This window comes from Typopeltis vanoorti, chromosome 14 (assembly GCF_054136105.1).
Source record: "Typopeltis vanoorti isolate ZY-2024b chromosome 14, IOZ_Tvanoo_1.0, whole genome shotgun sequence".
Lineage (NCBI taxonomy): Eukaryota > Metazoa > Arthropoda > Arachnida > Uropygi > Thelyphonidae > Typopeltis > Typopeltis vanoorti.
Genome location: NC_143562.1, coordinates 4,835,314 through 4,907,402, shown reverse-complemented (window position 1 = coordinate 4,907,402; position 72,089 = coordinate 4,835,314). Strand labels below are relative to the sequence as shown.

The 72,089-nt window shown below is 36.6% G+C and overlaps 2 protein-coding genes across 4 annotated transcripts in view; both read left to right on the top strand.

The window, feature by feature from the left end:
* Positions 1 to 27,939, top strand: part of LOC150099134 (uncharacterized) — a 29,049-nt gene extending 1,110 nt beyond the window's left edge. The window contains exon 2 of one of the 2 annotated variants that reach the window (XR_016549362.1): positions 25,938 to 27,939. Coding sequence is in view for 1 of the 2 variants with exons in the window: in XM_090403882.1 (XP_090260008.1) it covers positions 19,237 to 20,490 (1,254 nt within the window). In the remaining variant the exon portion in view is untranslated. Of the gene's footprint in view, positions 1 to 19,150; positions 20,643 to 25,937 lie in introns of those variants that run through there. The other variant, XM_090403882.1, reaches the window with a different exon arrangement.
* A 17,373-nt stretch (positions 27,940 to 45,312) lies between these two features.
* LOC150099133 (uncharacterized) lies at positions 45,313 to 68,991 on the top strand. Of its 2 annotated transcripts, none has more exons than XM_090403836.1 (2): positions 45,313 to 45,446; positions 60,732 to 68,991. In XM_090403836.1, exon 2 carries the CDS (start codon positions 60,831 to 60,833, stop codon positions 61,947 to 61,949), a length of 1,119 nt encoding a protein of 372 aa, XP_090259962.1. In that variant the 5' UTR covers positions 45,313 to 45,446; positions 60,732 to 60,830; the 3' UTR covers positions 61,950 to 68,991. The 2 variants fall into 2 exon arrangements, with proteins under 2 accessions (XP_090259962.1, XP_090259963.1); XM_090403837.1 differs by lacking the exon at positions 45,313 to 45,446 and adding an exon at positions 45,519 to 45,649.
* Positions 68,992 to 72,089: the final 3,098 nt, after the last annotated feature.

Below are 72,089 nucleotides of genomic sequence, written 5' to 3'. Positions count from 1 at the left end.
TGGTCAGTTACCTGCATCTGAATCCCCTTTATAATTTCTGAATTCCCCATAAAAAAATTGGTAAAAGATTGGAGCACAGTATTTAAGTTATGGTCATACATAACCTAGTAAAAAGGAGGATATGGATTTGCTTATCCCCACTTTGCAGTGTGCTGTTCACTTTCATAACATATCCCATGAATATGCTATGAAATCTCCATATTATTTTACTTCCTCGTTATTATTATTATTATTATTATTATTACGGGTGACTCCAAGGAGTCCTTTAGACTCATCGAGGGATGCCCTAAACATCATGTCCATCATAACTATTTGACATTCACACAGTATCTATGATACTTTGCCTTGAACTCATTCACTGTCATAGCACCCACAACCGACTCTCGCAACTTATTCCACTCATTCACAACTCTAAAAGTAAAAAACCCAGCTCTAACATCCTTACTAACCACACTAATCTTTTTTTAGCATATTCTCATCAGTGTAATATGTGGCTTTTCAATTTAATCTCTTCAATGTAGATTGCATAATTTTGCATTATGTAAAACTGAACTGGTAATTATTATGTTTTGGCTACAGTGCCAGTTGATTTATTCCCATGCAGGTTCTCCACATTGCCATTATTTACTATTTAGCTCCTCCAGTAAAGCTTAAAAAATAATAAAAAGCAACTGAGACAATGAAAAAAGAAAAAGTTGGTCCTTGTTGGGGATCTAAATAGCAGAGTAGGAAATGATTGTCAGACATACAAAAATAGTTTGGAAAAATTTGGAGAAAAGAGCAAAGTTAATAATAATGGCAAATACCTGTTGGCTTTCTGCTCAAGACATGGACTAGTTATTACTAACACAATGTTACAACATAAAAATATGCACAAATTCACATGAAGTGAAGAGGCAAGGAATAAAAAAAGTCTCGTTGACTATGTTATTGTTGATTGTGATGTTTTCCCACTGGTGCAGGACCCAGAGTATACGGAGGATATGAAATTGGAAGTGATCACCATTTAGTCTTGAGCAGGATAAAATTGAATTTCATATTGAAAAGAAGAACATGTAAGACAGTTTTAAAGATAATAAAAGTTGAGAAGCTGTTGGATGTGAATTGTAGACTAAAATATACAAATATTATTCAAGAAAAAATGAAAGTTTGAGAGCAGGAACCAAACTTGGAGATTCAGTTGCAACCCCCTGAAGAAAACCCTGATTGATTCATCCAGAGAGGCATCTGGAGAGATTGTGTGCAAGGATACAAAAATCAGAACTCCATGGTGGACACAGGAAGTTAAAGAGGCAGTGAAGGAAAAGAAGAAAGCATATCAAAAGTTCCTGGCAAATAAGTCAGCTTGTGCTCTTAGAGAATACAGAGACAAATGTAAGAAATCTAAACACTGTGTAAAACTAGCTCAACAAAAATCATGACTTTGCCAAGAACATAGAAAATAAACATCAAGAACGTGGTAAGATATTTTGGAGGTTGTTAAAGAAGCTCAGAAATGGAGGAAAGAGTGCTGTAAAAGAATTAGATATGATATGAATAAAGGAGAAAAAAGATATCCTTGAAGAATGGAGTAATTACTTCAAAAAATTGCTAAATGAAACAAGCAGTGATGACAGCACAGTGGTAAAAAACACACTGACCAGGCATGCAGTCAGGAATACATATCCATACTTGAAGTAAAAAAAGCCGTCAAAAGCCTGAAATGTGGAAAGGTAGCAGGAATAGATGATATTCAACCAGAAATGCTCAAGTATTGAGGTATAAAAGTCGTACAGTGGTTGCATTGCATAGTTCAGGAGGCATTGGACAGAGGGACCGAATTCCAGATGATTGGAGTAGAGCTCTCATAGTACCCATATATGAAAAGGGAAATAAAACTGAATATGAGAATTACAGAGGCATTTCATTACTGAGTGTTCCTGGTAATATATATGCAAGTATACTTGAGAAATGGTTGAAGGATTGTGGAAGAGACACTTGGTAAAGAACAAGCTGGATTCAGGCCAAATAGAGACTGTCAGGATCTGATTTTCACTTTTCGACAGATAGTTGAGAAATCATGGGAATATAACAAAGATCTGTATTTAATAAGTAGTTTAGTTTAATCCTTTTAATAAGTTTAGTTTAATAGGATTAAGCTAAACTTATTATAGTCTAACCAACTGAAAAATAAACTCTCAACATTTGTATTTAAGTTTTGTAGATCTGGAAAAGGCATATGACAAGGTGCCAAGAGAGAGAAGCTATTCCAAATGCTACAGTTATATGGTGTTAATGGGGCATTATATCAAGCAACACTTAATCTTTATTTGAATTTTAAGTCAGCAGTTAGAATTGAAGGAAGTACAGGAAGATAGTTTAATGTTAAATCTGGTGTGAGACAAGGATGTACATTATCCCCTCTCTTATTCATTATCTATATGGATCACATTATGAAGGAAAGTGGTATTAAACCTGATATCAAATTTGGAGATGTTAATCTCAGCTCTTTGCTTTATGCGGATAATGTTATACTTCTAAATAAATCCTCTACAAGTGTGCAAGATTCCTTGACTAAATTGAATAACTGTTATAATAGATATGGTATGAAGGTCAGCATTAAAAAGACAATGAAAATAGGCAGAAACATTGAAAATATCAACTGCATTGTGAATGGAGAACTTACAGAACTAATGAAACATTTCATCTACTTAGGCATGATTTTTATTGAAGATGGTAAGTTAAATATGGAAATAGATATCAGAATCAACAAAGCTGGTATGGTATAGTAGGAAGTCAACTGAATAAATTTATATGGAATAAGAGAGAAATTAGCCAAAACACTAAATTAGCTGTATAAAATACTGTGTTTAAACCAATTTTAACTTATGGATTTGAGAGCTGGGTTAGAAGTAAAACACTTTATTATTATTATTACCACCCCAAGACCTCATGGAATCAAAGACTCCTCTGGGAGGTCCTTTTATCACACACATAGCTCATGGTACCGTGTTTTAAACACATGCAAACTCTTTGCAGACACCACATTCTCAGGCAAGGCATTCCAATCATTCACAACTCTGCATGAAAAAAACCTGCCTCTCAATCCCTACTCACACCCTCTTTATACAGTTTCCACGGATGACCTCTGGTTCTCCATCAATCTCCCACTATTCTCTGTAAAACTTCTCCAGCATTGATCCTATAACAACCTCTTACCAACTTGTAGGTCTCTATCATATCTCCCCTCTTCCTCCTGTCCACCAGACTCTGCAAATTTCATCTTCTCAATCTTTCCTCATACTCAACATTCCAGAGGTCAGAAACTACCTTAGATAGTCTCCTTTTGACCCTTTTCAACATCTCTTCATCCTTCTGAAAACCAAGTGACCAAATCTGGGCCCAATAGTCCATGTGTGGCCTAATCAAAGCCTTATAGAATGGAACAAGAATCTCCCTACCTCTACATGTCAGTATCCTCCACATGATTCCCAGAAGCCTTTGTGTTGTCTTCACAATTTTGGCGATGTGTCCCTTAAATTTTAGATCCTTATCTACTATCACCCCCAGATCTCTTATTTCCTCTACCTCCAACAATATATTCTCACCAAGCATAAATTCTGCATCCCATCTTTGTTTTCCAAATTGTAAAACCTTACATTTTGCAAGATTGAATTCACATCCCCATTTCCGTGCCCAATCACTCAATCTATTCAAGTCTTCCTGTAAGGCCACAACATCTTCACTACACTTCATCGTTCGTCCCAACTTTGCATCATCTGCAAACAACTGAATATCTCCATCCAAATCTTCACCTATATCGTTAATATACAAGTTAAACAGCAATGGACTTAAAACAGACCCCTGAGGCACTCCACTAGTGACTTTCCTTTACCTGGATATCGCTCCCCATACACAACTTGTTGATATCTATCAGATAGCCAGTGTACTATCCAATGCACCAATCTAATATCCAATTCCATACACAGTAATATACTTGAATTTTGCTTTGCGAAATTCAAGTATATTACTGTGTATCCTTTTCCTCTGTCCAAGGAAGCAGTCACTTTATTGTAATAAGTAAGTAGATTACTAAAAAATCACCTCCCTTTAGCAAATCCATGCTGTCCATCAAAGATAATACCATTGTTATCAACCCAACTCTGGATCCTAGTTCTCACAAGCTTCTCCAACAACTTAACCACAACACCTGACACACAGATGGGCCTATTGTTTGATGCTTGAGTTCGATCACCACCTTTATGAAGTGGCACAATCTTGCCCTCCTTCCACTCCTTAGGAACTTGACTGAGTGCATGACTCATATTAAAAAAAAATGTCAAGGCAGATGTCAACTCCGTCGCACGTTCTTTCAGAATACGTGGTGATATATTATCAAGTCCCACAGCCTTATTAACATCTAGTTTATTACTCAACTCCCCATACACCTCTTGCTCACCTACAGTCATTCTCTCCTCCCCATCATCAAATGCTCTCAATCCCTACATGAAACCACATTCACAAGATTGAAAGATCTTTATGAACTATTCATTAAGTACCTCCACCACACATTCTGCATCAGCTGTCTTTATACCATTTTCTCCAATCAATGTCATCCTTCCATAATTATTCGTTCTTTTGCTGGCTACATATCGAAAGAACTCCTTACGATTCGTTTTGGCTTCATTAGCCAACTTCTGTTCATACCTTTCTTTAGCTACCCTCACCAACCAAGTCACCCTCCTTGCGTGGTCTTTGTAGACCTCATGGAATTGGTTATTTCCACTTCTCTTACGCTGCCTCCACAATGCCCTTTTTCTCTCTATCGCATGCTTAATCTCTTTATTCATCCATCTCGCACCCCCCACCTTATTTAACCTTCTCACCCTTGGAATACATTTAGACATTGCATCTACTAAACAGTTTTTGAAAATCCCCCAAGCTGCATTGATCTCTTTTCCAGCTAATTCCTCATCCCATGATACACCTGCAAGCTGTCTCCTGAGCTTTCACAATCACCCCCCCCCTTGTAGTTCCACATATACCCTTTTCTCACAGAGGTCCTCACACTGCTAGCAACCACCCAGGTAATCACCTCACGGTCACTCTCGCCAATTTGTGGATGATTTGACACCTCATTTACAATTACATCCTCTGAGGAGATAACCAAATCCAAGACCCTCAATCCTTGTGTGCCCTCTGTTACATATTGTCTGAGGTAGTTATCCCTCCAAAACTCAAGCAACTCATTTTCTTTACTTCCAGTTGCTATCTCATAATTCCAGTCTATATTGCCACAATTTAAATCACCCATAATGATTACCCTTTTCTTATTTACATGGCTTATTTGATTGAACATTTCATTATCACCACCATGCACATTACCTGGTCTGTAACAACATCCCACCAAGTATTTGATTCCATTCGCCTCTATCTCACACCATACTGCCTCAAAACTACTATCACTATTTCCCTCTTGCATCTCCACTTTATATGGACATAACTCTTTCTCTATCATCAATAGCATTCCCCCTCCCTTTTTACCCCCCTCTCTCTCCTCACGAAACACATCATACCCTTCCATCTCTATTCCTGTCAGGATGTCATCCTCTTCCAACCATGTCTCACTGATTCCAACAATCTTTGGCTCAACAGATGCAATTAGTGCAACCATTTCATCTGCCTTGTTTCTTATACTTTTAGCATTTGTATATAAACACAACAGCTCATTTCTGGATCTACAGTTAGTTCCACTGATACTACCACTCACGCGATGTGATCTCTCCATGCTCGTCCGGGGCCATTTCCTTTTCTGCTTCTTCTTCATTTTAAAATCCTTTTCAATTCCAACTGTTTCCTCTTGATCCCTGGTCATCTCATTCCTTTCCTACCTACACATGCTCGCCTCCTCTTGGAGCATCCGTCATTCTCATGCTGTGTACTCCTGTCCACCCTGAGCCTCCCCGTTTCCCTGCTCCTGTTGCACACCCATTCTCTCATTTTCTATACTCATACCACTCACTTCCCCATTTATAACCACCTCTTCAATCTCTCCTGTCTTACTCTCCCACATCACTTCCCACTCGATCTGATTCATTCTCTCTATTCACTCCTCTACCTTCCTGCAGCAGTCTCTCCAAGTGACTCACACCATAACCACTCAAATGCAGTCCATCGCTCCCATACAGCTCACTTCGTCCCTCAAACTCATTCCACACATTAACAAACTGTACTCCCGTCTCCTCACTCATTTCAGCCAGCATATCATTCATAATTCTTGCTCTCCGCCTTATTTCACCACAGTCGTATCTAGTCAACACGCTAACTACCCTTCCTGTCACACTATTCTCTTTTATCCTTGTAAGCAGCCTCCTGATATCCATTCTGATGCACTCTTTGTCCTCTCTCAAGTCATTCATACCTATTAATACTATTAACTCTTTTGCTCGCTCCTGCCTCATATCCAATACCTCAATCACTCTACTCATTTCGGCGCCTGGAAAACATACCTTGTGCTTTCTATCCTCCAGCACACCTTTAAGAATGGAGTCGCCATATAACGCCACTCGATCATCTTTCGTTAACTCTTTCATTCCATCATTATTTATTTTAATTGTTTTTACCTGAATTTTCTTAATTTCATTCTACATCCATTTCATTTCTTGCCTCATCCAATCCAATTCAACTTCCGAATCTCGCAACACATTCTCTCTATCATTCAATCTTTCTAACTCTCAACTCCCTCTTCTCACTTTCACTCTCATTCATCCTTCTTTGTGTCCGTACTTTCGGTCCAACTTTTGCTATCATTCTTCCCATTTTCACACTCATTCATCTTTGTTTCTGTACTTTCGGTCCAACATGCGTTCAACTTTCGCTATCATCCGTTCTTTTGATTTTTTTCACTTTCAATTTCTGCGTCACGCCATTTCTAGTTTCATTCGTTCTCTCAATTTCGTTTCCTTCCACCACTCTCACCTCACTTTTGTCCCTTTTAACATCCGTTGCAATTTTCAAATCACTCTTTTTCTTTTTTACTGATTTTTTAACATTTTTTCTCGTCTCTTTCTCACCATCCTTCTCTTTCAAATGTGCACTTATTTTCCCTCCGACAATCTCACTACTAACACTTTCTGTCATCAATTTCATATTTGCATTCATCAGTTCCTCGTTCAGGTCACACTTCGCCCACACCCTCCTTCCATCCTCACCAAATATCCATAAATCATTTATGTAATTGAAAAAATACATATAACTGATTTCACACTTAACGAAATGACTGAAATCTAAATTAAAGTCATGGAATGACAATGCCGTCGTCATTTTTTTGCAGGTTACTAAGTCTAATAATAACGATTTCATAATTAAGTTTTGGTAAAAAAAATCCCCCACACTAATAAAACTGGTAGCACACAACGTTTACAGCCTCTCTTACTCAAAAAATTACACATATATTTTAATCATTCCTAGAAAACTTGTCCCACCCAGGAGCTCTTCTTATACATGTCACTGTGCTTAGAAGAGTTCCACTGTCCATGTGTGTCTCCAAATGTGTGAGGAGAGGGGAGTACAATTTGTTAATGTGTGGAATGAGTTTGAAGGACGAAGTGAACTGTATGGAGTGATGGACTGCATTTGATTGGTTATGGTTCGAGTCATTTGGATAGACTTGCTGGAAGGTAGAGAGGTGAGTATAGAGAATGAATCAGGTCAAGTGGGAAGTGATGTGGAAGAGCTGGAGAGAGAGATTGAAGAGGTGGTTATGAATGAGAAAGTAAGTGCCATGAGTATGGAGAATGAGTGTGCAAGATGAACAGGGAAACGGGAAGGCTCATGGTGGACAGGGGTACACAGTGTGAGAAAGTTGGAGGCTCCAAGAGGATGTGATAGTATGTGTAGACAGGAAAGGAATGGGATGACCTGGGAACAAGAGGAAACAGTTGGAATTGAAGAGGGTTCTAAAATGAATAACCAGAAAGGGAAATGGCCCCAGTTGAGCACGGAGAGAGATCACATCGAATCAATGTTATCAGTGGAATTCTGGAAATTCAGGAATAAGCTGTTGTGTTTATATACAAATGCCAGAAGTGTAAGAAACAAGGCAGATGAAATGGTTGCACTAATTGAGTCTGTTCACCCAAAAATTGTTGGGTGAACAGACTGAAATACTGTTGGGTGAACGGAGATGGAAGGATATGATGTTTTGTGAAGATAGAAAGCGTAAAAAGGGAAGGGGAGTGCTATTAATGATAGAGAAAGAGTTATGTCCATACAAAGTAGAGACAAGAGGGAAATAGTGCCAGTGGCTTTGAGGCAGTATCGTGTGAGATAGAGGTGAATGGAATGAAATACTTGGTTGGATGTGTGGATGACAGTGAGTATGAAATGTATAATTAGCCAAGCAAAATAAGAAAAGAGTGATCATTATGGGTGATTTTAATTATGGCAATATTGACTGGAATGATGAGATAGCAACTAGAAGTAAATAAAATGAGTTGCTTGAGTTTTTGAGAGATAACTACTTCAGACAGTGTAACAGAGGGCATACGAGGATTGAGGGTCTTGGATTTGGTCATTTCTTCAGAGGATGTGATTATAAATGAAGTGTCAAATCACCCACCAATTGGTGAGTGACCATGAGGTGATTACCTGGGTAGTTGCCAGCAGTGTGAGGACCTGTTTAAGAAAAGGGTATATGTGGAACTACAAGGGATGATTATGAATTATGGATGATTATGGAACAAGGGAGATTCTTGTTCCATTGTATAAGGTTTGATTAGGCCACACACACACACACACAGACTATTGTGCCCAGATTTGATCACCTGGTTTTCAGGAGGATGAAGAGATGATGCGGAGGGTCGCCTTCTCACTTGCCTGTGAGTAGGCGAGTGAGAAGCGGTTTTTTTTTTTTTTCATGCTTTTACTTCCTTTATATCTGTTCTGGTTGGCTGAATGGTTGGCATAACCATACTCCGGCAAAGAAGCTGTGGGTTCGAATCCATGCCTTTGGCAAGATTCAGATCCTCATCTTTGATCTTTGATGTCTTTTGCACCATAAAAATCAAATAAAAAAAACATCCTTTATTTGTTTGATTATTCTCACATATTCTAATAACACTGCTCTCTCTCTTGAATTCTGCTCTACCAGTATGTGTTTTTGTTTTGATTTTATGCAACTCCTACCCATACACAGTTAATACCTATAGTAAATTTTGGTGTGGTAAGGATTTTTTTTTATAAATTTTACATTATTTGTAATTTTTTTTATTTTATGTAATCCACAAACCTTTCTCTAAAGATCACATTTTCTCATCATTTCAAGCTTCCAATAATTTGGGTGGTTGTCTCACATTGGACAATAAAATTCTTTTCTCACCTAGAGATATTCATGTCCATTTCACAATCTATGTCCAGAGTGAGATTTGAATCCACACTTGTTGGTTGGAGAGTGAATATGCCAACCACTTGTCCAACTAGGATACCAAATGTAGTACTTTCTGATACCCATTTATCAGCTCTCCTGTTAACTCCATTGTTTCTAATTTATGCAAGATCCTCTACAAGTGATGGCCCTTTTTTGATTAATGTATGAACAAAATAATCATCATCAAATTCCTGTTATGTACCCTCAAGGGGTGTACAGGATATGATAGTACTACATGAAAAAATTACATCATTATTAATTTCCTATCTACAATTTTCCTCCAAATCAATCTGTTACTTGTCAAGACTCCAACATTATCAGATCTTATATTTCTATCGTCTAAAGCACTTTGTACAGTATCAATCCACCTATATCTTGGTCTTCCTCTAGGTCGTTTTGCTGCCAACCTGGCAGAAAACACTTGTTTCGCTAATCTTTCCTCGCCCATTCTGTTTAAGTGACCATACCACCTGAGATTAGCTCTGCTAACACATTCCTGGATGCTGACAATTTTAAGTTCTTTCCTAATATCCTCGTTTTTAATATGATATTGCCATTGATGCCATCTGTTCACGCCTACAATCTTTCTCAGGACTCTCATATCTGTGGTCTCTAGTCTTTGGTCAAGTGCTTTACTTCTGACCCAGCTCTGAGATCCATAAGTTAAAACTGGTTTGAACACTGTCTTGTACACAGCTAATTTAGTGTTCTGACTAATTTCTTTCTTATTCCATATGAATTTATTCAATTGACTTCCCACCATACCAGCTTTGCTTATTCTGTTGTCTATTTCTATATTTAATTTACCATCTTCAGTAAAAATCGTGCCTAAATAGCTGAAATGTTTTACTTGTTCCACAGGTTCTCCATTCACAACACAGTTGACATTTTCAATGACTCTGCCTATTTTCATTGTCTTTGTCTTTTTATTGCTGACCTTCATACCATATCTATTACAACAGCTATTCAATTTAGTCAGAGAATCTTGCAGACTTGTAGCAGATTTATTTAGAAGTATAACATCATCTGCATAAAGCAAAGAGCTGACATTAACATCTCCAATTCTGATATCATGTTCAATACCACTTTCCTTCATAATGTGATCCATATAGATAATGAATAACAGAGGGGATAATGTACATCCTTGTCTCACACCAGATTTAACATTAAACCATCTTCCTGTACTTCCTTCAATTCTAACTGCTGACTTACAACTCAAATAAAGACTAAGTATTGCTTGATATAATGCCCCATTGACACCATATAACTGCAGCGTATTGAATAGCTTCTCTCTTGGCACCTTGTCATAAATGAACAAAATAAATAGAATATAATTACCTCTCAAATCACTTCCTTATGATTTGAATATACGAGGAGTGTATGAGGTCCTACACTTTATGAAGGGTATAAAAATGTAAATTGCCCAGCCCGTTTTATTTTATGTGGCCTTATTTTAACTTATATTGTGCCATGTAGTAGCCATAGAATAAATACTCTAACCATTTAGCAAACACAGACACCAAATGTACTACTTTCTCTTACCCATTTATTGCCTCTTCTGTTATCTAACTCCATTGGTTCCAATTTATGTAAAATATCCTCTACAAGTGATATATTTTTTTTTTTTTTTTTTTACTAATGTATGAACAAAAAGAAAATAGAATCTAATTTCCCTTTCAAATTGCATCATTGGCTTAATTTTTCTACAGATATCATTGGAATATATCGGGAGTTTGAGGTCTCGCTTCTTATAAAGGGTATAAAAATGTAAATTTCCTGTCCCATTTGAGTTTATTTGGCATTATCTTAACTTATATGCTAATAAAATTTATTTATTTAATAAAATTAAAACAAACATATTTTATATTAGTTTGCTATAACAAACTAAAATTGTGAATAATGAATACAATCTGAATAAAATACCATTGAAATGTGTGATGTATGGTGATTCAGTGATTTGTGATGTGCAAAATAGAATGCTAGAGGAGTGCTTTCCTGGAGGAATGAATAAGGACCGTGACTATGACGATTAAGTGATATAATAATGTGGATGATACGATTATTATCATTACATCACACCTCCAGGGAGGGCATCATCTAACACCAACACCATCTACCACCGACTACCACCACTAGTACTTTCACAGACAATTGCAAACATCCATGCCCACGCCTGGATTCGAACCCGCAGCCTTTTGGCTGGAGAGCAGATACGCTAACCACTCGGCCAACCAGGCCAGCAAAAAAGATATTTCTCAGTTGCCATCCGCAACAGGACTCAAACCTGCAATCTTCGGATCGTCTAAATCTGATCGTCATAATGGGTATGCATGATGTGAGAGATAGCCTGAATGAGTATGGAAGAGGTAGAAGAACGTGAAACGGAAGATAGTGAGCAAATTGCTAAGCTCTAATAATGGAGAGTTTAGGAGTGTGGCAATAATGAATGCCTAGCAAGAATGTGTTGAAAGAGAGGCTTGAATTATGTGGATGCCTATAGTGCATTTCATGATAGAGGAGAACTTATGTGAGAGATGAGCTGCATCTAAACGTGGGTAGGCATAGGAATGTAGAGATTGTTGCTTGGAACAAGTCAGATTGTTAGGGCAAGAAATTAGAGTTGTCATGGAGAATGAGGTAAGAATTGCCTCTTGTAGGGATAGTCACTTTGGAGATTGGAGAATGTATAGTATATTGTGCATTCAGATGGAATCTAGAGAAAATAATCATTATTGTTGTTATTATTATTTGATAACCTCTATTGAGCCAACAGGCTTATAATGGGAGGCCCACTCAACCAGCAACATGTGTATGATAATGAGCTTTGAATTTATTTATATTACCTGCCAACCTCTAATCCTCTCTGATAGACATTCTCTCAAATACTCATCATAACCAACACTCCAGTCCTGATATCCCTCTCATTATTAGTCTTTGGACCTTCTCTAGTGTTTCCACATCACAATGAAAACTAGGTGACCAAATCTGAGCACAGTAGTCCATATGTGGTCTGACCAATGTCTTGCATAGATGCACCACCACCACCTGCTTATCCCAACATCTATCATACATTTTATCATAGGAGCAATACGATATGCAATTTTTGTAACTCATACAATGTTCCTTTGGAACCTTTGTATTATCAAGTCCCACAGCCTTATTAACATCTAGTTTGTTCAACTCCCCATACACCTCTTGTTCACTTACAGTCAGTCAGTCTCTCCTCCACATCAACTACTCTCAATCTCTTCATGAAGTCATATTCACAAGATTGAAAGACCTTTATGAACTGCTCATTAAGTATCTCCACTACATCTTTTGCAATAGCTGTCTTTATACTATTATCTTCAATCAATGTCATCCTTCCATAATCATTTTTTTTTTTTTTTGCTGGCTGCATATCGAAAGAACTCCTTAGTATTCTTTTTGGTTTCATTAGCTAACTGCTGTTCATACCTCACTTTTGCTACACTTACCAACCAAGTCACCTGCCTTGCCTGGTCTTTGACAAATTACGAAGGACAAGCAGATTAAACAGCAAAATTCTCAGCACTGAACCTTGCAGCACCCCACTACTCACCTGTTTTCGCATCGATTCCTTCCCTCCATATACAACTTTTTGATGTCTGTCCAGCAGCCACCCTCCTATCCACTTAACCAGTGTTATATCCATCCCATTTGTTCTAATTTTATAACAAGAGTTCCATGTGGTATCCTGTCAAATGCCTTTTCAAATTCCATCAAAATCGTCATGTAACCATTTCGTTTATCTAACTCACTGTTACTCTATTATAAACAGTTATTCAATTCCAAAGGCGTGACCGACCTTTCACAAAGCCATGTTAACCCTCATACAGTATCATATTTTTATCTACACATTCTTAAATTCTCTTTCTTACCAATTTTTCTAGTACTTTTACCAACATGCCTGAGATACCGATTTCTCTATAATTTAATACTGTAGTCTTAGTAGATCTTGTGTTATTCAGAGGAATTATTTTGCCCTCTTTCCACTCCCTTTCAACTCTACCAGAGTTGAAATTAAAGCCTAGTCAAAGGCATTGCCATTTCCCTTACACATTGTCGCAAATCCTTAGCTGATATCCCATCTAATTCCCACAGCTGTATTTACATTGAAATTTTGCAATATCCTAAAAACCTTCAATTCATCCATCACATAGGTTAAAGCAGTAACCTCACTAAGATGATATATCCTTGCAAACTGATCACTCAGTAACTTATCTATTTTATCTGCTTCTGTGTGCTCATGACCATCGTCACTGATTAAGGTTAATATTCCATAGTCATTCTTCCTCTTACTTTTTCACTGAACGAAAGAACTTTGGGAAAAAGGTCAATTTCCTTTGACCTGCTTGACTAGATTCTTCTCATCTGATTTGCCTTCCTTGCCATGCTGGTCACCTTGTAATGTTCATGATTTTTTTGGTTATCTTTCTCTTTATATTCTCTCCACAGCATTTTCTTCTTCTGTAACTCCTTAATGATATCATTCATCCATCTAACTCCTACCCAGTTAACTCTCCTTACCCTAGATATACATCTTAATACTATTATACTTCTCTAGATAATCTTTAACTATATCTCATGCACACTAACATCCTTACCCTCCAATGTTTTTATGCCATGGTATAGATTTATGCTTCTTCCTAAGCATGTCATAATCACTCACCTTGTAGTTCCACAAATGTCCCTTCTTGATTGAAATGGAAGTAAACTACCATGCTCCACCATAGTAAATTTAAAAAGGAAAGACCATTTTTAGAATCTGAAGCACTCAGAAATCAACTGAATTTAAATAAATACGGGTGAATAAAACTTTACAAAATTTGGAAAACAATAATTGTCAGATCTCCCACTTTACATCCTCACCACTTATTAATGGCCATAGAGGACCACCTAAATAGGACTTCAGACCCATGTGTTTCATTTAGTATTGTGTTGTTTTTGTGTGGGTGTTACAAGAGTTATTTGCAATCCTTGAAGATGTTTCAGTGACTGAGACAAAATATTGGAAGCATTGAAATTAGTTTTTAATCCTTATCAAGTTAAACCTCCAACACGATGACCTTCCAGCACTTACACCTTAACATATATGGAAAGGTCGAAAGAAGCTGTCCAAATGTTCTGTTGAGTTTGGTACAAGAACAAACGTTGCTAATTCTCAAGAATGTCTCAACAAATAAAATTTGTGATATGAAGCCAAGTTCAAGCATAAGTCATTGTGCATGTTTATCTTTTTATTAATTTTTATGAGAGGACTTTTGCAATAGCATCCTTACATATCCAATAATTTTCCTCTGCATACTTTTATCTAACAATCACAAACTCTATGAAAGTCATTCGATTATATGAAACTATATACAATAGTTATTATTATTGCTCAGGACCACTCCTTTAACTTGTTCACTGTTCATGCTCTCGCCACCATATACGGAAATTCATTCCATGGTCCAACATGGTCAACAACCCTTTATGACAAAAAAAAAGTCCTTGTCCTTGCTTGCTCCCCTGTTCTACCATACAAAAGGTCTCCACTGCCAATCATATAACTGCTTCTCAATAGTTTAAATATCTCAATCATATTGCCTCTTCGTGTTCTATCCCAAGTCTATTTTCCTAACCATCATTGCACAGTGTTTGTTTTCTGCCCTGAAGGCTAATTTTTCTTGTTCAAATACCAGAGCACAAGAATTCAGATTTGATCAGAGAGCACAAAGGACCACAACAAACATTATGGAATAATGGGATTATCAAAGGGCAGCTGCCATTGTAAAACTCTTACTTATTCTGTTCATATCTCATACACATAACTCTGAGATTCGTTTCTTCCAGATGCCTCTATCTTGAGCTACCAGGTTGGCTTCTCTTCAACTCTTCCAGGCATTGTCTTCTTTCCTTTTCTGTCATTCACTGCTAAATTAATGTAAGCCTTCCTCTTTTCTGTTTTCCATCTGTGATACATGTTAAAACAACCTTAGAAATCTCTCTGCTGTCTATTTTCAATGTGTCCATTTCCATCTGTTTTTTTTTATTTCATCCATGATGCATTTTTGCTCAGATTATATTATTCATCATTTGTCATATGTTGGAGCCAAAATATTTTTAATATTTTAGGCAGACATTTGGTTTGAAAACTATCTAATTTAGCTTCCTTATTTTTTAGGTAACTTTCATGTCTCTGATCCCTATAATAATATGGCCTTAACATTGCTCTTGAAGATCGTTATTTTTGTTTTATTATGATATTGGAAGATTTCCATATAATATTTAATTTTTTTCAGGATTAGCTTTTGTGAGTCTTTGCATTATATCCAGCTAAGTTCCATCTTCACATTTGCTTCCAAGTATGTAGAAACTTGGTTTTCTGAGGAGGATATGATGTTGGGAATAGAATTAGGATATATAATTATCTGGAAGGATAGAGATTGAAAAGAGGGGGGTGGAATGCTGTTAATGATTGCAGAGGAATTCTCTGCAAAGTGTGGAAGTTGATAGTGCATGCACAGATTTTGTATATCTGTGGGGGGGGTACAAAGTTGAAATAAACAGGTTAGTATATCTGATAGGATGCTGTTATAGGCCAATGAATGCAGAGAATACTGATTTTGAAATGTTTAGGCAAATTAGTTGGGCATGTAAAAAGAAGGTGATCATGATGGGAGACTTTAATTACGGGAATATAGACTGGAAGGAGGAGGAGATAGTTTATGGGAACAAGGAGAGTAAATTTTTTGTGGAATTTCTGAGAGACAAGTATCTTGAACAGCACATGACTGAAGCATCTAAAGGCTTTAATGTTTTGGATTTGGTGATAACTTCACAAGATGTAGTTGTTAATGAAATGTTGACACTGCCGCCTGTTGATGAGATCATTCATAAGGCACTTGTTTGGGAAATGATGAAACAAGAAAAGGTCACTGCCAAAAATGGATACATGTGGAAGTATAAAGCAGGTAATTATAGGAAGCTCTGTAGTCAGTTAGTATCAGTATGTTGGGTAGATGAGCAGAGCTGAAAAGATGTTGACAATGCATGGAAACTCACAAGGCAGTATCTGACAAAAGCAATGTATGACTGCATACCAAGGGTTAAGCGAGTAAATAGAGTAGGGGTGAAATGGATGAACAGTGAAATCAAGCAAGCTGTGCTGGAAAAGAAAATGCTATGGAGGAGGTACAAGACAATTGGTAGTGATTGGATCCATGAAGAGTATAAAGTGCAGGCTAGGAAATTGATGAGCATGGTAAAGAAAGAAAAGGTCTGCACCTTTTCTTTCTGTTATGAGAGGAGATTGGCTAGTTAGGTCAAGATTCTAAGATTGCCAGATTTTGGAAAACCAAATATGGGACATGGGTCACCCATGATGTTTGTCTACAGATTTTGCATTCAACTTTGTCATTATGTTTTCCTATTTCAATAAAATTCCATTCTTTTGAATAATCATCATTAAAAACACACTTTTGTTTTGGCAATATTAAGGACTTAAGGAAAGAAACAAAATTTAATTTACCTTTAATTATATAATTTATGTATTAACCAAATATCACACATTCGAAAAAAGCGAGATATTATATTTTAATAATTATTGAAATAACATCCATGTACTGTACCGATATTGCACTGTGCAATGCCCAAATAAGAACTATATGAAAATAAGCAAATGCAATATATCTGTACAGAATTATAAACAAAATGCTTATGTTAAATAAAAAGCAACCAATGAAAGGGACCGTCGCTGCCATGCCGCCACCCTAAACTGTAAACACAATTAATTTCCTCGAATTGTCAGTTTTTATGGCTTACAAATCAATTTAAGTTGGATTATTCGAAAATAATATTGAAAATTATAATTGCTTAGCATAATATTTATATTTTTATCTTTTCATTAATACGCAGTCTAATACGGGACATTAGACTGTCCCTACAAGTAGAATACAGGACAGCAAAATTCTCTGAAATATCGGACAGTCCCGTATCTATGGGACATCTAGCAAGACTAAGGTTCAAGGGAAATTTTTCCACTACATTGCATGCAAGAGGAAGAATAATTATGGCAGACTGACATTGGTGGACAGTCATCGCAGCAGACTATCAGCTGCAAAGGATTTAGTGGAATTATTGAACGAGCACTTTATCAGCGTATATCATAGTAAATGATCAGTACAATATACTGAAGAGAGGCAAGTATTAAGATAATTGGAAGTGAAAGAAACAAGTGTATATCAGATGTTGATTGAGTTAGATGTGAATAAGGCTGTGGAAAAGAATGACATATCACCATGTATTCTTAAGAAATGTGCACCACAGTTGGCAGTGCCCTTGACCTGGTAATTTAATGGGTAAAGTTCCTAAGGAGTGGAAAGAAGGCAAAATAGTACCACTCCACAAGCATGGTTCTAAGACAGAAGTCTCCAACTACAGGCCAGTCTGTATAACTGCAGTTGTGGTCAAGGTGTTGGAGAGATTGGTAAGGAATAGAATACAGGATTGGGTAGATGGACATAGCATTCTTTATGATGGTCAGCATGGATTTGTAAAGGGTAGGTCCTCTTTTAGTAATTTACTTGCATTTTATGGCGTGTGTTATAAAAGAGAGAATCATATACAGTGATATTCTTGGACTTTGCAAAAGCATTTGATAGATTACCACATAAGTTGATGTACAAGCTGCAGAGGATGGGAATAGATAATATATTGTTATATGGATCAGAAATTGGCTCTCTGAACAATGCCAGCAGGTTGTGTATGATGGAGCAATGTCTCAAAAAAGGATAACCAGTGGCATGCTCCAAGGTTCTGTTCTTGGGCCTCTGCTGTTTAACTTGTTTGTAAACGATATATTCTATGGACCGACTGAGGATCTTCAGTTATTTGCTGATGATGCAAAGTTGGGAAGAATTATAAGTAGCACTGCTGATGTTGTATTCCTTCAGGAAGACTTTACTTTGAAGAAAGAGTGGAGTGCAGAAATCTAAGGCTGTGTATAGTCTAACCACAGAAGCAAAAATTGTCGTTGGCAGACTGCCAAGAAGAGTCAATTCATGTTGAAGGAGAGAAAGAAATAAGGTGATATATGAATTGGCCACCAACACGTGAAATCACGTGCTTTATACGTAAAATTTTCCAACTGTTATACAAGCAAAATAGTTACCACTTTAAAAACTACAATGATCATAAAAGAAAAGGTAATTTTCCTGACATGTAATAATAAATGCTCATTGCACAATACGGAATGTCACCCTATTATCGGAATGGATTGTCCTTCTTTTGACATGCGCAGAAGTGTTGAAAAGTCTTGTATCTGTGGGTGTACTATACTATATCGATGGTGCCATACTGCAGGAAGTGGATGAGATTTCGGAGTGATAGTTCACTGCAGTTTAGAGAGCATATTTGGTAGTGTGGCAAAGGTTGCACGTCACAGTGCTCATAAAAGTGGGTATTTTACAGATTGTAAATTTGACAGATAGCTGATTTGACATAACACTTACCAAATGAGTATGTAACTGAAGATGTGAGGCAAGGATCATGAACCTCAAAGTCAGAAAGTGAAAGACAACCCCATTGCACAGGACTCTACCATATATGCGTGCATCAACCTTGAGGTTCATCATCCTCAATTTTATTACTATTATTATTATATTACTTTCTTTTTAGCTAACAGTGAATTATTTTAAAATAAATTGTATGAATTACTGAATTACATTTTTTTCTCCTTGGTAGATCAAGTTTATTGATGCAGCCAAGTGAAGTGTGCTGTTATCTGGATAATACAGAATCTTCCATGTCGATTCTGAAGTTTTTTATGTATGATTTCCCATTTTTGGTGGATAAATAATATGGAGCAGTGCTTACTTACTGAAACAGTTAACACTTTATCTTCAAGTTCAATGAATAAAAAAGAAGAAATGGAGACTAGAGAAACAAGTACAGGTGAAACTTCCAAGAAGTTATATGAGGAATATGGATCACCAAAGGAAGACACAGTAGTTCCAAGTAAAAAGACTTGGACCAATGAAACTGTGGATGAATCCAGTGTTCAACAAGTCTTGAATACAAGAACTCACACCAGTGTGAAACATTTAGCCTGTGATACCTGTGGGAAATCATTTACAGAAGCGGAAAGTCTTAAACGACACTTAAGAATTCATACCAATGAGAAACCTTATACTTGTGGCACTTGTGGTGTATCATTTTCACAATTGGCAAATCTTAAATGTCATACAAGAATTCATACCAAAGAGAAACCTTTTACCTGTGAAGTTTGTGGTAAATCATTTTCACAAATGGGAACTCTTAAAAGACATTCAGTAATGCACACTAAAGAGAAACCTTTTTCATGTGCAACTTGTGGTAAATTATTTACACGGTCTTATTATCTTAAGGAACACATAAGAGTTCATTCTAATGAGAAACCTTTTACCTGTGAAACTTGTGGTGAATCATTTTCAAAATCTGCAGCTCTTAAACGACATACGAATATTCATGAAAAACCTTTTCTTTGTAAAACTTGTGGTGAATCATTTTCAAAACCTAGAGCTCTTAAACAACATGCGAATGTTCACAAATCTTTTCTTTGTGAAACTTGTGGTGAATCATTTTCAAAATCTAGCGCTCTTAAACAACATACAAATATTCATGAAAAACCTTTTCTTTGTGAAACTTGTGGGAAATCATTTTCATACTCTCATGAACTTAAAGGACACACTAGTGTTCACACTAACGAGAAACTTTATACTTGTGAAATTTGTGGTAAATCATTTTCAAGATTACGTGATCTTAAGCAGCACATAATAATCCATACTAATGAAAAACCTTTTACCTGTGATACCTGTGAAAAATCATTTGCACGAATGGAGAGGCTTAAAAAGCACAAAAGAATTCACACTGGTGAGAGACCTTTTGCTTGTGAATTTTGTGATAAATCATTTTCAGAATCTCATCATCTTAAAGATCATAAAAGGATTCACACTAATGAGAAGCCTTTTAACTGTGAAACTTGTAAAAAATCATTTGCCCGAAGGATTTATCTTAAAAGGCACATTAAAAATTCACACCAATGATAAATCTTGAACATGTTAAACATATGATAAAGTATTATTAGAATTTGAAGACATTGCCCTTAGCAATTCGAGAGTTCATAGTAATGAGAAATCTTTTATCTGTCACATTTCTGATTTAATTATCTTTACATATTTCAAAAATTATGTCTTACTTTGTGGAATTATCATTAAAAATCATCACTGTGATCCCAGATTTTAATCTTTGCATAAAATCTTACTGAAATCTTTTTAATTTAAGTATTTATGCAGATTGCCAACATCAATAATACTTCCTACTAATATAACATATGACATTGGGTCAACTATAACAGGAATTCAAGCCTCTGTATCTCAGTCAATATAAGTGAAGCCGTTTGGTTGGAAAGACCTGGGTTCGATTTCCATCAGTGATGAGGAACCTTTATCTGGTCTTCGAAGCCACTGGATGGATAACAAGAATTCATGATGAGAAAGCCTTTACTCGTGGAAGTTTATGATAAATGAATATATAGTAAACACACTAATGAGAACTTTTTTCATCTAAGAATCTCATTGTGAAAGTTTGTGAACTTAAAGCACATTAGTACCATGAATCAGCCAATAATCCTTTTTCACACCACTTCAGGCTTCCAGTAAGTGGGATGAAAATTAACAGCTACATAAAGGGCTTCAGAAAACAGGCCTGTAGAGTTGGTACATAAAACCTTTGACTTAGATTCTGACTCCAACTCCTATTTAATGGTACCTTTGCCGACTCTGACTAGCAATTTTTCTAACCATTCCTACATTTCAGCCTACAAATGCTGGTTGTGAAAATAAAGGATAGAGGTACACTATTCTTCACTGCCATTTCAGTGATGTGGTTTTTAAACTTTTCAGTGGTTATTGTTTGGCCTCCAGTAGATTTCTGATTTTCTTTAGCTCTAAAGTAGAGGGAATGTTTTTATTGCTACCTTTCTCATTCACACTTCTGACACTTAAATTTGATGCTCTTGTAGGTGTATTTTTATCAGAACCACAAAAACTACTAATTTTTGCATCACATGCTTTTTCACAATTACCATCTTTACAATACATTGGCACACATTTCCCATCTGTTGTTGTTGTAAAATATTCAAAAACAGCAGGCTCTATTAACACTTTTTATGCCTCCAAGTCCAAAGACTCATTGAGGGAGAACACCTCTGTCTCCAACTACAACAAACTGCATCATCTACACCAATGCCATCTACTACTCACCATCAGTAGTATTTTAATGGACAATCACAGCCATCCATGGCAGGATTTGACCCTGCAGCCTTTTGGCTGGAGAGTGGTATGCTAACCACTAGGCAAAGGAGCCCTTAAAACAACTTGTGAGCCAGACGTTTTTTTGCCATTGTGAATGTTTTCATGGGATGATGCTTTCACTAATATAATATATAAGTTATCATAAAGTGTTTTATTTTAAAATTTGCAAAGAACTTGATATTGAAATGTATCCTGAAAATATAGGTCAATGAAATTTATCTGTGAAATAGGAAATTTTAACATATTATTTATATTACAATTTAAATTCATTAAAAGTCAGAGTTGGTGCATTTTTACCGACTCTGATTCCAGTAACCAAGAATTGCTTCTGACTCCACAGTTCTTTCATAAACATCCATGGAATTATAGTATTGCATCAGTCTGTGGGCATAAAAGTGGATATACTGTAATCTGTTATAGCAAATTATGGCCAAGAAACTTGGTATCTTAGAAACCTGATTATTGATATGATAGGGTGGTTATGCCAATCTACACTGTCAGTGTAGATTGGAATAACCGCCATGTGTTCTGGCTAGATTTAAACACAAATTAATGCATTAAATTAATACAAAAAAATTAACCACATGTGTTTCTGGCTAGATATAGATTTGTGAGCTTTCTGAGAAAATTTATTACTTAACAGATGTGATAATGATGGAGGAATCATATTAAAAATGAAGATATTAAAAAGAAACTTCGCATTATTAGCATTTCAACATATGTTTGCAGAACTGTACTCTAGGATGGTATGGTTACTTAAACAGAATGGAAGAGGAAAAGGTTAACAATAAGTGTTTGATTGAATGAAAAAGATCCAAAGACAGTCAATATCTATGGGGATTAAAAGACCAAAATGGAAGGTATAAACAATATTAGATTAATTTGGGGGAGAGCAATGCAACTCTAGAGAATTGTATATGGTCGAGTGGAATTAGGGTGAATGACAACGGTAGGGTTGTCAGACATCCGATTAATCGGGATTGTCCCGATTTTAAGCCTCGAACCCCGATGTCCCTAATAGACCTTTCGGGACGCTTCAAAATATTGGAAAGCTTTCGAATCCACTTTCGCCGAATTAAAGAAATTTTTAACGGTGTATTTGTGTATATTATTATGATTCAACCATGCGCCTGTCTCATTTCGTGATGTGTGGAGGGCATGGTTGCCACTCACAGTTTTTGAAATTCCCCAGATTAGACCTCAAAAATTCCCCAGGTAATAATAACTAGGCTCGGATTTTTAGGTCGTAAAAAAGTGCAAAATATGCGTCCAAGTATACACTAAAAACATTTAAAACATCCGAAATATGCTCTTAAATATGCAAAAAACTCAAACTATGCACTTAAATATGCCTTTATTAATTTATAATTCTGTATGGTTTAATTAAAACATACATAAACTAATAACATAATATAAAATACAAAAAAAAAAATGACATTTAAATAGTTATCTACTAACTGACCAGAAAAATGACTTAAAACTTTGCTCATTTTTTTTTTTTTTAATTCCCTCTTTCTCTTTTCCTGTAACAAAGTATACTTTCATTTAAAAAAATATATATAAATTTATATTATACGAAGAATACATGCTTAACTTACTTTAATTGACATTTCCTCCCTCTTCTTCGCTAATATCTTCTGGTAATTGATCACATTCCCTTTGTGGTATTAAGTCGATTTTTATATCTATTATGAACTGTGTGACTCGAACTCCTTGATTAATGTTTTCGGTGGGCTCCCAAGAAGTACACGCTGCATTTTGTCTCGCTAAGCACTGCTTTGCTAGGATTCTGTCTCTCACAGTTTCTGTTTTTAATGAATTAGCTAATTTTGTTTTTATACAATTCACTTGTGAGAAAATTTGCTCCACGCTTGCAGATGAATGCGGCAGAAAAGTAAGATTTGTCACAAAATATGACAGTAAACCATATTTATTATTATTCATGCCATCTTTTATGTCAGTCAATGAATGCCAATATCTTTAGGAATTGGTAGATCTGATGCTACGAGATGATAACTTCTCCACTCATCATCTATTTGATTTAACCTAATATCATCAACAAGTGAGAGGAATTGAGCAACAAGAGTAATAATGGTAGATGGTGACTGGCTAGGGTCACTAGCAACTTTTGGGTCCAAGATTCGTAATTTTGCAACAATGCTGTCTTCTTCGAAGACAAATTTTTTCTTTATTTGCGAACTAAGTTCCACAAGAACCTTTAAACAATCATTTTTAAATCTCAACAAAATAGTCTCTTCGAAAGGGTTTCTAATCAAGTGCGCCATTGTTCTACCACCGAAGTAAATATCATTGACATTTTTATAGTTGTTTTGGTTTCTTGGATCAATTTTAATAATTTAGGTGTTCTTAAAATCTCATCTTTAATGAAGCAACTAAGTAAATTGAGATATTCTGTTGATACATTTAGGAATAGTCGGTGTAACCTGAAATGCTGTGATTGAAAATCTATATTAAGTGTATTTACCTTTTAGAATATACTGAAGGAAAAAAAAGCATTGGTCTGGTTCGAAGGTCAGTAAGTGTATCATAAAGTTTTTTTGGTATTGTCAATTTTATCTGTCCTTGATTCATTTTGAAAGTATAGAACCAATGCATCATACTGTTCGAAAATTGTTGATACCATTTTTTCCCTGGTTTGAGCAAGTTTGGGAATTTTATGTGTAGCTATATCAGCAGCTTCTTGAATGAGTACAAAATCTCTTTGCCGCTTAGCACTGCGGGAGAAGTAGGAGTTTAAATCCTTTAGAAAAGCTTCTAAGTATGAGGGTAAAACACTAACTGCATGACTAGCGCATAGAGCAAATGAATGACAAACGCAACCCATCACAAAAACGTCATCTTTCAACAGTTTCTGAAATCCACTGTTAACGCCCATCATGGAGGAACAGTTATCACTACCAAACCCAATGATATTGCTAAGGGGAATGCCATGATCCAGCAGAAGAGTTTTGACAGCACTGTAAAGACTTTTAGCACTTCCGTTCTCTACACATACTATGTCTAGTAATGCATCAGCTACATCTTTTTTATCTGTATCAAAATATCGTACAGCAACAGCCAAGGTTTGAGTGACGGAGATATCTGTACTCTCATCTATTATAATTGAAAAGTTCTGATTCTTGCATACTTCGGTAAATTGAGACTTTCCATGTAATGATATTCCATCCTGAATAACATAAGAAAGTTTAGTTTTCTTCATTGCTAACTTTCCAGCAATTTGGCTATCTGGAAATGCGCGTTTACACATAGTTACAAAATGATCAACATGAGAAAATGGGACGTTTTGCTCAGAAAAGAAGCTGGCCATTATTAAATCACTCCTAGCTAATTGTTTATCTTCTGTTGACGCTTTCTTATTAAGAAATTGAGTAATAACAGCTGTCGACTTAGCAGACTGATAATTACTTTTATGTTTGGCTGAATCTTTATGCTTTATTAGCGCAGATTTGGTTGCGTTTTTAAATGTAATATTACAACACTTAGAATAATTCATGTCTTGCTGCAGCCAATCTTTTAATTCAACATATTTTAACCAATCTTTTTTAAATGCTTCAGAATACCACTTCTGTTTTTTCTTTGATGGCTCCATATGGTTGGATTGGAAGTACCATAAATATGAAAATAAGTAAAAATATTCATAATTTAAACAACTTTTCAAACACTAACAAGGATCTCTACGATAACACTGCAAGAGGTTGCGCTATATATATGTAACGATGTAAAACCTGTGTGATAAAAAAGGGAAAACGAAACCAGAACAGAAAAAAAATCGTGAATATAATAGTAAAATATTAAAATTCAAACTTTTGTTCAAATTTCGCAAGATTTTGAGAGTTTTTTTTTATTAAAAATCCCTAGGTAGAGGCTAAATTCCCTAGATCTTGGGGAAAATCCCAAGGAATGGCAGCCCTGGTGGAGGGGAATTGCCGTGATCATACATTTAAACAGTACTGTTCTACCGCGAGCCAGGATAGATGCCTTTAGTTCCGTTGACTTATTTATTTCCGTTGATTTATTTATTATATTTTATTTTGTGTTTCGTTTTCTTATGTAAGTTAAGTTATTATTACTATTTTAAAACTTGATTATTAGTAATTACTTGAAATATATTCTTTGAAATTAATAATAACGTTTCTAATTACATTATTTATTTTTAGCCCTACTGAAAATGCCGAAGAGACAATGCAAATTTTTCGAAAAATGTAGTGAAAATTACCTTTTATGAAAAGGGGCAGGACAGACTACGAAGGTTTTTGTAAACATTGTAACAGTTATTTCAGTATAAGTCACGGGGGAATTGCCGATATAAAAGATCATATAGAAAAAAGAGAAACATCAATCCAATGTAGCAGCTTCAAGTACGAGTAAAACTATTACAAATTATTTTGTAAAACAAGATAGTTCAGAAGAGGAAAAAATTATGGCAGCAGAATTGTGTTTCGCTTATCACGTGATTAAACAACATCAATCTCTTGCGTCTACAGACTGTCTCAATAGGCTAATACCGAAAATATTCAACAATTCAAAAATTGCAACACAGGAATCTTCAGCAAAAACGAAAACATCGAGTTTAATTAATCGGATTCTTGCGCCATTCGATTAATATAATTTGTAACGAAATTGAAAGTTGTTTATTTTATTCCATTAGCACTAATTCTAATAATCACAAGGATCAAAACATTTTTCCAATCATGATTCAGTATTTTTCCAAGACCGGCATAAACTTAAAAAATTATTGAAATTGAGCAATTTAAAAGGGGAGACATCAGATAACGTGGCCAATTTTTGTGTTCAAACTTTGAAGGATTTGAAAATCGATACTAAAAAATGCATCGGATTTGGCGGCGACAATGCAAATATTAATTTTTTGGGGGGCCCGAAAAAGAAAAGGTACTAATAATGTGTACACAAAACTAAAAACAGAAATTGGAGCAGACATTGGATGTCCAGCCCATATATTACACAATACATTACGAACCGCGGCCGACCAATTATCTTGCGATGTTGAACAGATTATTTTAAAACTATTTAATTATTTTGCTATATACGCTGTAAGAACAGAAAGACTAAAAGACGTTTGCAATTTTGTGGATGTAGAATGTAAAATATTACTGTCACATTGTAAAACACGATGGTTATCACTGCTATCGAGCGAACTATAAAATTATTTGATGCTCTTAATTTTTTTTTTTCTTGTCGGAGGAAAAAGCACCAAAGACTACTACTAGGATTTTTTTAAAAACCCTCTTAGTGAAGCCTATCTTTGGTTCCTACATAGCCAATTAGTATTCATTTTCAAATATTCAAAATTGAAGGAAGAAAAAAGTCGATTATAAAAGTTTTAGAGGTTATAAAATCTAGTCTCAAAACAGCAATAGAAAAGTTAAATAATTTTGTACCATTTCAAGTTAAAACAATAATGAAAAAATATGAAGAAAGTGCATTAATTTCAAAAAACAAATCAATGAATTTCACGAAGAAATAACAAACTTTTATGAAACAGTGACTGAATATATAAAATAGTGGATATTCAGTGTTTTCACAGATGACTTTGGAAGTAATTCCAAAGTGGGAAGATGAGTTTTGATTATTTGAAGACAAAAAATATTCATATAAATGGCACATACTTACTGTATTTTAATCGACTCACCACATTGAAAACCATATTAGAGGAAGGATTAAAATCTTAAGAGTGGAATAAAAAAATAGCTTCAGAAAAATGGGCATTTATATTTTCAAAAATGGAAACGGAATTTCCCGAGCAATATAAAGATTTGTATAATATACAGTATGTGAATATGTTTTTTCTATACCTGGTCACAATGGTTACGTGGAAAGAATATTTTCCTTAATGGAAATCCAATGCACGGAGGATAGAAATAGACTCAATAAATACTGCTGAAAGTATTCTTCAATGTCTGGAAAACTACGATTTTAATTATCTTCAATTGCATGATTATTTACTGAATAACAAGGCTCTATTGAAAATTACAAAATCTGGTGATAAATTCAAAAAGAAAGAGTAATGTTTTAATTAAAACAAAGGCTAACTAATATTAGTTTTGTGATCTTTAAATAGTTAAAATAAGCCATTGGTATTATTTCTTATAGTTAAAATTTAAAAAAATGTTTTTGTGATTTTCTTTTCTTAAAATTTTGTTTGTGTTAATTCTTGATTCAAGTATAAAGTCAAGTAACTTGAATATCTAATATTTTATATTTATCACTGTGATTTTTTTAGTTGAGTTGTAAGATCTTTATAAACCAAAGAATTTTTATATTTGTTACTGTGATTTTTTTAGTTGAATTGTAGAATCTTTATAAAACAAAGAATGTTTTATTTGTCTCTGTGATTGTTTTTCTAGTTATATTATCTTTATAAAATAAAGAATCTCGTGACTGTGAAATTTGTAGTTCATTTGTAGAAAGAAGATGTGTACTTTTTTTTTTTTTTTTAGGTTGTCAAAATTTCGTCGATCCGGTAGTGTGTCCTGGTTTGACAACCAAGAAATCTGACAACCGTAGACAACGGTGACTAGTGGAATGCTTCAGGGCTCTGTACTAGAGCCACTGCACTTTAATTTGATATCAATGATATAGAAAAGGCTTTGAGGGGGTGGGATATTCAGTTGTTTGATTATGGTGCAAAACTATGAAAGGAAATAATTGATTAAGATCCTGCAGCATGATTTAAATAAATTGGTATTCTGAGCACAGGACAATAATTGTCAATTTAACGTTGCAAAATGTAAGGTGGTTATACACATTGGGTTCCATCCCAAGGGGGTGGAAAGAGGGGAAAATAGTTCCACGGCTCAAAGACAAGACTGATGTAGCAAATTACCAACTGATCAGCATATCAGGAGTTGTCAAAGTATTGGAGAAGTTGTTCAAAAGCAAAATACAGGAATGGATTGATGGAAATAGGATATTGGATGGGGTGCAGCTAAGTTGGATAAAGGTAATGGGTTTAGTGATATTTTGCAATTGCTTTGAATGGATATCACATGGGATTCTAATCAGTAAACTGCAGCACATGGGGATGGGTATATAAGGTCTGTGAGATGGATAAGAGGGTGGTTGATGGAGAGATATCAGAGAGTAGCTTATTCAGTATTAGAGACCAAAAGAAGACCTGTGACTAGTGGAATGCCTCAGGGTTCAGTTCTTTGACTATTACTGTTTAATTTGTTTATTAATTGGAAAGGAAATGAGAGGAACTGTTCAGTTATTTGCTGATGATGCCAAAAAATGTCAAAATTTTTTCAGGGTAATTTGGATAGATTGGACAAATGAGAATGGATGTCAGTTTAATGTGGCAAAGTATATGCATTTCGGGGTGAAAATATTACCAGCTGCATACCACATTGGTCAACTGCACTTCAGGAAATTGACAAAGCCAGAGACTTCGGAGTGTTAGTGGATACGAAGTTAAAGTTTAGGGAGCACATAGCAAAAGTGGTTAAAGCAGCTCATTACATCAATTGCTTACTGCAGAATACTTTGACGAGCAGATACATGAAGGTTATTAATCCTTGAAAAGACTCCATCTTGTCTACTGCATGCAGATCTAGGTGTCAGAGCTCCTTGGTGATGAGGAGGAGGTGGAGAGGTTCCAAAGTGAGTAACCAAGATGGTAGCAGGTCTTTGGAATGAACCTTACAAGAACAAGTTAAAAAATTGTGGGTTACAGAAATGGGTTGATAGGTGGAAAAGGGTGATATGATTGAAGGATACTAATTATTGAGGGGCATTTACAAGATTAATTCAGATGAAATTTTTCAGTACAGGTGTGTTTGTGGGAGAACCAGGGGTCAACCATGGAAACTGAGTAAGAATGTAGGTTAGCAGGGGTGTTAGAACTGGGGTTTTTGATTAGAGAGTAGTGAATGAGTGAAATAGATGGCCAGAGACTATTGTTGGGTGCCATGAATGGATCTGAATGCTGGATCGGTTTGTGACATGATTTTTAGGGCAAGTCTAAGGACCCCTTGGAGTTGGCCATAATAATAAAACTGTATTACATGGATCGTACTGGATTGCAGGAAATTGATAAAGCTAGGGACTTAAAATTAGGCAATTAATCATGTTCAAACCAATTTTAACTTATGGATCTGAGAGCTGGGTCAGAAGTAAAACACTTGACCAAAGACTAGAGACCACAGATATGAGAGTCCTGAGAAAGATTAGAGGCGTGAACAGATGGCATCAATGGCAATATCATATTAAAAATGAGGATATTAGGAAAGAACTTGACATTGTCAGCATCCAGGAATGCGTTAGCAGAGCTAATCTCAGATGGTATGGTCACTTAAATAGAATGGGAGAGGAAAGATTAGCAAAACAAGTGTTCTCTGCCAGGTTGGCAGGAAAACGACCCAGAGGAAGACCAAGATATAGGTGGATTGATACGGTACAAAGTGCCTTAGACGATAGAAATATAAGATCTGATAATGTTGGAGTCTTGACAAGTAACAGACTGATTTGGAGGAAAATTGTAGATAGGAAGTTAGTAATGATGTAATTTTTTCATGTACTACTGTCATATCCTGTACACCCCTTGAGGGTACATAACAGGAATTTGATGATGATGGTGTATAATTATAATTGTAGAGAGAGCGTATTTATAAAGTGTAAAAGAATCTTTTTAACAATGAATGTGAATAACACTGATTCAGGAGTTACTAGTACTGAAAGAATGGGGGATAGAGAATTCTTCAGAACGGTGAATCCTCACCTTTTAATCCCTCAATTCTCTGGTGAAGACAACGACAATGTCTTATCTTTCTTTAGGTTCGTAGAAGAACTAAGGAACGTTGGTAACTGGTCGGATTTTCAACTTCTAGTCATATTAAGAAACAAACTGATTGGCAAGGCAAAGAACTTTTTATACTCCTCTCCCATACTGAGAGACACTTTTGAGTACAATCAGTTCAAAAATACCTTGATATCTCAGTTTTCTAAGACTAGAAGCGCATGGGTACGAACCTGTGGAGGCTGCAAAAGTGCAAGCAGGAAAATAAAGAGTCTATCACAGACTATTACAATAGGCTGCTCACCTTAGCAAATAGCTTGAGTGTGCCAGATGAGGAAAAGAGCCATTTAGATTGGGCGGTCTTTAACCAGTTCAGACTAAGAGTGAGAGAGGAATATAAAGAAACAGCATATAAGAGGAAGATAAGTAATTTAGAAGACTGCTATCAGGCATTAAAGGAAAGGAAGAAAGATTAGGTGATCTACATCCAGCATCTAGGGCCAGTCAAATATGGAACATTACAGAGGTGTCTGAACGCAAGAATGAGAAAAAAAGAGAAGAATGATAATCATATAACAGGGAAGAACTACAAGCTTTCATTAAAAATGAGGTAGAAAAGCTACAGCAACCCTTGATGGAGAAGCTTAATTCAATTCTCAATCAATTAGGGGAGCTCAAGGCAAAACCCTCATTGGGGAATTTAGGCTCTGAGCAAACACGCCGTGAAAAAGAAAATTGGAGAGAACCACCCCAGTGCTACAGGTGCAACAAATTTGGGCACATTGCCAGAAACTGTTTTTATAACAGAGGGAACTATGATAGAAATAGAAGATTTGAGGCCAATGTGGTAATGACTCACCATCATCCCACACGGAGAACTAAGAGATGGCCATGAAAAACTAATAGTCAGCAGGAAAATGCCATGATGGTAGTAAGGGGGAAAATAAGAGGAGTAAAATACAGAGTTTTGCTGGACACTGGTTCACAGTGATGACTGGATCTCTATTCAGGAAGTTGCAATCCCGAGTATCCGAAGGCATCACTAAACTTAAACCACCTGTCATGATAAAAGGAATAACAGACCCCACTGTCTATGCATCTAAGACATTAAAAATAAACATGTGGATGCCAGACTTTAAAATGAGTGTTTCTCCAGAGTTATTGATTCTCCCGGAATCCTGTCACACCACTGCAAAGGTAGTACTTGGGATTGATTTCCTAAAGAAACACAAGTTCGCATGTGATTTCTCAAAAGAGGAGATCTCTATATCGGGATCCAATCAGGGGTGCCCGGATGAGGGGTAGTCAAAGGCGTTGCACTAGCAAAATTAATGATGAAGTCAACACAGAAAACGACCATTCCCAGCAAGAAAAGGGGGGAGCTGAAAAAATTAAAATTTGTCAAATAAATAATGTCAATGATTTGTCTGAAACCCCAGCTATGAGAGATACTGAACAGGTCAAGGTGGGGGGGGGGTGAGATGTTACACGTCTCGAGTATCGAGGTGGCGGCAGATAAAGAAGAAGATACAAAGGCCACAGTGAGAAATATAAGAGGTGTAACAGAAATAAACATCACCGAGATATGCAATAGCTGAAGCCACTGCCCTGACAATAGCAGATCTGGAAGAAGAAGAAGAAGAAGAACAAAGTATCAGCGAAGAAAAATATACTCGAAGGAAAACAGTAAGTCACAGCATCAGTCGCGAAAAGAGGAGCCCACAGGACAGGCTGATGTCATTCCCTGCTGTAAGATAAATGACAAATCTGACTGTAGTCCGATCCAGAGAATTTATGACTCACGACAGAGAAACACAATATTAAAAAATTTTCATCCATTTTCATGGTTTAAAATTTTTTCATGAAGGGGTGGGCCATTGTAAAAATATTTATATAGCTATAACAAGTCTAAATATTTTTACATAAAGTTTACCAAGGTCGAGCACAGTAAGACCTGCAACTTGTAAATAGTTGTATGTTATATATAAATAATTCCAATGGGAATTTGTATGTGCTCTATGCCAAATAAGGGAATATTCTAGAAGGTGTAGTGTTAAGGCAATACCTGCCACTAGTAAACAGTATAATTTTAGAGCTTTGTAAAGACGTCAAACTTTGTGTGTGTTCTACACGTGAAGCTCAAGGTCAGTGCTAGGCGGACCGACAAAAGCTTCAAACGAATGTCGGCTGCCAGAACGAATAGGATTTAGGGAGTGTAGGAGAAAAACAGAGGAAGGGTCAGTCAGAGAAAAGGATCAATGGAATTCGCCGAAATGTTCGGGATTCACATATCTCCACACAAGGACTTGGAAGTGACCGAATAAAAGGCGTGGACGAAAAGATCGCATCATCGGTTCGAGAAATTTTCGTCGGAGATTCAGAGGTGTAGTCGCGAAGTTGCCAGCGATTGTCCATCAGATGCACGCCATCGGGAACGCGACTTCAAGGGAAAGTTTGCCAGAGATCTGAAAGAAAGATGACGAGGAGCCGATCCACCAGGTAAAACTGATAGTTGACGACGAATTGACGAGTCTTCGCCGGGAGCTGCTGTCAGAAGGAAGAAATTGCTCCGTTAATCCAACGCGCATGCAAGCATTCCACAAGCCGATAATCTTCGCCCGAAGTGCGGCAAGACAGAGTATCCTAGAAACATCAGTAGACCTATTGCCGGCGTAAAGAGGGATTGAAAAAACCTCACCCGGAACGGAAGTCCAGTTCGATGCCAAGTACACAGAGGGTAGCAGCTACAAAGTGAATTGACCTTTGTTAAATTTCTTTGAGCTTTTAAGAGAACACTTATTAATGGACTGTAAGTAGAAGCTGATCTAAATAGTTAAACAGTTAAAGATTATAAAGTGATTAAGTGTCAGGAAATTTTAGTTTGAAATAAGTCATAGTGTAACTGTGTGCTGAAACCTGCCTATAGAATATTCCCAGTGGAGAGGAAAGAGCAGTTGTGTGCAAAAGATATTGTTTATGTATTCGATGAGCAAGAGTTAACAATTAAGTAATAGGTACCATTGCTCAGTATAAACGATGTATGTTATATTAAGAAAATTAGTTAAATATGTGATATGAGTTGTGTGAAAAAATCCAGGAACTTAACTAATCTATTCATGCAGATTTGAATTGTGATGATTCCTTTTATTATTGAAAATGCAGTGTATAATTTGTCTTATGTGAATTAAATCTTTGTTGTTTAAAATATTAATAGAGTGTTGCCTGATATTTTAATTCTTTGATGCACTGTTCTTAAAAAAAACAACCGAGCTTGTGAGCGGGTAAGGAGTAAGGAATGATATCTACCGAAAGTAGTAAAATTTAATGCCATAAAAGGATTTCCGGAGGTGCAGTCACTAATTCAAATAAATATCTAGAGATCCTTGGTATAATAAAAATAGGAATACTGGAGGTAAAAATAAGGAACAGGAGAATATAAGTTTAAAGTTAATATGGTTGTATAAGGGATAGTGACAAGTTAAAGACCTAGGAATTGACGATAAGATATATATAGGATATAGAAGAAAAAAAAAGAAGAGATATAAGCTATAATATAAATAAAATAAAGGATATCGAAATAGATTAAAAACACCATTCGTTTACAGCGGCTACAAACATGTTACTCATTTCATGGCACGTACACATTGACCACGGGGAAGTACTTTGATTTCTTTTCAAGCTATGATATTGAAATTTTGTCTCCATTCTGAATGATTAAAAACGAAAATTTTGGAATTATGTTCAGGTGTATAACTGCGCACAGTAGGTAGAGGATTAAATTGCGTAGTTATAATTGTGAGAATTTTGTTAAACTCTAATAGAAAAATCAATGCATGAGCAATAATATAAATCATCATCATCAATCCTTATCCGTCCACTATTGGATGGTGATCTTCCATATTTTTCCACACTTCTGTCGCTTTCCCGTCATCTCCAGTTCTGTCAGATTGAATGATGTGGCTCATCTCGCGACCTTGTTAAGGGCCTCCCGTGTTGTCTTGAATTTTCTTCTACTTGCTATCCTGTACAAATATTTGTCCAGTGGTTGTCTCCCTATCTTGCGATGTGTCCTGCCAATCTCCATTGGTTCATTTTTGTTTTTAGCGATGTGCTTTATTCCTTCCCCACTCCTGATATTTATGCTTTTATCTTCATCTATTCTTTTTATGTCTAACAATGATCTTTCCATGTTTCACAGTGGGGTTCGTAATTTATATTCCAGTATTCTTGTGATGCCTCAAGATTCCGCTCTATATGTCATAGCTGGTGAGATGCATTCGTATACGTTTCTTTTTAGACAGACTTTTTTAGATATGTTTTCTTTAAAACTTTTATTGTATTTTCCAAATTGTTTCTTTGCATCCTTGGTTTACTCTTTGTTTTATTTGATGTTTCCAGTTTCTCTCTGTGTTAATTATTTGACTTAGATATTTGAATTTGAGCCTCCATGGCTCAGTTGGTATCGACGAGACCCTTTGGTCGAAAAGACGTTGGTTTGATTCCCGTCAATGACATGATATACCTTTATCTGGTCTCTTTCGACGAAAGGTGAGTTAGCCGGTCTCATACTGGGATACGGGTATTTTCAACTGGAATCTCGTGTTTTTTGTCGTCCAGAAGAGGCAAACCGACCCCGTGAACATCTACGCATCTAGAGACAGGACACACCGGGAGGCATATAACTAACTACCGTATCTTTGAGTTATGGTTGAGAGGTCTTGGAGGATTTTGGACACTGAAGTGCCTTTTAGAAGCAATGATGGATGGATTGATTTGAATTTTGTTACATTTTCTATTTTTCTGTCATTTATTTCTATCTTTTGGTTGTTTGTATTTTTGATGTACATTATTTTAGTTTTATCAATGTTTCTGTTACGACCAGACTTGTTGTCTTGTGTACTTAATTCTTTAATAATTTCTTCAAGCTCTTCGGTGTTTTAGAAAATAGCACAACATCATCTGCAATTCTTAAATTGCTTAGATTTCGGCCATTTATCATGATACCTTTTATTTTCCCAATTTAGATATTTAAATATTTCTTCTAGGCAAGCATGGAATATTATTGGTGACATTGTCCCCTTGTTTTGTTCCTCTATATATTTTAATTTTTGCTTTTTGATTATTTAATTGTGTATTACTTATTGCATTCTGTTATCACGTCTGCTGTAATTTTATCTGATCCCGGACATTTATTTTTTGGCATTACTTTTAAGGCTTTTTCTATTTCTGCACTCTGCATTGATGGTACTTCCAGCGTAATGGAAGTAACATGAGTACTGTGGTTGTTAGAGTTGTAAAAATTACTTTAGAATTCTTCAATTCATTCTGTTATTTTTTGTCTTTCCTGGATAAATTTACCGTTCTTGTCTTTAATATTGATTATTTATCGTTCTCCCTCGTGTAATATTCTCATAGTAATTTTCACGCTTTTACTTTTGTCAATTGTTTCTTTTAGTTGTATTCTCTTATTTCTTTTCCTATTCTCTTTTTGAATCTCGCAAATTGATTTACAATTTGCTTCAAGTTTCTTCTTTTCTTAGATTCTACTCTTCTTTAGTTCTTTTTATCGTATTTAAGCCGTTTACGATTATATCTATAATATATTGGTTTAGAGCATTTAAATATTTTCTTCTTTTGCTTCCATTATCCTTTCATTCATTTCCGTTTGATATATTTTTCTATTTTGTTCAAGCATTTCATTTGTAATGGAGTCATCTGTTTTCTTATGTATGTTTCCCCTTTCTCCTCCTGTGATTATACTTATTCTTCCTTCTGCTTTAACATCTCCATCAGCAGTAGCATCTCCACTCCTAGTCTGATTTCCGGTTTTTGCATCTTGGTTGAGTGTTCTTCAGTCAACTTTTTTCCATTGTCTCCCATGGAGGTACTTCAGAGGAAAATCCCAACGAGCACAGGCCTAATGGAGGCAGATCACCTGGGCATCGGTTATCTTCATTTTCCTTTCCAACTGAGACAGACCCTTGCAGACGGAGAAAAGAGTTATCATCTGATAGCATTGATCCAGCAAGATGAGTATTATGAGCTGAGGCCTATTTTCCTTGAACTTCCATTCCCCATCTTCCCACCCGCCCTTCCCTTCCCTTCCCTTCCCTTCCTTTCCCTTCCCATCCCATCCCATTCCTTTCCTCTCCAATTTCTCTATACTTCACCCACCTCATTCTCACTGTCGTTTCATCGCATGTCTTTTTCTTTTTTCCAGTGGCAAACTAACCTCTTTTTCGACAGACAGATGATTGGATTTCTTTACTCCCTCACTTAACACTTTTAACACTTATTAATCAGCTAACGCCTATTCGTTCCCGTATAGGGAGTAGGCGGGGCTGTTTACCCTGTCTAACTTTCGGAGACTGAGGGGGAAGTTCAATCTCCACTGGTAGCCAATCAGATAGATAGCTCGCCCAAGGCTATCACTGATTCATCGGTATCCAGTGAAGAAGGTCGCAAGCAAGTGTCGATATCTCGTGGTCCCTAACCCTAACACAATATTTTTAATGTCTGAAAATAGTGTGGGTTCGACGGTCGATTATCTTGAGTTTCCGCGAGAAAAAACCGCTAGCCCTTGCCAGAGATCGACTAACTCGGAAACCGGTTGAAAAAAGGCTTAGAAAAATTTCCTCCAGTCACTTATTAATAAATGTGTTAAAGGAGATATTCTGAGCACACAACATGTACTCCTTCAATCCATAAGGGGCTGGTAAGCTCTTCATCATGGTGAAGAACACAGATTCGAGCGATAAACTTTTAGAGGGTTTCTCTGCACACGGGAACCATGTAATATTGGTTTTGGTAGGAAACCGAGTGCGAAATCTCAAAACAGATAGGTTCCCAATAGAATACTTTGATGCCGGAGACGAAATGTTAATACAAGCTTTTCCGAATTGCGGAAAAGAGAGCAACATAAACCGCACCATTTCTAGAGAAGATCCCACTTGATTCTCCGGGAAAGTGACATTTGCATCGTATGTGATGTTACTATGGCCAACGTAGTTAAAATCGGAACTGCACGGGCAATGGTAAACTATCCCGGAGTGCAGCAACAATGTTTACTCTGCTGCTAGGTCGAACATCTGAGCAAAGACTGTCCCTGAGCCAAGCGTTTCAATTATCTTAGTGTTGGGCATATCTCCAGCCAGTGATCTAATCCTGCCGAAAGTACGGCAATTTCAGACCATCGGATTACTAGCTGTCCGCTACGCACCTTCATGGTGAGCAAGGGTACCAAATGAGCCTATATTACAATAGCCTACCATAACACGAATCAGGGTGAATTTTCACAGCTCCCTAAGAACGAGGGGGAGAAGACATTCTCACAGACAGTCCTCGTGAAGATAAAGAAAGCAGCTACGACTGAAACTCCTGTAGCTACTTCGGCGGCAAAAAAAATCAGCGCCTAGGATGGCATTGGCAACTACCATCGAGCCGGAAAACATATCGGAGAAACCAACAAAATCAACACTGAAGTACAGCTGGAAATACCATCTGAACTGGAAAATCCTACAGAAACGGTCGTCTTACCGGCAACTTGAGCATCCAGTAAAACCGAGGATAAGACTCTTCCCTCTGAAGCCAGTGACCCCTCCCCTGCAGAAGATATACAATTTGAAGAGAGGAGCAATATCATACGTAACCCTCGCCGCCGCCAAGAGATCCATGAAAAGCAGCAATATGCAGAGAGAAATCGGCCCCTAAGAAGCAAAAGAAAGAAAATTCTACATGGAAAACAACAGAAACATCTGCATTGGAAATGGAGCTGAATTCCTACTCCCTTCAAGAGATGACAACATCAAAGATAAATTAAAGAGGTACACGAGGTCACAGTTTAGTACTACTTGTACACTCTCAAGATAGTATAGTCAGCTTAAAGATGAACAAGAACAGGAATTCGAAGTCCTGGCAAACTCGTGTTCTAAACTTGAAGCCAGCTTGTAGGGAACCATTCATTCCACTACCCCCCCCTCTCCGAATAGAATCCTTACTTAGAATTCGCCAAAGACCATAGAAGCAATGATCTAGATCGGTTATAAACAACCAATGATGCACCAGCCTTTCGCATCGCCTCGCTTAACATCACAGGCCTCCGATCACCCTTCAAACAGGAGGTGGTGTGGAAACTGATGCTGACATATAACATCAGGCTATTGTTCTGGAGGAAGCACACTTTTACTATCACAGAGAGCAGGAAATTAGCCAATTGGAGTCGTTGACATCATAATGGAGCTTAGGCCCAACACCACTCAGTGCCAGAGTCTTGGTACTTAAACTAGCAACCCCACTCCTCCTAGGAGCCTTTCACAACATCCAAAGGGAAGCAGAAAGAAGTATTCTCGCTGTGCATTGGAAGTACCAGGGGTTGTACCAACAGGATTCTTAAATGTACATCCCGCTAGCGAACCTACAAGACCAGCATTCTTCCTGAGATTCTTCCAGAGTCTCAGCACCATATCTCTATGGCACCCATCATGTCATCATGATGGGTGACTGTTTTTACTGAAATCGAGATGGTTAGGCTCGGCAAACATCAGAACAAAATTTCGGACCAGAAACGATTTTGCTCAAGTACTATCATCTTGAAAATATAGAAATCGATCCGGGGCTTCCCTGGAAGTTACCATCCGACTTATGTCCTTTTTCTTTGTCACGTGAACGTGACGAAGAAAAAAAAGAACTGTTTCACCGTCTTTGAGGTGGATGTGACGAAGTTTCAAGGTGGACCAATGCTGGCTGGGATTAGGACACTCTGGCGTATTTCAAACTCAGCATCAAGCAAAAAATGATAGAAGGAGGTGAAGAACGTTGTCTCTTCTGCAAAGAACTTGCCTCCTCCGAGACCTGTACAAAGAAAGGAGCAGTTAATAGATTTCCAACGCCAAGGAACACTATTCAATACGACACAGAAAAACAAAGGTATGGGGGATTTTCAAGTTTAAAACACACTTGCGCTCAGAACATGGGCCGTCGGCCGCCGTGTATAGCAAGCGCTTTAGAGAGCAAAGAATCATAATTAACACCACGGAAGGTGGTAACATCATCAGCATCACTTCAATCCTTCCAGAGTGACTACAGTGGACTTTATGAAGATGATGGTGCCTCTCTGGACAACTCTTCCTGAAACATCACTACCCTCCCTGTGCACATCCAAGTAGAGTTGAATCGTCCTTTTACGGTGGCCGAAATAACATGCCGAACTAAGAAAGCACACGGACTCGGATCAGAGTTTTACCGTGTGGCGTGGGACTTTTATAATCCCGCTCTCCTAACACTTGATGAATCTTCTTTACAACCGGATACAAGCCTGGCGAATTCGTGGAATGCCATACTGTATTCATCCCCAAAGCCCATAGGGTTTCCTCCCTGATCAAGAACTAGCTACCGATTAATCTCTTTAAGACAGACACTTCGCTCGTGTCATCAATAACAGACAAAGTATGGATGAAATATGTCATCAAAAGCACCAAGTGTATGGCATCACACGCTGATCGATAGAATTTAATCTGTACTTAATCGCACATCTGCTCCATGTGGTATCCACAAAGAAAATTCCGATATCATTGCTCTCACTTGATCTCAACCGAGAGTTTGACAGTCTCTGACACGCATATCTGTTTAATATTCTCTAGGTTAGCAAGGGGCCTGCATTTCCATTTTCCAGAGAAGCTACAACAAGTGCTATACTTGAATCCAAATAAACGGACATTTTCCACCCTATTACCATCCAAAAAGGGTTCAAACAAGGATGGACTCTCATTTCTCTTCTTTTGCTCTGATCCTAGAGCGTTTTCTACAGTGAGTCAACAACACTCGTGCCGTTAGAGGAACATCAGATCCGCTGATCATGGAGGAATCGAAAATACTCGTAATAGCCCATGTAGATGATGCAGCAGGCACCCTTAGGGACAATGATTCCACCAGGAATCTCTTTGACATCCTAGAGGGATTTAAAATGTCGCAACTGCAAGCAGCTTCCGATTAATATTGTAATGAGTGTTGTCCCTAAGGAAGAGATAATTACCATCTTAGGGTTGTCTCTTCCAGCTCAGCCTGAAGACCATGAAGAATATCTCATCGCCAAGACCGCAAAGAGCCTCAAAGACTATTTAAACAGACCATTGTCACTTTCCTCCTGGGATCTAGTAATCAAAACCATTGTGTACTCAGCCTAGCAATATGTCATTAACATAACAGATATCTCGGAACATCAACAGAATCGGCAGTACAGGAGACCCTATACAGTTAAAGTTATTCTTGCGCAATTACGACGGAAAGTTAATACAAGAACTTCAACCACCAGGGAAGCGTGGGCATCTGCCTCCAAGTGCTGAAAATAAAAGATACATGAGTAGTACTGCTTTCCATCTGAACAGGGTACTGCAATTCAACCATCTTAGAAGTTTACTTGTTTGGTATTATTTGGATTTTAAGCTTCCCTCTTTGGAATTACAGCTCATCAAGGATCAGGCTGAAATTGTCCCAGATTGCTACAACCAGCATTGCCAGATTGGACAGACTCTCCGCTCTTCGGACGTAGACATCATCATCCAAAACAGCATAAAATGATATAATGTCATCATTATCCTTCTAAGTTCCGGATCTAGAGACCAACAACAACATCCTGTTTGCTAAACTAGCAAGAAATCGTGGCTACCTGTCGAGAAAGAACCTGGTATGGAACACGAAGCACAATCCCCTGCAGTGGCGCACTGAGAGATGGGCCAAGATGCCCTGTCTCCCGAAGGAATAAAACACTAGATAATTTTCCAAAAACCTTTTCCTAATTAAAATTCTTTTTTTTTTAGTTATGTTGTGTCATGTCTTCTATTTCTGTACTACTTATGAATCAGCGATCATTGCAGATGCTCAGTCATAGGTCGTATGCGATGCGTAATGTGTGTATTCTCAAATCGTCTACTCAACTAGCCTCCTCCGCCCCAATATTAAATCATGAATACGCAACCAATCCCCTGGTTTCACAGTTAGGGTTCACAGACCAGTTGAGGTGGTGATATAATCTGGTGAGCTTTCCCCTGGCATGCCCTAGATCCGTTGGTTATCATCCCATAAACATTGAATGGAGAACTCTGTAGGAACCTGTTATACGACTATCTCCATCCATATCTGCAGAAGGTCTGCATTACGACAGTGCAATGTTTCCACAGGACAAGGCACCATGTCATCGGGCTTGCACAACTACTGAGTGGTTGTAGGAACATTACAACAAATACGCCACATTGTCTTGGCCTCCAAACTGCCCTGACTGTAACCCAATTAAACATGGGTGGGATATGCTAGAACAGCGTGTGAGAACTTCTGATCCTTCTACACGGAATGAGCTTGAACTGACACAGTTGCTGCAGCGGACATGGGTACAGGTACGCATGCATGATGTTTGACATTTTGTAGAATCTTTACCAAGTATGCGTATGCGAGCCGTGATTGCACAGAGAGGTGGACTAATGCATTATGAGGTCAGTGTTCCTAATGCTAAGCTACCTCAGTGTATATTTTCTCTTCGAACTAGAAGACAAAATACACCTATTTTCCCACCATCAGCTATTGTATACCCACAGATTTCATAGTACCGAGGCTGGCAATGTGCCAGGAATAGTCAATTCATGCTGAAAGGGAGAAATAAATAAATGACATACGAATTGGTCACCGATCCTCGATTTCACTTGCTTTATACGTAAATTTGCCAACTGTTGTAAAAGCAAAATAGTTACCACTTTAAGAACTAGAAATTTTATATAAGAAAGGCTAATTTTCCGCCGTATAATAATAAACAGTCATCCACGAAATGCATTTGTTACCCTAAGATCGGAATGGATTCTCCTTCTTCTGACATGTGCATGTCAGAAGAAGGATCTGGCATCTGTGGAAGTACAGTACACGTGTTCATTTATAACGAAGATGGTGGGAACAGTTTATCACGGATTTTGAGCTGATGAATGCGCACTTAGAATAAAACGCTTGCGCTGATTATAATTCTCGTGAAATTTGATTCTAGACGTTAAGCGAGATTTTTCAGAAACAGCTGTCCGAAAGATGTGCTAGAATTGCTCTAATTGAAAGACGTTTTGATTAATAAGATATTTCAGTTTTTAACCCCACCCTCCATGGGACTTATCCATAGCAATATTTTATGTGGAAAACTGAAGACTTGAGTAGGACACCTGGAAATAAGTGCTTAAGCTATTTTGAACATTAGAACCATAAAAACCATGATGTATCATTGTTCACCAACAGTGGCGGCTCGTAGCTTGAAATTGTGGGGGTGCTGAAACCTTCGAAATATATATTATTATTAATATTATTATTATTATTATTATTCATGACACCACCAAGGAGTCCGAAAACTCATCGCGGGAGGACACCTACTGTATAACTCTACGTCTGCACCACTACACCGCACCTCTACTACCAATCATCCACATTACCGCCATCTACCGCCCACTACCACCACCACAAGTAGTATTTTTGTCTGTAAATTGCGTGTGTTCTGAAGAGCCGATTTTTCTGTATGCGGGATGAAAAACTCCAGTTTTTGGGAGAAAAAACCCTACGACCCCCGTATGAGACCGGCTAACTCACCTTCAATTGAAAAAGTCCATATAAAGATTTCTTCCTTCACGATGGGAATCGAACTTAGGCCTTTTCTAATCATACACACATACACGATGTAAGTACAGTGTATACGTGTTTGGGAAAAAAGTAAAAAAATATATATACATGAAAAAAATATTGTTTATTATCGATAAAATATCTGGGCGAGCACCCAAGCAATGTTAGACAGGCATAATAATACCAGTCTTCAAACAGGGGAGACCAGAGAGTTTGAAGCAACTATCGTGGCATCTCTCCTCAGCCTGCCTGGGAAAGTACGGTATATGTTAGGTGCTTAGAAAGAAGGTGCAGGAGCATAGTTGAGTAAAAGTTCCAGGAAGAACAATGTGGCTTTCGTCCTGGTAGAAGCACAACTGACCAAATCTTCACTTTATGGCAAGTCATTGAGAAATCTTGGGAATATGCCAAGACTGTCTACACGTGTTTTGTGGACTTGGAGAAGGGATATGACCAGGCTCCTCTGGATAAGCTTTGGTAAGTAATACAGGAGTATGGAGTGGATGGCCAACTATTAGCTGCCATCAAGTCCCTGTATGAATGCCGGGAGTTTTTTGTCAGGGTAAACAGCACAAATTCTGAACCTTTCACAGTCTCCATTGACTGCTGCCAAGGATGTGTTTTGTCATCCCTCCTTTTCATAATATTTATGGACTGGATTGATAGGCACAGCCGAGGCAGTGAGCGTGTCAGAATTGAAAGATGTAGCATTGGACGGCTGCTTTTTGCAGATGACCTAGTTCTGCTTAATTCTTCCACAGATGACCTCCAGCAGACCCCAGATAGGTTTGTAGCTGTTTGTGCAGAAGCTGGAATGAAGATCAGTGTGGCCAAAACTGAAACATTTGTGGTCTCATGACAACCATCCCAGTGCACTCTACATGTAGTTGAGTCCCAATGAGGCAGGTGGAGAAGTTTAAATACCTTGGGCCCATATTCACGAGTGATGGAAAGTGGGACGAAGAGCTGGATACTCGGATTGGCTCAGCAAGCACAACATTGCAGGAGTTTGGCCGTTCGGTAGTATTGAAGCGGGAGTTAAGCCAGAAGGCAAAGCTTGCTGTCTTCAATACAGTCTATGTCCCCATCCTCACCTATGGTTATGAGAGTTAGGTAATGACGAAAGAATGCAGACACAAATCCAAGCTGCTGAAATTAGGTTCCTTTGAGGGGTTGCAGAGCTGACAAGACTCGACAGAATCAGAAGCTCTGCAATTCGGGAACTCTGAATACTCAACTGTTGCTTCTCCGTGTTGAGAGGTCACAGTTACGTTGGTACTGGCATCTGGTCAGAATGCCTCAAGAGAGGCTCCCCCAGCAGGCCCTCTTTGCCAAGCCAGAGGGTGGGAGATCACGTGGAAGGCCAAGGACTCGCTGGATAGATTATATCCAAAACCTTGGGTGGACACGTTTGGGAGTCCCACCAGAACACCTGAGTTTGGTGGCTGAGGATCGTGACCATTGGAAGTTCCTCTTGCAGCTGCTGTCCCCACAACCCAATTAGGAAATGTTGGCCTTGAAGATGAATGAAAAAAATGAATGAATCGATAAAATTATACAGTCTGATATAATTCAAAATTATTTTAAAATAAAATATATTCTCCTTGTTTTGTTTCATTAAAAAATATAGTTTATTATCGATAAAATTATAGTCTAATATAATTCAAAATTATTTAAAAATTACTATAAACAAATGTTATGTCTTTAAATTGTAATGTCCAAATATTTAAAGACACGGAGTAAACACGATAAGCACTACGAACACTCTACTACTGGCGCAAGCTGCATATTAACAACAGTGGAACTGCGCGACGAACAGTGCCGCATTATGCTAATAGCCCGCATCTCATTATGACGTGCATATGATTGCGCGCGTAGCAATATGACCCTGGAAAACATAGTGCCGCCAGCGTCCTTCGCTCTCCTAAGTGCTACAAGACGGATTTTTATTATTTTATTTTTTTACAAAACAAGAGAATTATATAGGATTGTTGATGATAAAATTAAATACTGTATTGCAAACAAAATTTAAATAAATTAATAAATATATTTACATAGCGAGAAAAATTTCGCATTGCCTATGCACCAGAGCAATAGCTATGATGCAGTGATTGTAGAGGAATCGTATTATTTACAAAACCAGAAAAAGATTCCTTGTTGATGTAAGGTACAAAACTGTCATATCACTAGGTTCGTTAAAATGATTATAAGAAGTTCGAAACTTTTTATGGGCAGTTTTTCACCATATTGCAGACTCAGCCGAGAATTAGTACTGGTAAGTAGATTATTTCTCTGGCTAAATCATATGTTACGATTACCAAAAATGTTTTCTCTCCTCCCTTAAGATCAGAAACTGTGTTAAGGCGAGGGACTGTTATCAAAATGAAAACGACAAGATTTTTTATGGAGTAGAGGGAGATAAGGGTAGAACAATAATCTGTGAAAGCTATATTAAGAATAGGGGAGCAGAGATGCGAGGTACAGGTTCTTTGCATGCAGAGTGGTTAGTGAGTGAAATGTATTGTGTGAGAATGTGGAGAGTGCAGAAATGGGTTTAAGGTGTGGTTTGATTATCCTTTTGTTAAGTGTGTGTGGGCATCTCGCACATTGAGAGTTCTCACTCCTTGGTGGTCTAATAATAATAAAGTGTTTTAATATATTTTCTGAAAAACTTTTATTTTCTTTCTTTATTTTTCGACGGAAAAAACTGAAAACTTCATCTCCTCATTCTAAGAAAGAATTTGTATTTAGGTTATTATTATTATGTGACACCTCCAGGGAGTCCAAAGACTCATCGAGGGACAGTGTGCCAATAGCATCGAACGATTGAACTCCTTGTAACTACTAACTGCACTCAAACTTGCTTAACTTTTTGCATGAGCCATTAATAGCAGAGGCTCTACCAGTCGACCAACCTTTGCTGGCAAAGGTTGGTCAACTGGTAGAGTTCTGTTAGTTATTCTATCTGTTCTCTCCATGAAGTACAAAGACTCATTGCTGGTGCCATTTACACACTGCTTATCATATCTCTTCTTATACTCATTCACACACAGTGGTCTTCCAACACTGGCAATACATTCTACTTTCAGCACGTCTCCTTGTACTCTCTCCTGGTAGGAGGGAACACAGGGATCATTCCTGGAAATTGAAGAGTATATTTGCTTACAATTCTCTTATTCAGTTTCTGTGAGTGACCTTATGTTCCCTCCTGCCATATGTAGAAAAATTTCTATATACAGTAACTTGATGTGTTTGTCATAGCCTATGAACCAAAGTTTTCAGTCCACAAACCTTTAATCTGGCCAGTCAACTTCATCTGCATCCCCTTTATCACTTCTGAATTCCCCATAAAACCTAGGTAATAACCTGATATGAGCATAGTATTCAAGATATGGTATTACATGGAGTAATAAAAGGGAGGATAAGGACTTGCTTATCCCCACTTGGCAGTGTGCTGTTCACTTTCATAATATATCCCATGAATTATTTTATGAAATCTCCGTATTAGTACTTCTTCATCACTAATCTTTTCTTTTTTTTTTCAGTGTGCATTCTCATCAGTGTAATATGTAGCTTTTCAGTCTAGATTGCATAATTGTACATTATGCAAAATTGAACTGGTAATTATTATATTTTGGCTACAGTGCCAGTTGATTCAAATTCTCATGCAGGTTCTCCACTCTGCCATTATTTATTATTTAGCTCCTCCAGTTTAGCATCAGCAAATAACTGGCTCTTTCCCATTGAAACCATTGCTAATATCATTCATTAGGAACGGCAGCAATCCCATCATCCTGTGTTATACAGCTCGCTCACTTAACCTCCTCATGGCACATAAGGCTGAGATCAATTTCTTTCAGATGCCTCTGTCTTGATCATTCAATTCAACTTCTCTCACAGGTAATTCCGGCACTTTCCTTTTTTTTTCTGGGATCTATGTCAGAGCAACTCTAGGAATCTCTGCTGTCCATATCCTGTATTTGTCCAACCATTTCCATCTGCTTTTTATTTCATTGGTGATGATATTTTGCTCAGTCAGCTTATAAATAATTCATCATTTGTTATATGTTGGGCCAAAATATTTTTAATCAAAGAGGCATTGAAAGCTTTTTCACTTGGTTATACTATAAATTAAAGATGTCAAGACATTATATTCTTGTTTAATCCTCTATCAAAGTGTAAGCAAACAAAATGTGCATGTGAGGTATTTTCATGACTGATGGTGAAGAAATTTCATGCACAAATTTTGTGTAGATTTGGATAAAGGTTTACTGTAGTAAAGGATTAATGTAGAAAAGACTAGGTGCCCTCCCTCTGAGGGATGGCACCTACTCTATAACTCTCCATCTTCACCACTCAGTTCACCAACTACAGTGAACTTTTTGGTCAGCTTCATTTCTCTGAACCATATATAATAATAATACGGCATTAATATTGCTTTTGAAGATATTTATTTTGATTTTATTATGATATTTGAATGAATTCTACATGTTGTTATTATTTTTTTTTTTTTTCAAGCAGCATTAGCTTTTTCAATCTTTGCATTATATTCTAATCAGTTCCACTGTCAGTGTCTACGTTTGCTCTCAAGTATGTAAAATTCTTAACATCTACTGCATGTTGATTGATTTTAATTCCTTGTGGCATTTGCTGTTCAATTCAAGAACTATTTTTAGTTATATTTATTTTTAATTCCTTGTGGCATTTGCTGTTCAATTCAAGAACTATTTTTAGTTATATTTATTTTAAAACCAACAATTTTAGCTGTTTTATACAAGTCTTCTAAATTTGCTCGTATATCATTGTATTTTGAAGATATCAAAATATTGTTGTCTACATAATTTTGATTGTCCAACTGTGAAGTACAATTCCATTTAATTCCTCTTCTTACAGCTTTAACTTTTCTCATAAGGGTCTCCCTGGTTGGCCGAGTGGTTAGTATCTACTTTCCAGCAGAAAGACTGCTTGTTCGAATTCTGCCATGAGCATGGATGTTTGTGATTGTCTGTGAAAATAGTGGTGGTGGTGTTAGGCAGTAGTTGATGTTGGTCTAAATGATGATTGTAGCTGGAGAATTGGGTGGAGACAGAGTTGTAGTGTGTGACTTCCCTTGATGAGTCTGGACTCCCTGGAGGTGCAACGTAATAATAATCCAGTCAATTACTGTTAAATTAGTAAAGCAGACATTATACAACCTTGTCTGAAACCTGACCTTATCTCAAACCATTTTAGATGTTGTTTGCTGTGCAATAGCACAACTTTGACTTCCTTTATCCCCAGCTTGTTTGTCTGAGTGGTAAGCATATCTGCTTTCCAGCCAAGAATCTATGGGTTCGAATTCTACCAAGAGCTTGAATGTTTGCGATTGTCCTACTAACCAATTGCCATATGTATTGCTGTGACTTTTGTCCTAGCACACAAGTCACAGCAAAGACTTATGATGTTTTTACACCATAAGTCCTTGATAATTTTTACATATTCAGGAATTCCACAGCTTCTAATACCACTGTTGTCACTCTTAAATTCTCTTCTACCAACATGTGTTTTTGTTTCAGTTTTATTCAACTCCTAACCATAAAAGACTAATACTTATAGTTAATATGGCTGGACTAAGATTTTTTTTTTTTATTAATTTTATATTTTTTTTTATTTTACATAATCCAGAATCCTTACTGAAGAGATCAAATTTTCTCATCATTGCATGCCTCCAATAATTAGGCTTGTGGTCTAACAATGTGCAAAGAGGTCACTTTTTCTCAACTAAAGATATTCATGTCCATTTCACAGTCTATGTCCAAAGTAGGATTTGAATCAAAACTTAGTGGTTGGTTACTTGTCTCTGCTCGTCAAAGTACTCTTCAATAACCAAGTGATTTTATGAGCTGATTTAGCCACTTCTGCAATGTGCCTCCTAAACTTCAACTCCCTATCCACCAACATTCCCAAATCCCTGGCCTCATCAATCTCCTGGAGTACAGTTCCACCAATCTGGTATACTGCTGCTAATCTTTTCACCCCAAAATGCATAACCTTACACTTTGCCACCTTAAATTGACATCCATTCTACTTAGCCCAGTCCTCCAATTTATCCAAATCATCCTGCAAAATTTTGACATCCTCTGCATTCACTATTGCAGATGATGTCAAATCATCTCCCAGATGATGTCAAATCATCTGGGATTTGATGATTTGACATCAAATTTGACTGTTCATTTGTTTGCATCATCAGCAAACAAATGAACAGTTCCTCTCAGATCCTTTCCTATATCGTTAATGAACAAATTAAATAGTAGTGGTACAAGAACAGAACCCTGCGGCACACCACTAATCACGGGTCATCTTTTGGACTCTACTCCTGAATAAACTAGTCTCTGATATCTCTTCATCAACCACCCTCCTATCCATCTCACCAACCCTATATCCATCCCCATATGCTGCAGTTTACTGATAGAATTCCATGTGGTATCCTGTCAAAGGCCCTATCAAGGTCCAGCAGTATCACTGTAAACCCATTACCATTTCAGCCGTCACTGTGTTATAGAACGTGAGCAAGTTACTGAGGCATGATCTACCCTTCACAAAACCATGCTTTCCCCCATAAAGTATCCTATTTTCATCTATCCATTTCTGTATTTTTCTCTTGACTACTTTCTCCAAAACCTTGACAACGACTCCTGATATGCTGATCAGTTGGTAATTTGCAACAGCAGTCTTGGAACCTCCTTTATGCAGTGGAAGTATTTTCCCCTCTTTCCACCCACTCAGGATTAACCCAGACCTGAGACTCAAATTAAACAAAATGGTCAAGGGCACTGACAATTCTTTAGCCGCTTCACATAAGACCTGAGCTGGTATACCATCCAATCCCATCGATGTATTCACATTAAGGTTTTGTAATATACTATTCACCTCCATTTCATTCACCTCAATTCCCATATAAGCTACTGGTTCCTTCATTCCTGCAATATCACCACCTGGAGGATATACTCCTTCAAAGTGCTCACTCAGTAATTCCACTATATCAACTGATTCAGTTACCTCCCTTCCTTTTGCATTCCTTAAAATCATTTTGCCATATACATTTTTTCTTTTACTTGCAGCATATTGAAAAACTGTTTGGGATTCTCTTTAACTTGCATGGCTAATTTCCTTTCATAATCTGCTTTTGCTTTTCTTACAACACTCATTACCCTTCTGGCCTGTGCTTTATACTGTTCGTGGGCCTGCAGGTCATCTTTTTTCCTTAAATTCCCTCCACAGTTGTTTCTTTTTTTTTCTGCTCAAACTTAATGGTGTTATTCATCCATTTAATTCCTATTTGATTTACTATCCAGATTCTAGGTATACAGTGAGCCATTACCTCCTTCAAATGCTCCTTTACCGCTTCCCATGCACTATCAACTTTGAGCCCTTGCAGTTTGACATGCCATGGCACTGAACCAAGCAATCGCCCAAGCTTGTCATACTTACCAGCCGGTAATTCCACATGTACCCTGTCTTAATTGTAAATTCCACACCTTTAGCCACCTCCCAGGTCAAGATCACTCTCACCAATTGGTAGCAACATGGTCATATTCAATACAGTCAAATTCTCAAATGCAATTACTAGGTGAGGAACTCTCGAACCCCTAGTATATTGCATTACATGCTGTCTCACGTAGTTATCCCTTAATAACTGCATAAAATCCAATTCCTTCCTCCCATGTGTCCTCTCCTCCTTCCAATCAATGTTTGGAAGGAGGACCATAGTTGAAATCCCCCATAATAATTACCCTCCTTCCACTCATTGCATCTATTTGCTTATGCATACTATCTCCACCCATTACCTGATTTAGAGCAGCACCCAACTGTATATTTTGTTCTGCTAGTCTCAATCTCACACCAAATAGATTCAAATGTGCTCTTTTCACTATCCTGCAGTTCAACTTCTTCTTAGCTGCAGTTCAACAGCTATCATCAATTACACTCCTCCCCGGATTTTTTTCTCTCTGTCCCTCCCAAACACACTATATATAGGAACTGTGACTATTGCGATTAAGTAAGGTGAAAATGTGGATGAGATGATAATGGGTATAAATAACCTGAGAGGTAGCCTGAATCAGCTGGCAATAGGCATCAGAGTAAAATGAAAAATTATTATTATTATTGTTATTATTATTATTATTACGGGTATCTCCATGGAGTCAGTAGACTCATCGCGGGAGACCCAAACTAGCAAAACAATATCTGTCATATCTCTTCTTGAATTCATTTACAGACGAAGAGCTCACAACTAAGTCAGGCAATGAATTCCACTCATTCACCACCCTCCAGGCAAAAAATCTTGTTCTGACACCTTTGTTAACCACACTCTTCTTTAATTTCCAGAGATGACCTCTTGTTCTTCCATCACTATCACACAGCTGAAACATTTCCCCTGCATCAATCCTATAAAAACCTTTTAGTAATTTGAATGTTTCTATCATATCCCCTCTTCTTCACCTATCAACCAATCTCTGCAATCCACAAGCTCTCAATGTAGGGAGCATTTTTTATATCACTCACCAACTTGGTCACTCTTCTCTGAACCCTCTCCACAGCCTCCTCATCTCCAAGGAATCCAGGTGACCAGACCTGAGCACAGTAATCCAAATGTGGAAGTATCAATGCTTTATAAAGGGGAATAATAACCTCTTTATCTCTGGATGTCAGTGTGTTCCTCAACAACCAAGTAATCCTATGTGCAATCTTGGACACCTTAGCAATGTGTCCTCTGAACTTCATCTCCCTATCTACCAATATCCCTAAGTCCCTAGCCTCATCAATCTCTTGGAGTACCTTTCCATCGATGTAGTACACAGCTAGTAATCTTTTAATCCCAAAATGCATGACTTTACACTTTTCCACATTGAACTGACATCCATTTTCTTTTGCCCATTTTACCAGCTTATTTAAATCCTCCTGCAAACTTTCAACATCAGCTTGATTTTTTATTGCACTACACAACTTTGCATCATCAGCAAACAACTGAATATCTCCCTTTAAGCCGTTTCCTATATCATTTATATACAAATTAAACAACATTGGCCCAAGCACAGAGCCCTGAGGCACACCACTGGTCACCTGCCTCATTCTGGACTCGGCTCCTCCATACACCACCTTATGGTATCTCTCCCTGAGCCATTCTCCTATCCATATCACCAATTTAATATCCATTTCCATCTGCTCCAATTTGCGTAACAGTGTTCTATGGGGTATCCTGTCAAAAGCCTTAGCAAAATCCAGAAGTACCACTGTGTAGCCAGTTCCTTTGTCCAACTCAGATGTTATTCTATTATGAATAGTTAATAGATTGCTAAGGCAGGATCTACCTTTAACAAAACCATGTTGGCCTCTATAGAGTATCATATCCTGATCCACCCATTCTTGAATTTTGTCTTTAACCAACTTTTCCAATACTTTTACCACTACTCTTGAGATGGTGATTGGTCTGTAATTCAATACCGCAGTTTTAGAGCCACCCTTATGCAAAGGAACCACTTTGCCTAACTTCCACTCCCTAGGGACCATACCAGAGTTCAAACTTAAGTTAAATATCCAGGTGAGAGGGGTTGACAATTCATTTGCACATTCACGCAACACCCGAGCTGATATTCCATCTAAGCCTACCGCAGTGTTTGCATTTAAATCTTGCAATATATTTAATATCTCTGATTCTTTAGCTTCAATTCTCACATTAGGTATTGCTGTAGGTATAGAGATATCCTCACTTGGGTGATAGACTTTTGAAAAGTGATCGCTCGACTATTACATCTGATTTTGTCACCTCGATACCATCAGCACCCACTAAGGTTATCCTTCCGAAGTCATTCTTCCTCTTACTTGCCACATAGCGGAAGAACTATTTTTGGGATTACCCTTGATCTCTTTGGCTAAGGTCTTCTCATAATCTGATTTAGCTTTTCTTACTATGCTGGTAACCTTCCTAGCTTGCGCCTTGTACTGCTCATGGGTGTCCTGATCGCCTTTCTCCTTGTAAATTCTCCATAACATTTTCTTTCTTTTGCAGTTCAAGCTTGATACTACTGCTCATCCATCTAATGCCTGCCTTGTTTGACCTCCTAACCATGGGGACACAATCTGATATTGCTTTCCTCAGATACCCGCTGATTTTATCCCAAGCACTGCTAACATCTTTCCCTTGCAATATGTTCTGCCATGGGATGGCTGCAAGCTCACTCTGAAGCTTGTTATAATTGCCTAACCTGTAGTTCCGTACATACCCCTTCTTAATAGAAAAATCCACAGATTTTGCAACCTCCCAAGTCAATACCACATGATCGCTTTCACCAACTGGAGGTAACGAGGACACCTTACTTATGCATATAACCTCTGAACCAATAACCAGGTCCAACACTCTCACACCACGTGTCCCTTCAGTTATGTGCTGTTTCAAGTAATTATCTCGTAGAAGATGTATGAATTCCATTTCCTTTTTGCTACGTGATATTTCCTCCTTCCAATTGATATCACCTTAATTAAAATCCCCCATAATAATCACCAAGCCTTCACTCATTGCACTAAGTTGCTGATGCATGAATTCAATATCTCCCCCCATACTCCCTGGCCTATAGCAGCATCCAACTGTATATTTGGTTGCGTTGGTCACTATTTCGCACCAGACTGCCTCAAATGAACTCTCATTCACATGTCTATCATCATGATATACTACTTTCTTTGGCTGCAACACATCAGCTATCATCAACAGTACTCCTCCTCCTGTTCTATCTTCTCTATCCTCCCTGGAAATACTGTACCCATCACATTCAATTCCAGTGACCACATCTTCTGCTGACAGCCAAGTTTCACTAATGCCTACAACTTTTGGTGAGATTTCACTGACTAATGCCAAAAATTCTTCTCTCTTATTTCGAATGCTTCTAGCATTGGTATACAAAAATTGCAGATTCCCTCTAGATCTTGTGCCGGCTTTAGAACTGATATATAAGTCACTAACTACCGTAGTCCTATGCCGATTTTTATCCCCTCTCTTCTGCAATTTATTCAGCCTATAAGGATCAATAAATACAAATCAGTGTTAAAGTTTCTCTCTCTTACACTCAACCTTTTCAATATTAGTTTCCCTGCCCAATAACTTCAACCTGTTCAGAAAACAATAACTTCTTCAATCGCTTATGTCCTTCCATGTTAAGATGCAGTCCATCTCTAGCATACAACTGCCTTTTTCCTTCAAACACACTCCAAACATCAACAAACTCCAGACCTCTTTTTCTGCACATTCTTGCAATCATATCATTCATTATCATTGCTCGTCTACTTAACTCGTAATTGTCAAAACGAGGCAGCACACACACTATTCTCCCATTGACACTTTTCCTCTTCACAATATCTAATAATGTTCTTAAATCTTTTCCTACCCGATTTATACTACCTCTCAGGTCATTCGTACCCACCATAACTATCATCTTGTCTGCTTCATGCCCTCTCTTTATTGCTAAAGCCACTCTTTCTATTGTCCCATCAGCCAAGCACTCCTCATGCATACCACTCTCCATACCCTTAATCATAGAATCACCATATATTTTACCACTCTTAACTTCATTCAAGTCCACACTCATGGACTCATTCTCTACACTATTCAACATGACTCTCCCAGCTTCATTACTCAACTCTCTATTACTTATCCCCCCCACTCTCACTACATCTCATTTCTTCTAGGCCACTTGTGGTTTTATTATGTTGACTCCCAATCACTCCCATGCTATTTATTACTGAATCATTCACCAAAGACTCACCCATATGTAATCCTGTTCTAGTTACTTCAGCTAAAGTAATCTCTATAGTCCTAATTTCTCTGTTTAACACATTAAACTCCGCTTTAACTTCCAGTATCTCCTTACCGATCACTTCCACTTCCTCATGAAGAAGATGAAGGTCATTTTTCATTTTCATAAACTCCCACCGAAGTTCTTCCGCTACGGTCCCGATGTCAGCTTCCATTCCTAAACGCTCCAGCCTATCCCGACACTTCTCACATACGTCGACATATTCGTTCTTCTCATTTTGCCAGACCGACCACAGATCCTTCACATTTTTCGGTGCATACATATAGCAGTTTCCGCAACGCATCCATTGCAAAAAATCTAACGCTGAGCCAGCCTTTCGTGTAGTAGTAGAAGTCCTGCGTGCCGCTGACGTATGTTTCTTGTTGGACGCCAACTTTACACGTTGATATAGTGAAACAAACGGCAGTGAAAACACAATATATACAACACAGTTCTAAACAATAATACCACTGAAGGACACTTGTTTCTAACCGATGCACAATTGCAGCACAATTTGTGACAAAAAGCCACACTATATTTAACTTTAAAAACACGTTTTCTAGACTAGCTAAACTCGACCGCCACATTTACCTGAAGATAGTAACCATAAATTGAAGATAGTAACCATATTACCATTCTCTGATAATGGAGAGTTGAGAAGTGCAGCAGTAACGAATGCCTAGCAAGAAGGTGTCGAAAGAGAGGCTTTGATTATGTTGATGCCTGTAGTTTATTTGATGATAGAGGAGAACTGTGTAATGAGAGATGATTTGCATCTAAACGTGGAAGCATGGGTATGTAGAGAGATTGTTGCTTGGGATAAGTCAGATTGTTAGGGCACGAAACAACTTGACACAGAGAATGAGGTAAGAATGGTCACCTTGGATGTGGGAGAATGTATAGTATAATGTGGATTCAAATGGAATCTAAAGAAAATAATAATTATTATTATTTTATCAGATTAATCATCTGGCAATAGGCTTTAGAGTAGAATAAGAAACTGAAGATAGTAACTATATTACCATTCTCTGATAATGGAGAGTTGAGAAGTGCAGCAGTAATGAATGCCTAGCAAGTAGGTGTCAAAAGAGAGGCTTTGATTATGTTGATGCCTGTAGTTCATTTGATGATTGAGGAGAACTGTGTATAAATTAATAATAATTATTATTATTTTATAACCTCCATTGAGTCAACAGACTCATTGTGGGAGACCCACTGAAGTAGCAAAGAAGTCTATCATGAGCTTTGAAATTATTTATACTACCTGCACTCACAATGCACTCGACAAATGCATTCCACACACAGCTCTCCACGTAAAAAATGTACTCCTCACTCTCTTCTTCACCTCATCTTTATACAACTTCCAGGGACAGTCTCTCGTTCCTCTCATCTTAACATCCAATCTTTTTATAATTTCTTCTCTATTCCATCTCCAAGATCCCAAATTTCATCCACTTCCAGAAGTATACAGCTCCACCAATACTGTATTGGTGGTTACCTTGCATTTACTATCACCAAAAATGTAACCCAACTCATTTGTTCAAGCTAAAAGTCTATTCATATCTTCCTGTAGAGAATTACACTACTCCTGATAATTCTACTTACCTTTGCATCATCTGCAAATATTTGAGATCCCCCAGTCAATCCACATGAAATATCATTAACAAAAGTCAAATGTAAGAGCCCAAGAACAGAACTCTGAATCATGCCACTGGTCACCTTCCTTCTCTGAGACACAGCTTCATCATACACAACTTTCTAGTATCCTTCATTGAACTAATCTCCGCTCTATCTAATCCTATCCTCTGTGGCTTGTACACCAACTTATCATGTGGTAATCTGTCAAACACTTTTGTGAAGTTCAAGATTATCACTGCATATGATTCTCCCTTATCCAACATATTTGTCACCTTATCATAAAATCGTAGCTAAAACAAGACCTGCCCATCATAAACCCATGCTGACTATCATAGAGAATCTTATTCATCAACCCAATCCTGTATTCTATATCTAGCCTATTTTTCCAACACTTTGATCATATCTGCAGATATACAGACTGGTCTATAATTGGAAACTTGTTCTTGAACCATGCTTGTGAAGAGGTATTATTTTGTCTTCTTTCCACAACTTAGACACTTTACCCACTACACAAGACTCTCTTATAACCAGGACAAGGGCATGGCTAACTCTATTGTACATTCTTTAAAAATACATGGTGATATGTCATCTATTCCCACAACCCTATCTAACCGGAACAATACTTGATAAATCTAACATGAACTCGGGAACACATAACCCGAGCAACACTTGATAAATCCCTAATTCTTTCACCTTTAATTCTCCTAATTCTTGTCTACCTTCTAAGGTTGAACAGCAGCATTCATGCCAGTATGATGTACGCTGATTAATTGTGTACATCATAGCAAATATTGTAATGGAATTATTTAAATAATTCCATTACAATATTTGCTATGATAGAGTAAGAACGTAGGTTCTTACTCTATATGATAGAGATTTAAGTCAGTGAGATATGGGAAGAGTCTAATAGTAATTATAGAGAGGCAAGCTTATAATTAAACTAAACGAGATTTAAGGAAAATTTAATGACATAACACCACCACCTAAATAAAACTTCAGTCACCCATGTGTTTCATTTAGTATTGTGTTGTCTTTGTGTGTGTGTATTACAAGAGTTATTTGTAATCACATAATCACTGAAGATGTCTCAGTGACTGAGATGAAATTTTGTAAGCATCGAAATTAGTTTTGAATCCTTGACTAGTGCTGTAAACATTCTATTAAACCTCCAACATGATGTCCTCCTAGCACTTATGCCTTAACATACATGGAAAGATCAAAACCAACTGGCCAAATGTTCTGCTTGAATTTGGTACAAAAACAAATCTTGCTAATGCTCAAGAATGTTTCATCAAATAAAGTTGTGATAATAAGACAGGTTCAGGAATAAAGTCATTGTGAATGTTTATCTTTTTATTATTTTTTATGAGTGAGCTTTTGCAGTGGCATCCTTACATTATCCAGTAAATTTCCTGTCTAGTTTGCATACTTTTCTTTAAGAACCACAAGCTCTATGAGAGTCTTGGCTTTATATGAAACTATAAAGTTGTACAAGAGGTGTCCTCCCACGATGAGTCTTCGAACTCCTTGGAGGTGTCACTAATAATAATAATATAAAATGGTTATTATTATATTATTGCTCAGGACCTCTCCTTTAACTTGTTCACTGTTCATGCTCTCACCCTATATGGCAATGCGTTCCATGGCCCAACAAATCTCCATACCAAAAGAAGTCCCTTGTCCTTGCTTCCCCTCCCCTTGTTCTATAATATTCAAGATCTCAGTGCCAATCCTATAACTGCTTCTCAACAGTTTAAATGTTGCAATCATATCACATGTTCGTCTGCTGTCGATCAGACTGCAGTGCACATGCCCCAAGTCTATTCTCATAACCAACATAGTCAGTTTTTGTTTACTGTCATTGCATCCTCCTCAAGGCTAATTTATTACCGGTGACCAGAGCTAAGCACAATAATTCAGATTTGGTCAGAGGGCACAGAGCCACATGTGCTATGAAATCATGAGATTTTCAAACGGCAGCTGCCATTGTGAAACTATTGCTTGCTTATTCTCTTTGTTTCTCATATCACATAAGGCTGAGAGCAGTTTCTTCCAGATAAATCTATCCCTACCACCAGTTCAACTTCTCTCTAACTGTTTCAATGAGTTAGTCTGTCTTTCCTTTTCTGTTATTCTCTGTGAAATTAATTTAGGCTTTTCCATTTGACATTTGTGAACCATGTCAAAGTCACTTTTGGAATCTCTGCTGCTGTCGATCCTCAGTATGTGTCCATTTGCATCTCCATTTTTTTAATTTCATCAGTGATGCTTTTTTTGCTCACTCAGCTTATATACGTCATCATTTGTTATATGTTGCAAGCAAAATATTTTATGCAGACATTTGGTTTGAGAACTTTAATTTAGATTCCTGTTATTTTAAGTAACTTCCATGTCTCTAATCCATATAATAATAAATATAATAAAATTGCATTAATATTGTTATTAAAGATCTTTATTTTGGTTTGAAGATATTCATATATTATTTAATTTTCTGAAGGCTGTATTAGCTTTTGTCAGACTTTGCATTATGGTCTTCACATTCCATCTTCAGTATCTACATTTTCCCCCAAGTATGTAAAACACATCCCCATCCAAAACTTTGCCGATATCATTAGCATACAGGTTAAACAGCACGCTGGGGACATCACTAGCAACTTTCCTCTTCCTGGATATTACTCCCTCATACACAACTTGCTGATACCGATCAGATAGCCAGTCTCTGATCCAATGCACTAACCTAATATCCAACCCCATCCACTCTAGTTTCACTATCAACTTTCCACGTGGTAATCTATCAAAAGCCTTTTCAAAATCTAAGTATACTACTTAGTATCCCTCTCCTCTGTCCTAGGAGACCATCACCTTATTGTGATAAGTAAGTAGATTACTCAACCGTGGCCTCCCTTTAGTAAATCCATGGTGACCATCAAAGATAATGCCATTGTTGTCAACCTAATTTTGGATCCTAGTTCTCACCAGCTTCTCCAACAAATTAACTACAACACCTGACACATAGACAGGCCTATAATTTGATGCTTGAGTTCTGTCACCTCCCTTATGAAGTAGCAAAATCTTGCCCTTCTTCCATTCCTTTGGAACTTGACCCATTGCAAGATTTGTATTAAAAAAATATGTCAAGCAGATACCAACTCCTTCGTGGCATATATACCTCTTGCTCCCTTACAATCAGCCTCTCCTCCCCATTAACTGCTCTCAAACTCTCCATGTTACATTCACAAGAATGATCAATGATGTTCCTTAAAGTAAAAATGTAATGTGCAATATTCACACCTGTTCTAAAACCAACTTGTTTATTCTTTAATAGCTTCTCTACTTCATTTTTAATCCTATTTATCAATGTTCAACAACCAGTTTGATACATATCCGTAGGAACGTGCTTTGCATTATGGGATACTAAGCAATTGATGTGAAGTCATTAGTAGGATATCAGGTATCAGAACACATGCAATTTATAGACAAAAAATACTGTTTTTGTTAGTGATTGAAAGGATGAAAGTTAATTTAGTTTGACAAGTCTTGACAAAACATGGAAAAAAACAAAAGTGCTACAGAGAAATCATAACTCAGATTGATTTTCTAGAATCAACCTCAGCTTTAAAGTATTCCCCAAAACTCAGCAAGTATGGCTCTATCACTATTTACCAAAAATCTGGAAGACAGTCATTTTAAGATGAAATGACACTTATTTTTTCCCTTTTATCTCTCTTGCCCTTTATCCAACAATAGATGGCACTAATTAGGAATTTAGTTAATTGTCTTGTCCACTGATTAAATTTGTTATTTCATGTATTCTAACATACTGTTTTTGTGCTCTTAAGATAATACTATTCAAATATCAGCAAAGAAGTTGATAAATATTAATTATATTCTTATTATTCTTTATACTTTCTACTCGTAAGAGTGGGTATTTTATAGATTGAAAATTTGACAGGTATCTGATTTGACATAACTATGATACATCATATATTTATAAAATGCTATATAATTTTTTAACTTTTTTTAGTAGCTAAGAGTGAATTATTTGAAAATAAATATAAATTGTGTGAATGCTGAATTACATTTTTTCTCCCTGGTAGATCAAGTTTATTGATGCAGCAAAGTGAAGTGTGGTGAACTGAAATGCTATCTGGATTCTAAGGCAGAACCTTTCATGTCAATTCTGAAGTTTTTTGTGTATGCTATCCCACTTTTGGTGGATAATTGATATGGAGGAAGGCTTGTTAACTGAAACAGTTAACACTTCATCTTCAAGTTCATGGAATAAAAAAGAAGAAACACAGACTAATGTAATAAGTATAGCTGAATCTTCTGAGAAGTTATGTGAGGAATATGGATCACAAAAGGAAGACAGAGTAGTTCCACCAAGTAAAAAAATTTTGATCCTTAAAACTTTGGATGAATCCAGTCTTGTACTAATCTGGAACACAAAAACTCACACCAGTGAGAATCTTGCCTGTGATACCTGTGGTAAATCATTTACACGAGTGTTAAGTCTTAAACGACACTTAAGAATTCATAACAATGTGAAACGTCATACTTGTGACACTTGTGGTATGTCATTTTTCCAATTGTGTAATCTTAAACGTCACGCAAGAACTCATACAAATGAGAAACCTTTTACATGTGAGATTTGTGATAAATCATTTTCACAATTGGGAACTCTTAAAAGACATGCAAGAATTCACACTAATGAGAAACCTTTTTCTTGTGAAACTTGTGGTAAATTATTTTCACGGTCATATCACCTTAAGGAACACATAAGAGTTCATTCTAATGAGAAACCTTTTACTTGTGAAACTTGTGGTGAATCATTTTCAAAATCTGCAACTTTTAAACAACACACAAATATTCATGAGAAACCTTTTCTTTGTGAAACTTGTGGGAAATCATTTTCATCCTCTCATGATCTTAAAGAACACTCTAGTGTTCATACTAATGAGAAATTTTATACTTGTGAAATTTGTGGTAAATCATTTTCAAGATTACATGATCTTAAGCAGCATATAACAATCCATACTAACGAAAAACCTTTTATCTGTGACACTTGTGAAAAATCATTTTCAAGAATGGAGAGGCTTAAAAATCACAAAAGAATTCACACTGGTGAGAGACCTTTTACTTGTGAAATTTGTGATAGATCATTTTCATTGTCTTATGGTCTTAAAAAGCATAAAAGTGTTCACACTAATGATAAGCCTTTTAGCTGTGATACTTGTAAAAAATCATTTGCCAGAAAGCTGTATCTTAAAAGACATGAAAGAATTCACACCAATGAGAAATCTGTCACTTGTTAAACATATGGTAAAGTATTATGAGAATTTGAAGACTTTGTCCTTAAGCAACTCAAGAGTTTATACTAATGAGAAATCTCTTATCTTTCACATTTCTGATTTAATTATCTTTGCACATTGCATATTTCAAAAATTTTGTCTTAATTTGTGGAATCATCATTAAAATTTTCATTGTCATGATCAAATTCCTGCCATGTACCCTCAAGGGGTGTACATGATATGATAGTAGTACATGCAAAATTTACATCATTACTAACTTCCTATCTACAATTTTCCTCCAAATTAGTCTGTTGCTTGTCAAGACTCCAACATTATCAGATCTTACATTTCTATCATCTACAGCACTTTGTACCATATCAATCCACCTATATCTTTGTCTTCCTCTGGATTGTTTTCCTGGCAGAGAACACTTGTTTTGATAATCTTTCCTTTCCCATTTTGTTTAAGACCATACCACCTGAGATTAGCTGTGCTGATGCCATCTATTCATGCCTCTAATCTTTCTCAGGACTCTCATATCTGTGGTCTCTAGTCTTTTGTCAAATGTTTTGCTTCTGACCCAGCCCTCAGATCCATAAGTTAAAACTGGTTTCAACACTGTCTTGTATACAGCTGATTTAGAGTTCTGACTAATTTCTCTCTTATTACATATGAATTTATTCAATTGACTTCTGTTATATTTTACTCTTGGTATGGTTTGGTTTCTCTTATCTATCTCTTTTCCTCTTTCTATAGGGCTCTAAGATATTTTATTAACTTGATTTCTGTGAGACTTCCTGTCCCCTTTTCGAGCTCAGGCAAATTTGTTTGTTCAATTGCTGTGCCAGCTTGAATAGAGATATCTTATCCTAGGGAAGGTTCAGAGAAATAAAGTGCCACTAATATTATCTAATTATATTAGGAAGCCGTAGATACCCTAACATTGTAGTCGTAGCCCTTTTACTCTTGATTTAACCTGGATATCCCCCACACTTATAGGTTCGATATTTTAATGGGTGGTGAGTCAGTCATCATGGTCAGAATACACATGTGCACACATTATAAAATATGTTTATTGAATAACTAAGAAAATACAAACATTTAATAAGATATTAAGGCAATACTAAGATAAATTCTGTCTAAAGTTTCACACTCAACTCTTGTACTTAATATATACAAGTCATGATTATATTTAAAACATCTAATAAATAAGATTCACATTAATTAAACATGAACTGGTGCTCGTCTGGCACAAAACCTTCGTTTAAACTCTAAAGGCACATAAAAGTTTAATTATCAGTTCTGTTCCAACATCTGTTGAAATTACATAACACTAGGACTCCCAGACAGATAGCTAATGAGATTCCTTTGATTGTTCCTGAGTGTTCTTGGGTATCAAAGTTCACTTTTCTTTCACTGAGGATCTAAATCTCTTTTACTCACTATTATCAAATAATATGGGTATGAAAATGAAAGTACTTATCTACAATGCATGGATTAAATCAATTCCTTTGTCTGTTTCTTTGTGGTGGAATATTACTGCTGCCATAATCTATCACCATGTGGCATTCACTTGCATGATACGAATTTGGGTGCTCTCTCCAGCTTCCTAATATCGGCACGTTCTGCCATAATTTGGTGCTTCATCTAGCCAGAACATGCTGGTCTGCTATGGGAGCATAGGAACTGTCCATGATGGCCACAGCACATGGAGAAGTTTCCGGAACAGAAAAAACAGGGGAGGGGGGGTATCTGACCTGTGCTGCTGTATATATATATTTCCTTTTTCAGTGCCATTTATTCTGAGTTCGAACCTCACACACTGGAGTCCCTTATTTGTTCCTACTAGTGACATCACTCCGTTACCTTACAGAGTCGTATTTTCAGGAATGTGTACCCCAAACATTTTCCCATGAATTCTATAGTTACGGACATTACATCACGACTGTGGTATTTCTGTAATCTTGGACCTTTTGTTAGCAGTGTACTAACTTTCTTGTTTACATAAGTTTTATGCTATTGGTGAAGCTTTATCATATATTCAAAATTACACTAATTCTATTACATTGTCTTAAATTGTAGAAAGCCTCAGACTTAATGCTTTTTCTTTAATCTTATTCTCTCTAGTTTAACATGATAATATTTCTCTACTAAATGTAAATTGATGGCAAAAAGCACAAGTATGTTCCTCCAGTTAGATACATCCTGTATGGGCGATTCTTATTTCAATAAAGTCTCCCATTCATGATCTAACACTTCCTACCATACCAGCTTTGTTGATTCTGTTGTCTATTTCCATATTTAATTTACCATCTTCACTAAAAATCATGCCTAAGTAGCTGAAATGTTTTACTTGTTCCACAGGTTCTCCGTTCACAAAGGAGTTGACATTTTCAATAATTCTGCCTATTTACATTGTATTTGTCTTTTAATTCCTGACCTTCATACCATATCTATTACAGCAATTATTCAGTTTAGTCAAGGAATCTTGCAGACTTGTAGCTGATTTATTTAGAAGTATAACACATCCGCATAAAGCAAAGAGCTAACATTAACATTTCCAATTTTGATATCATGTTTAATACCAGTTTCCTTCATAATGTCATCCATATAGATAATGAATAACAGAAGGGATAATGTACATCCTTGTCTCACCAAATTTAACATTAAGCCATCTTCCTGTACTTCCTTCAATTCTAACTGCTGATTTACAACTCAGATAGAGACTAAGTATTGCTTGATATAATGTCCCATTGACACCATATAACTGTAGCATATTGAATAGCTTCTCTCTTGGCACCTTGCCATATGCCTTTTCCAGATTGACAGAACTTAAATACAGATCTTTCTTATATTCCCATGATTTCTCAACTGTTTGTCATAAAGTGAAGATCTGATCCTGACAGCCTCTATTTGGCCTGAATCCAGCTTTTCTTCCACAATTCTTCTCAACCGTTTCTCAAGCATACTTGCATAAGTCTTACCATGAACACTCAGTAGGGAAATGCCTCTGTAATTCTCGCATTCAGTTTTATTTCCCTTTTTATATATGGGTATTAGAGAGCTCTTATTAATATATTAATGTTGGCAGCTATTACTTCAAGGGGAAATACTTTCAAGTTTCAAACTTCGGCTAAACTCAGCAAAACGCCATTGTAAATGTTAGGATATAAGAGACGGAGCTATCACTTAAATCTTCGCACTGAAATAGAATAAAGTGGTACTGTTCTTACTGGGATTAATCCTTAGCACATCAGATTCATTGTGAGTACATATCAAAACTATATTCACTTATTACTCCGATGAATCACTATTTAAAAGAATTCTTCATGGAGATAACTGAATTAATATTTATCGCGCTACTCAAATCTTGATGGACTTGCTAGAAGGCAGAATAATTGTCCATGTTTCCTACTGCATAACAAATTGAGCTTTGCATAATCCTTCTTCAAAGCATTATAGGAATACATAGTAATTCTAGAACTTAATGAAATTATTCTGGATATCCTATTAATCTTGCAGTTTTGTTAATCCTATCAAGGCTAAAATTCCTATTACTGCCACTGCTGACCTCACTCTCAGCCGCCTATAAGTTTTCTTCTCGTCTCCGTAGTGCTCTGAATGTTCCTGCCCTTGAGTCTCCTTGTTTACTTTCACCTTTCCCCTTATATACCTCACTTCTTCCCACCAAAACTTGTTCACTTGTCCAACTCATATTAATTCCATACTTCCAATCACCGCAGCTCACACTCTAAGCTCGCACGTTCTATTTTATTTCTGTCTCCATGGCAACGATCAAAACAAAACGTAAACATAAGCATTATATAAGATTATACCTTTACACTCAATAATGAAAAGTAATAACGAAAAATATTACAGTTACTTAATTTTTTCTTCACCCTCATTTACAAATATAATAAATAAAACATATGGTATTTTCTACAGAGTCCTTGCATTAACATAACATATATTAAAATTATATAATTAAATAATAACTGAAAAAATTCAAGGAAAATACATAAATAATAAATCTTAAGCAAGAGACTAACAAATAATATATAAACATGTCTTGCTTAGGATATGGCAGATTATGTTAAATGTGAATGAAGAATAAAACATACAAAACAATTTCATTCACAGTTTAACAATATCTTCTGTATCCTGAATAAAATTATAATAAATCATTATTCAAATTAAGCGGATATTAAATCCCACATTGTTTTAAAACCGAATAAGAAACTCAGAGATTGGAATCAAAGAGTTTCATGCCAAATATAGTAAACTATAAAGTATCGTGAATTACTAGCATGAGCTAATGCAAGTAGTCCTAGTATGTAGTACAATCTCGCGTAGTACAATCTCGTTGTACCTGGTTGACATCTCATATAGCAAAGTATATAAGTTCTTTTCGCTATACCCTTTGGTATCTTTTGGTCTAGCTACTCACTGATGAAGCCTTAAAAAAGACTGAAACCAGTCTGGGTAGTGACCTCCCACCATAATGTAATAACAGCATACATTTCCTGGGAAATGTGTTTTTACATTATGGAAAATACCTAAGAATAGCGATCTGAACTTTCCCCACCTATGCAACGAGTTGCCCAAGATTGTACTACACACTAGGACTACTTGCATTAGCTCACACCAGTAATTCCCCGTTACTTTATAGTTTACTATATTCGGCATGAAACTCTTTGATTCCAATCTTTAAGTTTCTTATTCGGTTTTAAAACAATGTGGGATTTAATAGCCCCTTAATTTGAATAATGTTTATATCGCCAAAATGAAGCCTATTGGCTCTTTATATTTAATTAATAAATCATATTTAAAGCAGGAGTTCAATGCCGAGATCTTGTACTTCTACCAGATCACTGGATGTGGCACAGTTAATTTGTCATTTACCTTTTATAATAAACTTTTTACCATTTTTCAGTTCAACATGACCTTCTGAAGAGTTACACATACATTGACGAAGTCACCAGAATATGTCTTTCCATCTTTAAATCTATAGTGGATATTGTCTCCGTAAGGTTTTTTTCAACCTCTTCCCAACAAGAAGGGTCACAGGATAAGTAAAATAACTTCAGCTCTGCGGCTAAGTGAGATTTTATACTACTTGTTCCAAGAGTATCTATTAAGATGCCTGGAACTTTGAATACTGTTCCAGTCTGACAATTCCAGTTTCTTTTCAAAATACGGACTATTCTTCCAGATGGAAGACATTCTTATATGCTTTTACTATGATTTTGCTTCATATCTTCTGTATCCTCAATAAAATTATAATAAATCATATTTAAAGAAGGGAGTTCAATGGTGAGATCTTGTACTTCTACCAGATCACTGGATGTGGCACGCTTAATTTGTCATTTACCTTTTTATAATAAATTTTTTACCATTTTTCAGTTCAACGTGACCTTCCGAAGAGTTACACATACATTGACGAAAAACACCAGAATATGTCTTTCCATCTTTAAATCTATAGTGGATATTGTTTCCATAAGATTTTTTTTCAACCTCTTCCCAACAAGAAGGGTCATAGAATAAGTCAAATAACTTCATCTATGCGACTGTGAGATTTTATGCTACTTGTTCCAAGATTATCTATTAAGACTCCTGGAACTTTGAATACTGTTCCAGTCAGACAACTCCAGTTTCTTTTCAAAATATGGACTATTCTTCCAGAAGGTAGACATTCTTCTACGCTGTTATGATGATCTTGCTTCATATCTTCTGCATCCTCAATAAAATTATAATAAATCGTATTTAAAGAAGGAAGTTCAATGGCGAGATCTTGTACTTCTACCAGATCACTGGATGTGGCATGGTTAATTTGTCGTTTACCTTTTTTAATAAACGTTTTACCATTTTTCAGTTCAACATGACCTTCCAAAAAGTTACACATACTGTGAAGAAAAACACTTGAATATGTCTTTCCATCTTTAAAATCTTCATAGAATTGAGATCTTCTGATCAGCTTAACTAAGGTTGTTTTTATATCCTTTGTCACATATCTACCATAAACTGATTCCGATTCCTATATTTCAGCAACATTACATTGCCATCATTATGGATCCGAAGAAACGATAGTAGGGACACGCAAACACTGTTATTTTATAAACCTAATGACTGATATGATAGGGTGGTTTTTCCAATCTACACTGTCTGTAAATTGTGTGTTCTGGCTAGATCTAAAGATATAGATATGAGAGTTTTCAGAGAAAAATTATTGGTTAAAAGATATCCCTGATAGAGGAATCATACTAAAAATGAAGATAAAAAAGAAACTTCTCATTATTAGCATTTAGAGATGTGTTTGCAGAACTGTACTGTAGGATGGTATGGCTGCCTAAACAGAATAGAAGAGTGAAGGTTAATAAGTGTTTGATGGAATGAAAAAGATCCAGACAAAGACCAATATCTATGCGGATTTAAACAGTTAGTATTACTTTAAAAGACCATAATGGAAAATATTAACAATATTAAATTAATTTTCTTCCAAATTAATCTCTTATTAAAATAGAAGATTAATTTGGAAAACAGCTGTTATAGGAAAGCTAGTAATGATAACTTGATTGCATAATAATAATATAGTAATCCTAAAGTAATTTTAAAATAAGTCTCTCTTAGAATTTTGGCAGATTAACAAAGCCATTCTTGTTAAGGTCAGGAGATTGTAGATGTAGGTTTCTGTGGTAGTCAAGTAGTTCTGTAGATTATAAGGGCTTTTTAATCAAAGGCAAGTTAGCTAGTCTCACTGCAGAGTTGAAAGGGTTTTTGATCTTTCAATACAAGAATATCACTGAGAGAGAACATGCAGTAAATGGACATTAAATGCTGGCCTCATATCCTTGCTTTGGTGAAAAATTCAGCTTCCCCCTCCAACCATGCATATCAAGAATGATTGGAGGGGAGGTCAAACCATTCAGACTGCATCATGGTGATGATGTAACTAATTCAAACTATTTACCTGAACATTCTTTTTATCTAAGGAGTTATTAACTCCTCGGGTGAAAAGTGTTAATATCTAAAGTACTGTACTCAACCAACTGTAATTCCAAGTTGATTATTAAAAAATAAATAAAATAAAAAAAGTGAATTTTTTTATTTGGAAAAGGAATACAATGCTTTCAAACATATAGAGGGAGATGTTATTTTATTATTATTTATATATTTATCGTTATGACTGTCTTAACCATAGAAAATTAACCTAGCCATGCTAACATGGTTGTTTGAGTGGTGGTTAGCATATCCACTTTCCAGCCAAAAGGCTCCTGGTTCAAATCTCACCATGGATGTTTGTGATTGTCTGTGAAAATATTTCTGGTGGTAGTGGTGGGTAGTAGATGGCATTAGTGTAGGTGATGTGGTTCGCTGTAGCTAGTGGATTGAGTAGTGCAGATGGTAAGTTGTAAAGTAGGTGATATCCAGTGGCGGCCAGCCAGTGAAATTTTTAGTGGGGGGTGTTGCCCCACTTAAATAAATATTATATTTATATTATATTATATTATAAATAAACACTATTAATAAATAAATCTGTAGATTTATTTATTAATAAATTGGTTACTGATTAGGAAAAAAATAATACTTTTTTTTTTATTTTATGTATGCAGCACTCTCACTGGTGCTCTCCCTCGATGAGTCTTTGGACTCCGTGGAGGTGTCACATAATAATAATAATACTAAGGCTGAAAACGTATCATGTTAGTTGTTTGGTCAATGCTCTGTCTGGAATTTTGCTTTTGCTATTTAAATGCCGATTGCATTATATACAGGAGTGCTACTAGACAAGTGTTATAAGTGTTTTTTAGGAATTATTTCAGAGTATTGCTCATCATACCTTACTTGAATGGTATTACAACACCAAAGAAAGCTAAATTATAAAAGGATGTTTATTAACGGACTTATATTTCACTGGATTTCAAACCAGGATGTTCAGAGCAAACCAGCATTTACAATTTACACATGACAATTAGTCACAGTGAAATAATTCAAACAGTAATAGACAAAGATCCTAAATCTTAATATGATGCCATCTAAAGTTGAATAAAAGAAGTATTACAGTTGAGTAGGAGTTAATTTTAAAATAAGTCTCTTAGAATTATGGCAGATTAACAAAGCCATACTTGTTCAGGTCAGGAGAATATAGACGTAGGTTTCTGTGGTGGTCAAGCAGTTCTGTAGATAGTTTTTGGTATTGAGACCACATATTAATAAACAGTTTATTAAAAATAAAAAAATTAAAAAACCTGAAAAGCTTCATTTGTTATAAGACTTGCATCATCAGGGGTAATGGTATATAAAAGTTTAACACAACAAAAGGTTATTGACAATTAATTACACACATGAGATGTCTTTGATAACTTCATAGCTGTTAATTAATTGAGAAACCAGAATGCAAATGATATATTCGTTACTGTATGCATGTTCAAACATTACTAGTTGTTGTCACACTCTACGGCTCATGCGTGCTTTATCTGAGGTCCAAGACAGTTAAATTTTTGATGAAGGCAGACCACACTTGATGTAAAATCAAGTCTTGATTTTTATTTCACCTTGTAGGGATCCTAAGCATTTGCGCAGCTACTTTTAATTTTCTTGTGAAACAGTTATTATCAATATATGACATGTTTGTCTGTTGCCAGAATACTTGATGGCCAGTAGTGGCTGTGTAGAATGCTAAGCCTGACTTGTGTTCCCTTCTTTTTTTTGATGTCTTTTATATGCCCAGACGTGGATTTAATAAACTGTTTATATCAATATGTATTTCAATACTCGAAACTACCTACAGATCAGGAGCAGGGGTGCACCAGTAGTGTCCAGCATCTGTATGCAGAACTTTAGTTGGCGCCCCTATTCCCCCTCCAATAAAAAAATCACTTTAATTTAAAAAAAGTTTTTTTTTTTTAAGTATTTCCTCCTCTTTGGTGCCTTTACTATCCTGGCGCCTGTGTGCGTTGCACACATTGCACATATGGCCAGCACGCCCATGGTTGGGATAATGTTTCATAGCCATTGCTCACCTTAAATGTAGTCTCTGTGACCTATAATGACTTTATATAGCACACTGGTTTTCTTCCATCTGATCCTATGTGAAAGGGTGTCCAAAGCTTGGCTTCCCATTCCTCACTTGCCATAATAATGGTAGCGAATGTATTTATGTTCTCCAAGGCAGATTAACAAATCTTGTATAGTAGGCTGTCAATCATCACAAAAAACTTCATATACTTCAGGATATTCTAGAGCAGTGTTTCTCAACTTGTGGTCTGCGATGATGGGACAGGTGCTCCGCAGGCAGACTTAAATTAATTAAATATTTTTTTTTTAATTATCCAAAAAATCTAATAAAAATTGAGTAAGTAAGAATTATTGAAATCAAATGGAGACTTGAAAAAACTAACAAATAGCGTCAAAATGTTCAAAGGCGGAAGCAATAAAACTATTGTTCACTTCACCCCTCTTATTCATCATTCTGCTGCTAAATTTGTAGCGGCAGAATAATAAAAGACAGTGAAGTGAACAACAATATAGTTTTATTGCTTCCACCTTCCCTTGCTGTTTTGTCAGATTTAAAGTGAACATGTTATCCACATTTCAACCAATTGCTTGTTTATTGATTTTTATTATTGAAGGTTCCCTCTTTCAACCAAGGCTCAGTATATCTTCAGAAGTGCTAAGTGATACTTGGACATAGTGTGTCATTAGTTAACCCCAGTATTCACAAAACTACCCATTACTCAACAAATCACTACGCATGGTACACGCAAAACTAATTATGAATCAATCTGCGTTACTGACCTTGGGTGACAATTTTTGTGGGATTTCATTTACAAGATTGCCCTAAACGAATTTGCAACCTGTGTTTTTTGGAAATGTTTTTTAATAAAGGAAAAGTGGCTTAGAACTAGGACTTTGAAAAGAAGAGCAAACTAAACAGATGATGCTAACCTTAATTGTGATACACGTGTAACGCCGAGTAAATCCGATACTATTAAAGTATCAGATTTACTCGGCGTTAATGAAGAAACAAGCAGTTAAAAGAAAAAAAATACAGTAGGAAATATAGCAGTTAATATTTGGAATTCGGGGTTATGTGATGTGGAGATGAAAGTGAACAGAAACCTCAATATGTTTTTATTATGAAGTGTTATCGAACAAGTGCATGAA

Excerpts from the sequence above, each read along its gene's own strand:
- LOC150099133 (XM_090403836.1), top strand. The coding sequence starts at position 60,831 with ATGCTATCCCACTTTTGGTGGATAATTGATATGGAGGAAGGCTTGTTA.